The 72,089-nt window shown below is 46.5% G+C and overlaps 2 protein-coding genes and 1 long non-coding RNA gene across 3 annotated transcripts; 1 reads left to right on the top strand and 2 right to left on the bottom strand.

Annotated features, from left to right (window-relative positions):
- Positions 1 to 37,986: 37,986 nt before the first annotated feature.
- Positions 37,987 to 47,893, bottom strand: LOC125539256. Its single transcript, XR_007296737.1, has 3 exons — positions 47,647 to 47,893; positions 46,531 to 46,736; positions 37,987 to 38,213 (listed from the first exon to the last, which is right to left on the bottom strand). It is a non-coding gene; the product is annotated as an uncharacterized LOC125539256 (long non-coding RNA).
- A 3,495-nt stretch (positions 47,894 to 51,388) lies between these two features.
- LOC125539247 (MYB-like transcription factor EOBI) lies at positions 51,389 to 52,554 on the top strand. Its single transcript, XM_048702659.1, has 2 exons — positions 51,389 to 51,741; positions 51,828 to 52,554. Exons 1-2 carry the CDS (start codon positions 51,537 to 51,539, stop codon positions 52,370 to 52,372), a joined length of 750 nt encoding a protein of 249 aa, XP_048558616.1. The 5' UTR covers positions 51,389 to 51,536; the 3' UTR covers positions 52,373 to 52,554.
- A 4,760-nt stretch (positions 52,555 to 57,314) lies between these two features.
- On the bottom strand, positions 57,315 to 58,086 carry LOC125529567 (50S ribosomal protein L12, chloroplastic-like). The gene has a single exon (XM_048693973.1). It carries the CDS (start codon positions 57,994 to 57,996, stop codon positions 57,463 to 57,465), a length of 534 nt encoding a protein of 177 aa, XP_048549930.1. The 5' UTR covers positions 57,997 to 58,086; the 3' UTR covers positions 57,315 to 57,462.
- Positions 58,087 to 72,089: the final 14,003 nt, after the last annotated feature.

Raw genomic sequence — 72,089 nt, 5'->3', positions numbered from 1 at the left:
TTCCGACCGCTACCTCCCCCCGCCCTACAGACGACGCTGAGGTGTTGTCCCAAAAGGTTCCAAGCCAGGAGGAGGTGGTCCTGGAGGTGCCGCAAGGCGACCTCCCGGACTCCAGGCGCAAAGGGGAGAAAACCCCCAAGGGCTCCAAGTCCGGCCCTGGGCCGGACACCGCACCGGAACCTTCAATGGTTCCGGAGTCCGACAGGCAGCCCCTAGTAAGAAGGGCAAGCCTACGACGCCGGTGACCTCCGTCCAACCGGAGGCACCGGATAATTTGCTGGAGGTGCTTAACAGCGCCTCCATCGACGAGGGGCACCGCACTATTATGAGTGCGGTGATCCAGAAGGTTTAGTCCGCCAAAAGCGGGCTGACTGAAGCCTGTGCCAGCCTGCTAACAGGCTTTGAGGTATGTAAAATATATGTGAAAATATTACCGCATAGACAGTAGCGCCTGATGCTCTGTTTGGCATTCGGAAAGAAAAGCCGAATAGAGGATCTAACAACATTCGCAGGAGTCTAACATAATTAAGTCAATATGCGTATGCAGGCTTCGCTGCTGGCCTCTGCCGCACTGACTGCGGAGGTGGATGCGCTGAAGCAGAGCCTCGAGCGGTCCGAGCGAGAGCTCGGCCTCGCTAAAAAGGAGCTCGGGGAAAATAAGGTAAGTAATACCTTGTGGAGTATATTTAAAAAGATGCAGTTGCAAAAAATGACAGGATCGCTATTGGTGTCCTAGGGGCCACGACTGAGGTGGTGACCCTTAAGCAAGCGCTTTCCGAGGCCAAAAAGAAGGCAGCCACGGAGCGCTCCAAGCGGGAGAAACATGAGGCGCGGGTTGGCGAGGTGCAGCAAGAGCTCCAGGGTCTCATGAAAAAACATGAGAGTTTGGAGTTTGACTCAAAGACGCGATAGTCCGAGCTCGCGGCGGCCCTTGAAAGCGCCAAGTCTGCCAAGGCCGAAGCCCAGAAAGCCCTGCAGGAAGTTGAGGCGATGAAGAAGATAGCGGCGGGTAAGGCATTCTTTATGCAAAGCAAGCACGTGAAAGTGAATTACTTGTTACTTACCCGAATCCGGAGCTCTCCAGGAGCATTCGCAGATTTGCCCCATAGCGTGTCAGATGCCGCCGCCTTCTACCGGGCCGAGGAGGGTAGCTTTACAGAGAAGGTGTGTTGGTCTCAGTATGCTGAGGCCGGACACTCGGTGCCCTTGAGCGACCAGCTGAAGCACCTGGTCGAGCTCCATAAGGTGGCCGAACAGGCCATGAAGGGCCTTATAGTTCGGCTGTGGCCTGGAGAGGCCCTGCCCGGGAGCTACTTCGGGCTGGTGAGGCGGCTGGTGGATGCCTGTCCGTGGCTTGAAGTCGTCAAGCGCTCCGTCTGCATCGAAGGTGCCCGTAGGGCGCTTGCCCGTGCTAAAGTGCACTGGGGCAAGATGGATGCGGAGAAGCTTGTGAAGGACGAGCCACCGCAGGGCAAGGAGCATCGCCACCCCGAGATGTATTATGAGGGCATCCTGAAGGGCGCCCGCCTTGTGGCGGACGAATGTTCCAAAGATGTAATATTTGAGTGAACTTGTTCGTTTTATCCTGTGCGCTGAAAGCTTGTTCATATGCGCTATGCAACGCTTTTTTTAATTTAAAATATTACCTTCTATGCGGCCGTTTATCGAGTCTGAGAGATGGCGAGTCGTCGGCTTCTGCCCCCATGCCACGAGTGTTGGGGTGTCCGGGAGAAACCTGAGCACTCTTTTTCCCATTCTTGGGTCCTTCGAGGGAGGTGCTCAACACAACAAACAAGGCAGTCGGACTATAATGCGTTATCACTCTCACTTAGCCAGAGAATTCTATAATTTTAAATTTCGGTGAAGCCCCTAGTGTTCGGAAGACCAAGTTCGGGGCGCTATAGACGCCTAGGCCGGACAAAGACGACTCCTCGCTCTAAGCGGCATAAGTCTTTAGGGACTCGAAACCTCCCGAACAGCGACCAGCTCTCGCCCTATCATGACAGTCAGTTTTAGCTTTCTCTACTGAGGTGCTTAGCCCAGCTCAATCGGGGCACAATCGCAGTAGTTCTCCCAGCGCTACCTTAGCCGATATAGCGGAACGTAAGGTACCAAAACATGGGAGCTGGGCAAACCCAACTATTGACCAAAGACATGATTCGGAGCTGATGCATATAATGCTATAAGTTCGGAGGGCCGCACTTTGTGAAAGTGTTCGGACTTCTCACGCCGTATTATGGGGTGCTTGAGCCCCTGGCTTATGGACCGTACCAAAGTGTACGGGTGCTGAATGTCATAACTGAACATATGTATTGAAAAAGAAATGAATAGAGAATGCAATAATAAGCTGAAGCTAAGCATTGTTTATTTTAAAAGGCTGCTGTGAAAGCAGAACGATACAAATAGTGCGATAAGCAAGAGATGGGACTATTTGACATGTCCCCCTCCAGGGGCGAGCTGCGAGACGGTATGTAAGACACGTATTTTACTCGTTATAGAGACCACCTAGGAATTCGACGTAGCTTTCTGCCTCCTTGGTTGTTGCATCGTGTGTTCCATGGTTGTACTGCCGGACAGGCCTTCCGAAGAGTGGAGTCCTGAAAGTAGGAAATAATGAAAAAATCGGGAGCCCCTAGTGAGGTTGAGCCGCATTTTTGGGCATGCCATGGTTGCGCCCCTCCCCCTGTGCCCATGGTATTTTCATAGCGTAGTTATGTACGCGCAGTTCTGATTTCGCAGTTTCGCGAGGGCTAGGGTTGGGGCCGTATTGCTACGCGTGCTCGGAACGTGCCAGGTGGTCTTGTTGTAGGTTACTCCGGGCGCACTTCACGGTGTCCGGACGTTTAAAAGCCGGACTGGAGAATTGCCTTGAGAGGCTGCTTTGTACTTCCGCTGCAAGGGCCGCCGTGTGCTCCTCTGTTCGGAGAGAGCGTTTGGTGTTTCCATTGACCGTAATGACTCCTCGAGGGCCTGGCATCTTGAGCTTGAGATATGCTTAGTGCGGCACCGCATTGAACTTTGCAAATGCGGTTCGTCCGAGCAGTGCGTGATAGCCACTGCGGAACGGGACTATGTCGAAGATTAACTCCTCGCTTCGGAAATTATCCGGGGATCCGAAGACCACTTCAAGTGTAACTGAGCCTGTACAGTTGACCTCTACACCTGGTATGACGCTTTTAAATGTCGTTTTTGTGGGTTTAATCCTTGAGGGATTGAAAGTGCGTTATATCGACTAGAGGGGGGGTGAATAGGCGATTTTTATGAAAGTCTCCAAAACATGGAAGTTATGAAGACAAACGATAGAAATAAACCTATTACCCTGCAGCGGAAGGTAGACTACACTAGGCAAGCCATAGTCAAGTATTCAATAGAGTGAAAGCACAATGACTAATAGCAGCAAGGTAGTAAGGATCAGGTAGGAAGATATTATGAAGCCAAACAGAACATGCAGTCACTCAGTGAAGACAAAAGATAGTGCAATCATACAATGACTTCACAAGGAGTAACAGTACGTAAAGAGAAGGGAAGGATGAAACCAGTGACTCGTTGAAGACAATGATGTGTTGGACCAGTTCTAGTTGCTGTGACAACTGTACGTCTGGTTAGGGCGGCTAGGTATTTAAACCTGAGGACACACAGTCCCGGACACCCAGTCCTGAACACGCAGCTCAGGACACCCAGTCCTCACCGTATTCCCCTTGAGCTAAGGTCACACAGACCTCGCCCAATCACTCTGGTAAGTCTTCAAGGTAGACTCCCAAACCTTCACAGACTTCGTTCACCGGCGATCCACAATGTCTCTTGGATGCTCAGAACGCGACGCCTAATCGGCTGGAGGATTCACAGTCCTCAAGTGTAATAAGTCTTCAGATCACACAGACAAGAAGACTTAAGTGATGCCTAATTCTCTTTGGCTCTGGGTGGTTAGGGCTTTATCCTCGCAAGGAATTCTCTCTCAAAGGGCTTCGAGGTGGGTTGCTCTCAAACGACAAAAGCCCGAATGAGCTTTGTCTGCTGTGTTCGGCCCGACCAGACTTACTGTATCCGGCGTGATGGTTATCGTCTCGTGTCGTGGGGCGCCCGCGCGATCTGTAGATCGATCTTGTTTGCCTTGCCCTGTCTTCCAACATATCTTGCAGGTCTAGCGCATTTCCCCGTGCTTTGGTATTTTTTGAGTGACGCCGGGGTGCGGCTTGAGTGGAGGGCCGGGAGGACTCTTTGTCGCGGCCGTGAGGTGGCCGCTCAGCCGCATCATGCGCTGGTGATGTAGGTTTAAATGCTTCCTCGTCTAAACGGGGTAGCAACCTGCGCTTTGGGTAGCTCTTGGAGGGGCGTTCGAGTTCGTATTCCTCGGTCGCAAGGACTTCCGTCCATCTGTCGGCTAGCAAGTCTTGATCAGCTCTAAGTTGTTGCTCCTTTTTCTTAAGGCTACTCACCGTGGCCATAAGCCTGCGCTTAAAGTGCTCTTGTTCGACGGGATCCTCAGGCACGACAAATTCGTCGTCGGCGAGGTTTGCCTCGTCTTCGGAGGGAGGCATGTAATTATCATCCTCTTCTTCTCTGTCTGCCGCTCTCTCAGGGGGGCTGGCTTCTCCATCCTCCTGCGCTGAATCTTGCTGGAGGGAATTGTCTTCGGCACAGTCCGGGGTGTTATTATCTCCCGTGCCGGCATCACCGTTTTTGCTTTGGCGGGACTTAGAGCGGCGCCGCTGACGCCGGCGCTTGTGTTGCTTCTTGGAGGGGTCATCCCCCGTTGTTCCATCGCCATTGCCTTCTTTGGGTGTATCCACCATATATATGTCATATGACGAGGTGGCTTTCCAGTGCCCTATAGGCGCTAGTTCATGTTCGTCTCCTACATCGTCGTCCATACCGTCGATGTCTTCGGATTCGAAGTCGAGCATGTCATTTAAATCATCGACAGTGGCTACGAAGTGGGTGGTGGGTGGGTGTCGAATTTCTTCGTCGTCCGCATCCCAATCCTGTTGGCCATAGTCCGGCCAGGGCTCTCTTGACAAAGAGAGAGACCTTAGTGAATTCAGAATGTCGCCGAAGGGCGAGTGCTGAAAGATATCCGTGAAAGTGCGTTATATCGACTAGAGGGGGGTGAATAGGCGATTTTTATGAGAGTCTTCAGAACATGGGAGTTTTGAAGACAAACGATAAAATTAAACCTATTACCATGCAGCGGAAGGTAGACTACACTAGGCAAACCATAGTCAAGTATTCAATGAAGTGAAAGCACAAAGACTAATAGCATCTAGGTAGTAAGGATCAGGTAGGAAGATATTGTGAAGCCAAACAGAACACGCAGTCACTCAGTGAAGACAAATGATAGAGCAAACATACAATGACTTCACAAGGAGTAACAGTAAGTAAAGTGAAGTGAAGATGAAACCAGTGATGCGTTGAAGACAATGATTTGTTGGACCAGTTCCAGTTGCTGTGACAATTGTACGTCTGGTTGGAGCGGCTAGGTATTTAAACCTTAGGACACACAGTCCCGGACACCCTGTCCTGAACACGCAGCTCAGGACACCCAGTCCTCACCGTATTCTCCTTGAGCTAATATCACATAGACCTCGCCCAATCACTCTGGTAAGTCTTCAAGGTAGACTCCCAAACCTTCACAGACTTCGTTCACCGGCAATCCACAATGTCTCTTGGATGCTCAGAACGCGACGCCTAACCGGCTGGAGGATGCACAGTCTCAAGTGTAATAAGTCTTCAGATCACACAGACAAGAAGACTTAAGTGATGCCCAATTCTCTCTGGCTCCGAGTGGTTAGGGCTTTATCCTCACAAGGAATTCTCTCTCAAAGGCTTCGAGGTGGGTTGCTCTCAAACGACAAAAGCCGTACTTTCAATCTGAGCAGCCAACCGTTTATGGTTTTAGGGGGCGGGCTATTTATAGCCACTTGGCAACCCGACCTGATTTGTCCGAAATGACCCTGGGTCACTAAGGAACTGACACATGTTCCAACGGTCAGATTTCAAACTCACACGGCAACTTTACTTGGGCTACAAGCAAAGCTGACTTGTCCGACTCTGGACAAGATTCGCTCTCATAGTCTTCACTCGAAGACATAGGTTTTGGTTAAGCATCACTTCAGTCATTCTGACTGGTTCTCTTGGGCCCCACTTAACAGTACGGTGGTTCCTATGACTCAACAAAGAAGAAGAAAAAGAACTACGAAAGATCTAAGTCTTCAAGCTCCATAGGCTTCATGCGATGTCTTCTCTTGTCATAGTCTTCAATGTGAATATCTTCATATACCACCTTTGACTTCAATGTCTTCATACATTTTTAGGGGTCATCTCTGGTAGGAAAACCGAATCAATGAGGGACTTCTACCTGTGTTATCCTGCAATTCTCACAAACACATTAGTCCCTCAACTAGGTTTGTCGTCAATACTCCAAAACCAACTAGGGGTGGCACTAGATGCACTTATAGGGATCTATGCCCATTTTCCGCACTGTATCCTGATAAAGAAGGTTCAGGCTGCTGCCGCCCTCCATAAGGACTGTAGTGAGGTGAAATCCGTCAATGATTGGGTCTAGAACCAATGCGGCGAATCCGTCATGGCGGATGCTAGTGGGGTAGTCCCTTCGATCAAAAGTGATCGGGCAGGAGGACCATGGGTTGAACTTTGGGGCGACTGGCTCCAACGCATATACGTCCCTGAGTGCACGCTTCCGCTCCCTTTTGGGGATGTGGGCTGCGTATAGCATGTTCACCGTCCACACTTGTGGGGGGAAGCCCTTCTGTCCACTATTGTTCGGCGGCCAGGGCTCTTCGTCCTCGTCGCTGTGCAGCCCCTTGTCTCTGTTTTCTGCATTTAACTTGCCGGCCTGCTTGAACACCCAACAACCCCTGTTGGTGTGATTGGCTGGTTTTTCAGGGGTGCCATGTATCTGGCACGAGCGATCGAGTATACGGTCCAAACTAGACGGGCCCGTAGTGTTCCTCTTAAATGACTTTTTCCACTGACCGGGCTTAGAGCCTCTGAATCCGGCATTAACTGTCGTATCTTCAGTGTTGTCGCTGTTAATGCGGCGCTTATGCTTGTTGTGACGCGCCCTGCCATTGTTGTCCTTGGTATCCGAATTACCAGGGCTCTTGGTCATGTTATTGCTACGAGCCAGCCAGCTGTCTTCTCCCGCGCAAAAGCGGGTCATGAGTGTCGTGAGGGCTGCCATAGATTTCGGCTTTTCCTGTCCAAGGTGCCGGGCAAGCCACTCGTCACGGATGTTATGCTTGAAGGCTGCTAGGGCCTCTGCGTCCGGACAGTCGACGATTTGATTTTTCTTGGTTAGGAACCGTGTCCAGAATTGTCTGGCAGATTCTTCTGGCTGCTGAATTATGTGGCTCAGGTCATCGGTGTCTGGTGGTCGCACATAAGTGCCCTGGAAAATGTCGAGGAATGCGGCTTCCAGGTCCTCCCAACAACCAATTGATTCTGCTGGCAGGCTGTTAAGCCAATGCCGAGCTGGTCCTTTAAGCTTGAGTGGGAGGTATTTGATGGCGTGTAGATCATCGCCACGTACCATGTGGATATGAAGGAGATAGTCCTCGATCCATACCGCAGGATCTGTTGTGCCATCGTATGATTCAATGTTTACGGGTTTGAAACCCTCTGGGATTTGATGATCCATTACTTCATCTATGAAGCATAGGGGGTGTGCGACGCCTCTGTACTGGGCTATATCACGACGTAGCTCAAATGAGCTTTGTCTGCTGTGTTCGGCCCGACCAGACTTACTGTATCCGGCGTGACGGTTATCGTCTCGTGTCGTGGGGCGCCCGCGCGATCCGTAGATCGATCTTGTTTGCCTTGCCCTGTCTTCCAACATATCTCGCAGGTCTAGCGCATTTCCCCGTGCTTTGGTATTTTTTGAGTGACGCCAGGGTGCGGCTTGAGTGGAGGGCCGGGAGGACTCTTTGTCGCGGCCGTGAGGTGGCCGGTCAGCCGCATCATGCGCTGGTGATGTAGGTTTAAATGCTTCCTCGTCTAAACGGGGTAGCAACCTGCGGTTTGGGTAGCTCTTGGAGGGGCGTTCGAGTTCGTATTCCTCGGTCGCAAGGACTTCCGTCCATCTGTCGGCTAGCAAGTCTTGATCAGCTCTAAGTTGTTGCTCCTTTTTCTTAAGGCTACTCACCGTGGCCATAAGCCTGCGCTTAAAGTGCTCTTGTTCGACGGGATCCTCAGGCACGACAAATTCGTCGTCGGCGAGGTTTGCCTCGTCTTCGGAGGGAGGCATGTAATTATCATCCTCTTCTTCTCTGTCTGCCGCTCTCTCAGGGGGGCTGGCTTCTCCATCCTCCTGCGCTGAATCTTGCTGGAGGGAATTGTCTTCGGCACAGTCCGGGGTGTTATTATCTCCCGTGCCGGCATCACCGTTTTTGCTTTGGCGGGACTTAGAGCGGCGCCGCTGACGCTGGCGCTTGTGTTGCTTCTTGGAGGGGTCATCCCCCGTTGTTCCATCGCCATTGCCTTCTTTGGGTGTATCCACCATATATATGTCATATGACGAGGTGGCTTTCCAGTGCCCTATAGGCGCTAGTTCATGTTCGTCTCCTACATCGTCGTCCATACCGTCGATGTCTTCGGATTCGAAGTCGAGCATGTCATTTAAATCATCGACAGTGGCTACGAAGTGGGTGGTGGGTGGGTGTCGAATTTCTTCGTCGTCCGCATCCCAATCCTGTTGGCCATAGTCCGGCCAGGGCTCTCTTGACAAAGAGAGAGACCTTAGTGAATTCAGAATGTCGCCGAAGGGCGAGTGCTGAAAGATATCCGTGAAAGTGCGTTATATCGACTAGAGGGGGGTGAATAGGCGATTTTTATGAGAGTCTCAGGAAAAGAGGGCGACTGTCTAGAGACAGGGACTCTAGAGCGATAGAGAGGGAGACGGGCACCTAGTCACACGGGACGGGGCGCGAGCCAAGCCGATCGGCGCAACGGAAGGCGAACGATCAAGCACGCAGGACGAGAAGCGATAGCGGTGCGAGAGCAGGGACCAGCAACCTGAGACGAGCGAGACAGCGGAGACGAGAAAGAGCGGAGACAGTCCAGCGCCAGTCAGGAGTCGATTCGAAGCAATACAAGAGGAACATACTTGATGCAAGCTACGACACAGGTGAGAGCAGACCGAATCAGCAGCTTTGGGGAGGGCCCTAACGCGCAAGAACGGGAGGGGAGAGGAGGTGCTAACCGAGCAGGCCACGAGGCCCGTCGAGTGAACGGGGAGCAGAGGCGACCGGCGTCGTACGGACGTGCGAGGTGGGAGACAAATGATAGGAGGAGAAAGACAGAATGCTACAAGGGAAGCGTCTAGGTCGGCACCAGAGGTGGCGATGTTGAGAGGTCGGCGGAGAGAGGTAGCAGAATGGGAATGAGGGCACACGGGTGAAAGCACGGGAAAAGACGAGAGCAGGAGGTGCGCGCGGTGGTGACAGACGAGCGGCGAGGATGTGTTGGAAGGAGCCGACAAGTGTTCCAGTTGGCTGCGTTACAACGGTTACCTGCGCGTAGGGAGGCGGAGCTGAGAGATGGGAAGAGAGCGGACAGAGAGCGAAGCGCGAGAGCGAGTTGACGCGAGTAGCGGGGATGGGATCGAGAGTCAGGGCGCTGGGAGACCAGCGCTATATCGCCTATGTCCAGGCGCTACGCGTGTAGGTGACAAGGACCGCAATCCTGATGCGCTAGGTGGCTCGGTCGGCGTAGACGGAAACAGGGAAGGCGAATCACGAATAGCGGCGGAGCTCACGAACGGCTCATCGATCGGGTTTATGAGGCCCAGTCGGAAAAAGAGTAGGGAGCCTCTACTCCCTAATATTCTTCTACTAGACACTCGTTTTCTCGTAATTTCATGCTTGTGATATCTTCTACACTATTGTAATGATACACCTCTAGCAGCGTTCGCCTCAATCCATCTTAGTAGGAGATTTACTTTTACGAGTAGTTCTTAAGTTATATATAAAAGTTCGATGCAGACTAACAAGACAGCACAGACATTATAAGTAGATTAGATCTAGCACAACGTCACAAATCACTTCTGGTACTTCGAGATAGAAGAGGTTAGGGCTTTATCCTCACAAGGAATTCTCTCTCAAAGGCTTCGAGGTGGGTTGCTCTCAAACGACAAAAGCCGTACTTTCAATCTGAGCAGCCAACCGTTTATGGTTTTAGGGGGCGGGCTATTTATAGCCACTTGGCAACCCGACCTGATTTGTCCGAAATGACCCTGGGTCACTAAGGAACTGACACGTGTTCCAACGGTCAGATTTCAAACTCACACGGCAACTTTACTTGGGCTACAAGCAAAGCTGACTTGTCCGACTCTGGACAAGATTCGCTCTCATAGTCTTCACTCGAAGACATAGGTTTTGGTTAAGCATCACTTCAGTCATTCTGACTGGTTCTCTTGGGCCCCACTTAACAGTACGGTGGTTCCTATGACTCAACAAAGAAGAAGAAAAAGAACTACGAAAGATCTAAGTCTTCAAGCTCCATAGGCTTCATGCGATGTCTTCTCTTGTCATAGTCTTCAATGTGAATATCTTCATATACCACATTTTTAGGGGTCATCTCTGGTAGGAAAACTGAATCAATGAGGGACTTCTACCTGTGTTATCCTGCAATTCTCACAAACACATTAGTCCCTCAACTAGGTTTGTCGTCAATACTCCAAAACCAACTAGGGGTGGCACTAGATGCACTTACAATCTCCCCTTTTTTGGTGATTGATGACAAACTAGTTGAAGTTTTCAACGGGGAATATATTCTGTGAAATTGTAAAGAATAAGGAATTGTCTTCATAAGTTGCAAGGGCTCCCCCTGAAGATGTGCATATGAGTTAATTTGCTTTTGGAATGCAAATGCACATGGAAGGTTGTACTTGTGGAGATCCACTTCAACTTATGATGACAATCCATTATGCATGTGAAGGTAGATGAAGATAATGACATGCATAATGGAAAATGGACGTCTGCAGAATGAGCTAAGTGCGGAATTTATCTTCGCAAAACAAGGTGGCAAATAAGTAGCAGACGACCATCTAGTTTAAGTGTTACAACTCATAAGAACCAAATGTAGCAAAAATGAGAGTTGTAAGCACGAAGCAAAATATAAAGCACCCGCCCATATGGACCCGCTTGAAGACTATCAATCTCATATGCTTCTCCCCCTTTTGTCAGTAATGACCAAAAAGTTTTGAAGACATAGAGCCTCTACTCGTTCCCATGAGGAGTAGGAGAAGTAGCAGGGTTGTTGGTGTTGTTTGGCGGTGCAGAAGAGCTTGGAGGTGCTGAAGGATATGGCGGTGAAGTAGCATCGTCTTCTTCCTCAATAATTCTGGCAGTCACTGTGGCAGCAGAGGAAGAGAACTCAGAGTCTTCAAGGGATGGAGTTCCTAGCAGCACAGCCCTTCGAGGAGGTGTGGAGTCAAACTTGAATCTCTCAGTGAAGCCATCCTCTTGAAGATCAGCTTCAGAAAGCATCATCGTTAGCCCTTTCCATGTGCGGTGACAGGTTTCATGGGCAACGAAAGCATTCTTGGTGGCAAGATTTCGAGTGCGATTAACATCCACCAAGAGGCTTTTCATCTGACGCTTCAGCCAGTCATGATGCCTATCTTGTTTCTGATGTAGGGCCACAAGAAGCTCTCGGTCGTTGAGAACACGGGTGCACTTCTTGGGTCTTGAAGCAGTGGCACTGTCAGTGGCTTCAGTTGAAGCAGGGTGTGGTGCACGTGTAGTGCCAGCCAAAGGATACACCCGAGAAACTGCTTCAACGCCTTCAACGTTCTGAGTAAAACTCTGATGTTCTGCAGTCTGAAGACTTACAGGTTGCTTGGCAGGCTCAGAATATATGGCTTCAGTAGACATGTCCACGTCAGGCAAGAAGATCCGATGGTTGCGGGCTGAGGGCTGATAAGAGATGGCGGAGTGTAGCTTGATCAGCCGCATGACCCAAGGGGCGTAGAACTTCAAACCAAACAGATCAATGCCTGATGCAGCAAGTTGGCGTATGAAGAAGTCCTGTGCATTGAAGCATTTGCCATGAAGTATATAGAAGACCAAAGTCTTCATTACACCCTGAAGCTTGGCATTTGGAGAGTGCCCTTTGATAGGCCAAAGAGTTCGCCTGATGATGTGATAGATGGTTCTGGGCAGGTACTCAAGGTCTTCAACAAAGAACTCTGTGGGATACGCAGCATCTTGAGGCAATGGCTTCATCATGCTGAGCATTTGACTCATATTAGGTTCTGGTCGCTGAAAGATGCTCTCAATAGCTTCAGTATGCAGCTGACAGCCTTGCTCGAAGAGATCGCCAGGAGTGGGCAGGCTAGTGAGCTCAATGATGTCAAATGCATTGGCTTCGTGACGAACGTTGCCAGTCATCCACTCTAGGACCCAAGTCTTCGGATCTCTGCTATACCCTTTGATGTGAAGTGTGGCATAGAATTGTAGCAGCAGCTCTTCATTCCAATGCTCTTCATCAGTAACAAACTGCAGCAGACCCACTTGCTTGAAGCAATCCAACGCTTCTTCTAGACAGGGCAGACCAGCTATAGCTTCAACGTCAAGGCGCTTGTGTGGGAAGATGCGACCTTGGTTGTAAAGAATGCAAGAGTAGTAGCTTCGCTGAGGATAGCTCCAGAACCGATCAGATGATATCCTTTCCCTTGAGTAGGGGTTCCTGGAGCTATCGAAGAACGTGTTGTCTGCCCTGAAGCCATTGATGTTGAAGGAGCCAGGTGCTGATGCAGGACCTGGAAACCTTGGCAGTCTTGGGATTGGCTTCTGGACCTGAGGCCTGTGCTCAACATGATAGTTGAATTGGGGACCGGCAGCAGACATAGGAACAGAAGTGGCGGGATCAGTGGCTTCGCTGTCTTCTGAAGCTTTTGCTGGGGAGGGCTCCACATTAGCTTCATTGGAGGTTGTGGCAGCCTCCAGATTTGCATCCTCCACTTGACTAGCTGGAGGGTCGGTCACAGGCACGTTCTCCTGGAGAACTGCTTCTTGGTGGAACAAGGGAGTGGGATCTTGTGCTACTTCTTCTTCTGCGGCTGATGCAGCCGGAATGTCTTCAGCAGAGACTTGAGGCCTTGGACCTCTGCGAAGCCTGGGGAACGCAGACGATGCCTGTGGAGTTGGAGTGGGCTGGGCCTCATAGCCTTCTTCCTCTTGTGGGCGATCTGCCCATGAAGCATCCTATGCAAGTGGCGTCAGTGAACGCCCAATGCTGATGAGTTCGCTGTTTTCAAACTGAGGAAGGGCTGCATCATCTTCTACATTGTCATGATGACCAATGTCTTCAGCAGCGATGGGATCAGCTGCTGGAATGTCTTCAGCTTCAGGAGTCTCTATGGAAGCAGGCTCATGAACAGTCAGTTGACGTTCTATGTCAGGATGAACCATAGAAATGGGTTCAACTATCAAGGGCTCTGTGGGAGTAGCCAGAGCTTTCTTGGTCTTTCTCTTTTTCTTGGTGGGGGCAGTAGGAGAGGCTTCAGAGTGTTTCCTCTTCCTGGCTTCAGCCTCAGCCGTTCTTGTCTTCTTGAGCTCTGAAGCTGTTGACCAGCTCTTTGGCTTCGAGCCAGTCATTCTTGTTGGGAAGACAATCGGAACTGCTTCTTGCCTTGGTGCATCAGATTCAGCCGTAGCAGGCTTCTTCTTCTTCTTTGCGGCCATCCTGGGGTCGATGCGAGGACGCCCAAGTGCTTTGCGCTTCTCAGCCTCATTATAGGCTTGCACACATCTGTCAGCCAGAGTCTTCATGCGCTCACGTGAACCCTGAGCTTCTGCACGCTTCTTCACAAAGGCTTTCTTGAGCTCATGCATCATTGTCTTGAAGTTCTTCACTTCTTGCACGCTGAGCTTGGCCATATGCTTCTTGAACTGAGCCTTTTCATAGTCAATTTTCTGCTTCAGCTCAACAATGCGCTGGGCAATAGCAAGTTCTGAAGCAATGGCTCCTTGGAAGGCGACACTGAGGCCAATGGGTAGCTGCAGATCTTCAAAGCTGATGTTTGGCGTGTCAAACCACTCGTCAATGAAGTTGTGGATGATGGTGACATCAAAGAGAGGTAGATCATTGAAGATTTCTGCTTCTTCTTTGCTCTTGATGAGTTGCTCAAGAGCGTCATCTGCAAGATCTTCATCACTTGACAGATCAATGTCGTCGTTGCGCAGAATGGCAGCAGCTGTGAGCTCTTTGCCAGTGTGAGACAGAGGCATCTTGGCCTTCTGGTGCCTTGAGACGTGTGATAAGTCTTCAGACTGCACACTGTCTTCAGGAGGCGCAGTCGCCAATGGCTTTGCCTTTGAGATTTTTGGTGAAGGGGCCGGCTTTGAAGCTTTTGGCCTCTTCAACTGCTTTGGCTTCGGCACTGCAAGCGCGTCATCAGACTCAGTGTCAGCTGCAGGCTCATTCACTGCAGTCCCTTGAACCAAGATGTAGGTGATGAGGCCTTCAAGGTTGGCATACGGACCGATGACATTGGGTTCTGCTTCTCGTGTGCCATCTGCCCTTGGTGCTGAGGGACCAGGGTTGAAGTCTAACCCAAATTTCTTCTTGTTCTGCTTCGCTGAGTTTTGGGCAAACTGGAAGTTGCGCTTGAACAGATTGTCGTCACGACACCAGAGTAGTGACGACGGATGTGCATCATCAGGCTGTGGCCCACGGACCATGCATGGATAGAAGCTTTGGGAAATAGCTTCATCTCTGGACTTGGGTAGAAGGTTCTTGTATAAGATGTCTCCCCACGGTCTTTTGATGGCACTTTTCTCAGCATACTCTTGGGTTGTGAAGTGGTATTTGAACCATTGTTCTGCCCAATAGCGTCGAATCCATTGGATTCGGGTCTTGCGCTGACTATAATCCTCTTCAGGATCTGTCTTATACATTTCTGCGAGTTCATCAGGCAGATCTCTGGATGTTCCGCCACGATGTTGTCTGCCCCCCTTCCTTGCTGCTTTCTCTGAAGCCATAAACTTTAACTTGAAAGGCTTCAAGACGTTCAAAGGCTTCAACGGCTTTCTCTTGCTGGACCAACAGGAACTGGCTTCAGGAGAATTTATGTGATGCTGTAAGAATTCTGCAAATGAATGTAGACTATGAGAACCAAAGGATTCTCCCACGGACATGTACCTGTGACAGCATTAAGGTGCGAGGGAAGGAGAAGAGGTCATATGCATTCTCAGAAGATTTTGAAGATAAATCAGTTTAGAAGACATTGACCTCATCGTGCGAAGACATTCACTCATAGATAAGAAGTTGGTTCCAGATTTGTACGAATCCACAGATCAGTACAAGTGAGGAATCTAACTACTTTGTGAAGCACAAGTGAATATACTAGGCATGTTATGAGATGCAGGATGAGAGAGATTTAGCTTGTGTGAACAGAAACTGCTTGTGGTAGAAAGTGACAGATCAATAGGATCAACGGTGCTATAAAAAAGGAGTTTTATTTACCACACTGAGAACTGCTAGACGGAGTGGGAGATGAGGCCGAGCAGTTCACTCTTCCGTGCCCTAACTTGGCGACGGAGGACACCTACGGCGACGGCGGAGAGGACGATGTCCGCGGTCGGCGTGAAGACGGCGTCGGAGAGGTTGCGGCAGCGAAGCGCTTCGTCGTCGGCGTCGTCGAGAGCTAGCGGTAGCGCTAGGGTTCGTACGAGGGTGGAAGAAGAGATAATTACCGCTGTGAGTGTGTATCTATAGGCACAGGGGCGGCACTGTGCTATTACACAGGTGCCCCTGGCGATTCGCATCTGAGGAACACGTGGCCAGTATGCGGAATTTTGGAGTTTGTTCCATGTCCCACACACGCCTGGATTGTCGGGTGATCGTTCCTACTTCTCCGGATTTCATGTGGAGGAATGAGCATTGAAAACGGACTTAATGGTTGTCTCTGTATCTTCTACTGACAAGGACGCAGAGAAGACATTCGACAGTTTCAATAGAATGCATATGACTTGGAGAGATAGAGTTTGAGATAGAAAGCATAGAGAAGTTGGGGTCCGATCACATTCACTTAGTTCAAAAGATTCAACATGAAGACATAGCTATAAGTGAATGCTGTAGAGGACAGAACACTAGCATATATATATAATCAACATAGTGAAGATAATCATGAAAATATGTTGAGTTCGAAGCCAAACCAAATGTGAAGACATTGCAAGGTAACGCCATGAGTGAAACACTTAAAAATAGAACGTTTGGTGGTGGCATTACCCACCGTATAGGAAGTATTAGACCCAGACACGGCGCACAATTATCGTGGTGCTCCGAAGTCAAATTCCACATTAATGTATTCACACTTAGAATGTATGTCTTCATTGATTGAAGATATACTTTTCTTTGTGTGTTGCACATCTAAGTCATCAATATGCATAAGGGTTAGGATGTGTGCCTGATCACAGGACATTTGAGGATTCCAGGATATTTAGCTCACACCGTAACTTGCAAAACCTCTTCTCATCCAAGGGCTTGGTGAAGATATCTGCTAATTGCTCTTCAGTGTTGACGTGTATGATATCAATGTCTTCCTTCACAACATGATCTCTGAGAAAGTGATGACGAATTTCAATGTGTTTTGTCTTCGAGTGCTGAACTGGGTTGTTAGCAATCTTGATGCCGCTTTCGTTGTCGCAGTAAAGTGGCACTTGCTTCAGATGAATGCCATAGTCCTTGAGTGTTTGCTTCATCCACAGAAGCTGAGCGTAGCAAGATCCAGCAGCAATGTATACAGATTCAGCAGTGGAGAGAGATACACAGTTCTGCTTCTTTGAAGACCAACATACAAGTGATCGTCCCAGAAAGTGACATGTGCCTGATGTAGACTTGCGATCAACTTTGTCACCAGCATAATCAGCATCCGAGAATCCAACCAGATCAAACTCTGAGCCCTTTGGGTACCATAATCCTAGAGTTGGGGTGTGAGCCAAATATCGAAGAATTCGCTTCACAGCTAAGTGATGTGACTCCTTTGGTGCCGCTTGAAATCGAGCACACATGCAAACACTAAGCATAATATCTGGCCTAGATGCACATAGATAAAGTAAAGAACCAATCATGGAGCGGTATACCTTTTTATCGAACTCTTTACCATTGTCGTCAGGACCCAGATGATGTTTGGCTGGCATTGGTGTTGTGAAGCCTTTGCAGTCTTGCATACCGAACTTCTTCAGGAAATCTTTGAGATACTTCTCTTGAGATATGAAGATGCCATTTCATTGTTGTCGTATTTGAAGACCAAGGAAGAACTTCAGCTCCCCCATCATGGACATCTGATATTGCTCTTGCATCATATATCCAAACTCTTCACTGTACTTCTGATTGGTGCAGCCGAAGATAATGTCATCCACATATATTTGGCACACAAACAGTTCACCATCATATGTCTTCGTGAAAAGAGTGGGATCTAGGGAACCAGGTGTGAAGCCTTTGCTCTTCAGGAAGTATTTGAGTGTGTCATACCAGGCCCTAGGGGCTTGTTTGAGGCCATACAGTGCCTTGTTGAGCTTGTATACCATGTCAGGATGTTTTGAATTTTCAAAGCCAGGCGGTTGCGCAACATACACTTCTTCTTCAATCTTGCGGTTGAGTAGTAGTCATGATTGTCTTCGAGGGATGTTTGGCCCTCGTCATCTTCCCTGCTTCATAGGCACCGCATAAGTGGTCTTTCTTGAACTTGACGCCCTCGATGCCTATGACATGCTTCTTCTTCGCAAGGGTGTGGAGGTTCCTCATGCCAGCATGTCCAAGCCTCCGATGCCAGAGCCAGCATTCCGAAGCCTTTGCTAGAAGACATACTGCAAGCTGCGGCCCTGCTGAGAAATCTACCACATACAAATCATCTTTTCGATACCCTTCAAACACTAGAGACTTGTCAGATTCCATTAGTACAAGGCAACGATATTTTCCAAACATTACGATCATGTTCAAATCGCAAAGCATTGAGACAGACATTAAGTTGAAGCCAAGGGATTCAACAAGCATGACTTTATCCATGTGTTGATCCCTTGAGATTGCAACTCTACCTAGACCCAATACCTTACTTTTACCAGTGTCAGCAAATGTGATGTGGCTCTTGTCGGATGGACGTAAGGTTGAGTCGATAAGAATACTTCTTTTGCCAGTCATGTGATTTGTACACCCACTATCAATAATCCATTCTGAAGACGCTGGTGTCGTACCCTAAAGTGCAGTTAGGGGGATAGGCTTCACCAAGAGCATTGTGAAGCAAAAACATTTGACGAACCAGTGGGTTATGAAAGCTTAGATCCAGGTTAGGACTAATAGGGAGAGTAGCAAGCGATTCAGGTACGAAGTACATAGTAAGACCATTTGGGCATTTGATCTTGCGCCCTACAAGCTGTTTAAGGTCCCCAGCAATAGCGTCAGATGATTTTGGTTTTCTGCTGGAGACCTTTCCCTGCAAAAGAGAGTTAAGCCTTCTTAACCACCCACATCAAGGGTGGCTTAGAAGCAATAAGTCTAAGTGTAGCATCTGAGAATTTTGGCTTTGAAGCCTTAGCAAACAGTCTTGCAGGCGGATAATAGTACTCATAAGAATAAGCAGAATAGTTCTTGGTCTTATGAACATGGCGGTTTGATGAACCGCTCTCATATTCATATGCCTGAGTATGATTTTCCTGCAAAACATTTGCGTTAGTGCGACTCAGGTGAGTCCTCTGTCTGTATGAAGCCTTTGGACCGTATGAAGCCTTTGGTCTGAGGTTTGTCTTCTTCACGTGAGGTGTCATGATGACATTCACAGGAAGACTCTCCAGACACCTTTTTGGAACCCATATCTTCTTCATAGGCGGTCCATTCCTGAAGTTAGTACCAATGTACCTGGCAAACACTTCACCATTCTGATTCTCAAACAGTATATAGTTTGCATCAAAGGATTCATCAATGATAATGGGGTTAGCACAAGTGAAGCCAGATAGATTGGATGGATGTGCTGAAGGTTCCTTTGCAGCAACCCACATGGTTTTGGGGTACTGCTCAGGTTTCCAGTAAGAGCCATCTGCATTCATTTTCCTTACGAACCCTACACCCTCTTTCCTAGGGTTTCGGTTTAGAATCTGCTTTTTCAGGACATCACACAGCGTCTGATGCCCTTTAAGACTTTTGTACATCCCTATTTCAAGCAATGTCTTCAACCTAGCATTCTCATCAGCAATAGCGGTGATATCCTCAGCAGAGGGGTTAGTTACCGCATCAACAGTTGAAGATATTGCAACAGTAGTAGTAGTAGTAGAACATTCAGCAACAGAAGTAGCATTATCACGCTCAATGCATTTAAGACATGGTGGCTCAAATCCTTCCTGAGCGAAACTGATCTGTTTGGAGCGAAGTGACTCGTTTTCCGTTTGAAGATCTTCATGAACCGCTCTCAATTTCTCAAGATCTTGCTTCCTTTGAAGATAATCATAGGAAAGCTTTTCATGAGTTGTTGAGAGAGTTTCATGACGACTTTCAAGTTCCTGATACTTAACGTGAAGATTTTTTATGTCTTCAATTAAGGATTCAGATCGAGTCATTTTAGCACCTAACAGATCATCGCTTCTGTCTAACAGTTTTTGAATATGTTCCATAGCTTTCTGTTGTTCAGTTGCAATTTTAGCAAGTGTTTTGTAGCTAGGTTTTGAACCACAATCAGAGAGATCGTCACTAGATGTTTGATAGTGAGTAGTGCGTGTGTTTACCTTGGCACCGCGTGCCATGAAGCAGTAGGTAGAAGCGGAGTAGTCCTTGTCATTTGCATCGGTGTCGGTGATGAAGTCATTGTCTTCAGTGTTGAAGATGGACTTGGCGACATATGCTGTAGCCAGACTTGCGACGCCTGAGTCGGATTCCTCCTCAGACTCCACCTCCGCCTCCTCAGAAGCAGACTCCTCCTCTGAATCCATTTCCTTGCCAACAAACGCACGTGCCTTGCCAGATGAGCTCTTCTTGTGTGATGAAGACTTTGAGGAAGACTTGGAAGAAGACTTTGAGTATTTTTTCTTCTTCTTCTTGTCGTCAGAGTCATATTCCTTGCTCTTCTTCTTCTTTTTGTTCCCATTGTCCCACTGTGGACACTCAGAGATGAAGTGGCCAAGTTTCTTGCACTTGTGACATGTTTTCTTCTTGTAGTCATGAGCAGGAGCTTCATCATTCCTTGAACTTGATCGGGAAGACTTTCTGAAGCCTTTCTTCTTGGTGAATTTTTGGAACTTCTTGACAAGCATAGCAAGTTCCCTTCCAATGTCTTCAGGGTCATCAGAACTGCTGTCAGATTCTTCTTCAGATAAGGAGACATCTTTTGCCTTTAAGGCACGAGTTCGCCCATAGTTTGGACCGTAGATCTCTCTTTTCTCCGAAAGCTGAAACCCATGTGTGTTGAGCCTCTCAAGTATGTCAGACGGATCGAGTGTCTTGAAATCAGGACGTTCTTGAATCATCAGGGCCAGGATGTCAAACGAACTATCAAGTGATCTCAGCAGTGTCTTGACGACTTCGTGTTTGGTAATCTCAGTGGCGCCGAGGGCTTGAAGCTCATTTGTGATGTCAGTGAGTCGGTCAAATGTGTGCTGGACATTCTCATTGTCATTTCGCTTGAAGCGGTTGAAGAGGTTGCGAAGGACAGTGATTCTCTGATCTCTCTGGGTTGAGATGCCTTCATTGACCATGGAGAGCCAGTCCCAGACCAGCTTGGATGTCTTCAAAGCACTCACACGGCCATACTGTCCTTTGGTCAGATGACCACAGATGATATTCTTGGTAGTAGAGTCCAGTTGAACGAATTTCTTGACATCAGCAGCAGTGACACCTTCTCCAGCCTTGGGAACGCCGTTCTCGACGACATACCATAGGTCGACGTCAATGCCTTCAAGATGCATACGCATCTTATTCTTCCAGTAGGGATATTCAGTTCCATCAAAGACGGGGCACGCAGCGGAGACTTTAATTATCCCTGCAGTCGACATAGCTAAAACTCCAGGTGGTTAAACCGAATCACACAGAACAAGGGAGCACCTTGCTCTGATACCAATTGAAAGTGCGTTATATCGACTAGAGGGGGGGTGAATAGGCGATTTTTATGAGAGTCTTCAGAACATGGGAGTTTTGAAGACAAACGATAAAATTAAACCTATTACCATGCAACGGAAGGTAGACTACACTAGGCAAACCATAGTCAAGTATTCAATGAAGTGAAAGCACAAAGACTAATAGCAGCTAGGTAGTAAGGATCAGGTAGGAAGATATTGTGGAGCCAAACAGAACACGCAGTCACTCAGTGAAGACAAATGATAGAGCAAACATACAATGACTTCACAAGGAGTAACAGTAAGTAAAGTGAAGTGAAGATGAAACCAGTGATGCGTTGAAGACAATGATTTGTTGGACCAGTTCCAGTTGCTGTGACAATTGTACGTCTAGTTGGAGCGGCTAGGTATTTAAACCTTAGGACACACAGTCCCGGACACCCTGTCCTGAACACGCAGCTCAGGACACCCAGTCCTCACCGTATTCTCCTTGAGCTAATATCACATAGACCTCGCCCAATAACTCTAGTAAGTCTTCAAGGTAGACTCCCAAACCTTCACAGACTTCGTTCACCAGCAATCCACAATGTCTCTTGGATGCTCAGAACGCGACGCCTAACCGGCTGGAGGATGCACAGTCCTCAAGTGTAATAAGTCTTCAGATCACACAGACAAGAAGACTTAAGTGATGCCCAATTCTCTCTAGCTCTGAGTGGTTAGGGCTTTATCCTCACAAGGAATTCTCTCTCAAAGGCTTCGAGGTGGGTTGCTCTCAAACGACAAAAGCCGTACTTTCAATCTGAGCAGCCAACCGTTTATGGTTGTAGGGGGTGGGCTATTTATAGCCACTTGTCAACCCGACCTGATTTGTCCGAAATGACCCTGGGTCACTAAGGAACTGACACGTGTTCCAATGGTCAGATTTCAAACTCACACGACAACTTTACTTGGGCTACAAGCAAAGCTGACTTGTCCGACTCTGGACAAGATTCGCTCTCATAGTATTCACTCGAAGACATAGGTTTTTGGTTTAGGCATCACGTCAGTCATTCTGACTGGTTCTCTTGGACCCCACATAACAGTACGGTGGTTCCTATGACTCAACACAAAAGAAAAAGAACTACGAAAGATCTAAGTCTTCGAGCTCCATAGGCATATCGTGTCTTCTCTTGTCATAGTCTTCAATGTGAATATCTTCATATACTACCTTTGACTTCAATGTCTTCATAAAGTTTTAGGGGTCATCTCTGGTAGTAAAACCGAATCAATGAGGGACTTCTACCTGTGTTATCCTGCAATTCTCACAAACACATTAGTCCCTCAACTAGGTTTGTCGTCAATACTCCAAAACCAACTAGGGGTGGCACTAGATGCACTTACAATCCGCGGCGGTGAATTCCATGATCGGCGCCCAATCGGATTCGATTGGCAGGGGCGCGGAAGGTTCGGGGTCCGGAAAAGAGTCCGGCACCTTGGAGTCACGGGCTTCGCAGAGGATGGGGCTGGTGTTCGGCTTGATCGCCATTGAGACTGCAGCCCCCGAGGCGGTGTCTAGCCACCCGTCCTCGATCGGCGCAGTTGGCTCCGAGCAAAGGGTCGGAGCTGATGCGGGCGCGGCCTCTAGAGTACTGTTCGGCAGCAGAGCTAGGTCATACCCATCGTGACAGTGCGGCGCCCGGCTGTGGCTCGAATCCGTCGAAGATCAAGTCTCCGCGGATGTCGTCCGTGTAGTTCAAACGTCCAAATCTAACCTGATGGCCAGGGGCGTAGCTTTCAATCTGCTCCAGATGGCCAAGCGAATTAGCCCGCAGTGCAAAGCCGCCGAACACGAAGATCTGTCCGGGGAGAAAGGTCTCACCCTGGACCGCATCATTGTTGATGATTGGAGGAGCCATCGGGCCTAAAGGTGACGACACAGAGGAACTCTCAATGAAAGCACCAATGTCGGTGTCAAAACCGGTGGATCTCGGGTAGGGGGTCCCGAACTGTGCGTCTAGGCGGATGGTAACAGGAGACAAGGGACACAATGTTTTTACCCAGGTTCGGGCCCTCTCGATGGAGGTAAAACCCTACTCCTGCTTGATTAATATTGATGATATGGGTAGTACAAGAGTAGATCTACCATGATATCAAAGAGGCTAAACCCTAGAAGCTAGCCTATGGTATGATTGTTGTTCGTCCTATGGACTAAAACCCTCCGGTTTATATAGACACCGGAGAGGGCTAGGGTTACACAGAGTCGGTTACAATGGGAGGAGATCTACATATCCGTATTGCCAAGATTGCCTTCCACGCCAAGGAAAGTCCCATCCGGACACGGGACGAAGTCTTCAATCTTGTATCTTCATAGTCCAAGAGTCCGACCAAAGGTTATAGTCCGACTATCCGGACACCCCCTAATCCAGGACTCCCTCAGTCATGTTCATCCACCGGCTCGATCGATCGGGGTACTGTTCATCTAGATGCAACGGCCTCTACTACCATGGGTTCCTATTCATCCAACCTCCACCGGGAACTGTTCATCCAAACCCCCCAACAACGCTCACTGTTCATCCAGAGGAAGCATCGATCGGCTTCAGTTAGCAGCAGTAGCGAACGAATCGCTCGATCGGGTTCAGTTAACAGCCATCGATCGATCGCTCGGGTTCAGTGACGCGTAGCCTGCAGTGCAATTGTTCGGGTTCAGTTAGAGCCCAACACCTCGCTCGGGTTCAGTTAGAGCCCAACGCCTCGCACACACGCTCGTACGCACGAGAGAAATGCGCATCGCTCGGCCCCGACCACCCACCATAACCAGTAACTCCCCGATATTTTCCTCGCCCTCGCTTCTAACACGGTTTTTCCGTCATGGACGGCCTAAAGAATGTCATGCAGTTGCGTCTCCGGCCCGCCTAGGATGAAAAGCCCATTTTCCGTCATGATTTTTTGTCATAGAAGTAGGAGCCCACCACATCTATGATGATACCGGGGTTTGTCACAATTATCGTCGTAGAAGTGTCATACGTATGACATAAATTTTTTTTGTTCAGCCCAAAATGTCACGGATGTTTCTATTTTTTGTAGTGGTGCCCTCCTCATGGTGGCCGTCGATGAGGTCTGACTCGGAAGCTGTGGATCCCAAGTCAGCGTCGCAGAAGGTGTCCTTTAGAAATGACAAAAGGGGCTCGATGGCGATATAGAATGGCAAATTGTTGGCATCGAGCCAGAGGAGATCAGCGGAGGGGACATGGATGAGATCGACGGCGGTTGAACCCGAGGGGTCGGGGGTGGGCGACTTAACCTATGACACAACCCGCCTTAGGCCATCGCTGTCGATGACCTCGATGTCGTAGCTGGAGGCCGAGACATGCCCGCATACTCTAGCCCACTGCTTGAGTGCCTGCCGCCAGAAATGGTCATCAGCTTCCTCAGCGATGTCGGGTGAAGAGACCGCTATACACCTCTTTTGGGCCAGTCGCTCCTCGAGCTCCACAGGAAGCATAGCCGGGCTTAGGCTACGTCGCTCTGGAGTGGGGGATGGGGACGGGGATCTGTGGGAAAGGGGGCGTTTGGCAGGCATCATCTAAGAAACTCAGGGCGGCCTAGGTATGGAGATCGGTGGGTAAGCTGCACGGGCAAACCGACATATATAGATAATGAAGGCCTTGCGGTGGTGGCGGCGGGGACCTGCTACCTCTTGAGCACTGCGTTGGTTTTCCCTTGAAGAGGAAAGGGTGATGCAGCAAAGTAGCGTAAGTATTTCCCTCAGTTTTTGAGAACCAATGTATCAATCCAGTAGGAGGCCACACGCAAGTCCCTTGTACCTACACAAACAAATAAGAACCTCTCAACCAACGCGATAAAGGGGTTGTCAATCCCTTCACGGTCACTTACGGGAGTGAGATCTGATAGAGATGATAAAATAATATTTTTGGTATTTTTATGACAAAGATTAAAAGTAAAGATTTCAAAATAAAAGGTAATAGAAATAGCTTGTTAACGGAAGATTAATATGATGGAGAATAGACCCGGGGGCCATAGGTTTCACTAGTGGCTTCTCTCAAGATAGCATAAGTATTATGGTGGGTGAACAAATTACTGTTGAGCAATTGATAGAAAAGCGAATAATTATGAGAATATCTAGGCATGATCATGTATATAGGCATCACGTCCGTGACAAGTAGACCGACTCCTGCCTGCATCTACTACTATTACTACACACATCGACCGCTATCCAGCATGCATCTAGAGTATTAAGTTCGCAAGAACAGAGTAACGCATTAGGTAAGATGACATGATGTAGAGGGATAAACTCAAGCAATATGATATAAACCCCATCTTTTTATCCTCGACGGCAACAATACAATACATGTCGTTTCCCTTTCTGTCACTGGGATCGAGCACCGCAAGATTGAACGCAAAGCTAAGCACTTCTCCCATTGCAAGAAAGATCAATCTAGTAGGCCATACCAAACTGATAATTCGAAGAGACTTGCAAAGATAACCAACATACATAAAAGATTTCAGAGAAGAATCAAATATTGTTCATAGATAGACTTGATCATAAACCCACAATTCATCGGATCTCGACAAACACACCACAAAAAGAGTTACATCGAATAGATCTCCAAGAAGATCAAGGAGAACTTTGTATTGAGATTCAAAGAGAGAGAAGAATCCATCTAGCTAATAACTATGGACCCGAAGGTATGAAGTAAACTACTCACACATCATTAGAGGGGCCATGGAGTTGATGTAGAGGCCCTCCGTGATCGATGCCCCCTCCGGCAGAGCTTCGGAAAAGGCTCCAAGATGGGATCTCTTGGGTACAGAAGGTTGCGGCGGTGGAAATAGGGTTTTGTGGTGCTCCTGGATGTTTTCAGGGTATATGAGTATATATATATAGGAGGAAGAAGTAGGTCGGTTGAGCCACGAGGGGGGAGGGCGCGCCTAGGGGGGTAGGCGCCCCCCTACCTCATGGACTCCTCGTTTGTTTCTTGACGTCCACTCCAAGTCCTCTGGATCACGTTTGTTCCAAAAATCACGTTCCCGAAGGTTTCATTCCGTTTGGATTCCGTTTGATATTCCTTTTCTGCGAAACACTGAACTAGGCAAAAAAATAGCAATTTGCACTGGGCCTTGGGTTAATAGGTTAGTCCCAACATTAATATAAAAGTGTAAAATAAAGCCATTAACATCCAAAACAGATAATATAATATCATAGAACAATAAAAAATTATAGATACGTTGGAGACGTATCAGGACCTTGCTAGGGTTTCGAGCGAGGGAGGGTGTGTGTGTGTGCGCACGCCCGAGGAGGTTTTGGTGTGTGTGTGTGTGGAGGGGCGCGCTGGGTGTGATACGTCCATTTTGCATCATGCTTTTATATCGATATTTATAGCATTATGGGCTGTTATTACACATTATGTCACAATACTTATGTCTATTCTCTCTTATTTTACAAGGTTTACATTAAGACAGAGAATGCCGGCAGCTGGGATTCTGGGCTGGAAAAGGAGCAAATATTAGAGACCTATTCTGCACAACTCCAAAAGTCTTGAAACTTCACGGAAGATGTTTTCCAAATATATAAAAAATACTAAGAGCAAGAACTTCACCAGGGGGGCCACACCCTGCCCACGAGGGTGGGGGGCGCGCCCTACCCCCCAGGGCGCCCCCTACCTCGTGGGCCCTTTGGTGGCCCTCTGGTGACCATCTTCTGCTACATGGAGTCTTTCGTTGGGAAAAAAATCATAAGCCATCTTCTCGGACAAAACTCCGCCTCCACGAGGCGGAACCTTGGCGGAACCAATCTAGGGCTCTAGCGCAGCTATTCTGCCGGGGAAACTTCCCTCCCAGAGGGGGAAATCATCGCCATCGTCATCACCAACGCTCCTCTCATCGGGAGAGGGAAATCTCCATCAACATCTTCATCAGCACCATCTCATCTCAAAACCCTAGTTCATCTCTTGTCTCCAATTCTTGTCTCCAAGTCCGGGATTGGTGCTAGTAGGTTACTAGTATTGTTAATTACTCCTTGTAGTTGATGCTAGTTGGTTTAACTGGTGGAAGATCATATGTTCAGATCCTATATGCATATTAATACCCCTCTGATTATGAACATGTTTATGCTTTATGAGTAGTTACTTTTGTTCCTGAGGACATGGGAGAAGTCTTGTTGTTAGTAGTCATGTGAATTTGGTATTCGTTCTACATTTTGATGAGATATATGTTGTCTCTCCTCTAGTGGTGTTATGTGAACGTCGACTACATGACACTTCACCATTATTTGGGCCTAGAGGAAGGCATTGGGAAGTAATAAGTAGATGATGGGTTGCTAGAGTGACAGAAGCTTAAACCCTAGTTTATGTGTTGCTTCGTAAGGGGCTGATTTGGATCCATATGTTTCATGCTATGGTTAGGTTTACCTTAATACTTTTGTTGTAGTTGCGGATGCTTGCAATAGAGGTTAATCATAAGTGGGATGCTTGTCCAAGTAAGGGCAGTACCCAAGCATTGATCCACCCACATACCAAATCATCAAAGTGCCGAACGCGAATCATATGAACGTGATGAAAACTAGCTTGACGATATTCCCATGTGTCCTCGGGAGCGCTTTACATCTTATAAGAGTTTGTCCAGGCTTGTCCTTTGCTACAAAAAGGATTGGGCCACCTTGCTGCACCTTATTTACTTTTGTTACTTGTTGCTCGTTACAAATTATCTTATCACAAAACTATCTGTTACCACTTATTTCAGTACTTGCAGAGAATACCTTGCTGGAAACCGCTTATCATTTCCTTCTGCTCCTTGTTGGTTTCAACACTCTTACTTATCGAAAGGACTATGATAGATCCCCTATACTTGTGGGTCATCAAGATTCTTTTCTGGCGCCGTTGCCGGGGAGTGAAGCGCCTTTGGTAGGTGGAATTTGGTAAGGAAAATTTATATAGTGTGCTGAAATTTACTGTCACTTGTAACCATGGAAGGTAATCCTCTAAGGGGCTTGTTCGGGGTATCTTCACCCCGACCAGTAGAGCAAAGAGTTGCTCCTCAACCTACTGAACCTGCTGAAAATGAAAATGAAAATGCTTGCTTTGAAGTTCCTTCGGGTATGATAGAAAAACTGTTAGCTAATCCTTTTTTAGGAGATGGAACAAAACATCCTGATGAACATCTGATATATGTGGATCAAGTTTGTGGATTATTTAAGCTTGCAGGTGTACCCAGAGATGTTGTCAAGAATAAGGTCTTCCCCTTATCTTTGAGGGGAGATGCATCGACATGGTATAGGCTATGTGATGATATGAGGTCTTGGAATTACAAACGATTGAAATTGGAATTTCATCAGAATTTTTATCCTATGCATCTTGTTCATCGTGATCGCAATTATATATATAATTTTTGTCCTCGCGAAGGAGAAAGCATCGCTCAAGCTTGGGCGAGGCTTAAATCAATGTTATATTCATGCCCCAATCATGAGCTCTCAAGAGAAATGATTATTCAAAAAATGTATGCTTGGCTTTCTGGTAACAATCGCACCATGCTTGATACTTCTTGTGCTGGCTCTTTTATGATGAAGACTATTGAATTCAAATGGGATTTATTGGAAAGAATTAAACGCAACTCTGAAGATTGGGGCCTCGACAATGGTAAGGAGTCAGGTATGACAGCTAGTTTTGATTGTGTTAAATCTTTTATGGACACCGATATTTTTCGTAAATTTAGCACTAAATATGGACTTGACTCTGAGATAGTAGCTTCTTTCTTTGAATCTTTTGCTGCTTATGTTGATCTCCCCAAGGAGAAGTGGTTTAAATATCATCCTCCCATAGAAGTAAAAGTAGCTGCACCTATTAAAGTTGAAGAAAAGATTATCACTTATAATGATCCTATTGTTCCTACTTATGTTGAGAAACCACCTTTCCCTGTTAGGATAAAGGATCATGCTAAAGCTTCAACTGTGGTTCGTAAAAAGCAATATTAAAACATATACACCTCCTGAGCAAGTTAAAGTTGAACCTAATATTGCTATTGTTAAAGATCTCTTGTCTTATAATATTGATGGGCATGTTATTTATTTCTGTAATGAAACTGCTAGAATTGCTAAACCCTGTGCTAAAGATAAACCTAGAACTGTGGTAGGCATGCCTGTTATTTCTGTTAAAATAGGACATCATTGTTATCATGGCTTATGTGATATGGGTGCTAGTGCTAGCGCAATACCTTATTCTTTATACCAAGAAGTTATGCATGATATTGCACCTGCTAAGATGGAAGATATTGATGTCACAATTAAACTTACCAATAGAGATACTATTTCATCAATGGGAATTGTTAGAGATGTTGAAGTCTTGTGTGAGAAAATTAAATATCCTGCTGATTTTCTTGTTCTTGGTTCCCCACAAGATAGCGTTTGTCCCATTATATTTGGTAGACCCTTCTTAAATACTGTTAATGCTACCATAGATTGGAAAATAGATGTTGTTACTATCTGTTTAGATGATATGACTCATGAATTTAATTTTTCTAAATTTAGTAGACAACACCGTGAAGAAGAATTACCTAGTAAGGATGAAATTATTGGTCTTGCTTCTATTGACGTACCTCCTAGTGATCCTTTAGAACAATATTTGCTAGACCATGAAAATGATAAGTTTATGAATGGAAGAAGGGAATTAGATGAAGTATTCTTTAAACAGGAACCTATTCTGAAAAACAATTTACCTGTTGAAATCCTAGGGGATCCTCCTCCACCCAAGGGTGATCCCGTGTTTGAGCTTAAACCGTTACCTGATACTCTTAAATATGCTTATCTTGATGAGAAAAAGATATATCCTGTTATTATTAGTGCTAACCTTTTAGAGCATGAAGAAGAGAGATTATTAAAAACTCTGAAGAAGCACCGTGTTGCTATTGGGTATACTCTTGATGATCTTAAGGGCATTAGTCCCACTCTATGTCAACATAAGATTAATTTGGAAGAAGATGCTAAACCAGTTCGTGATCATCAACGTTGGCTGAATCCTAAAATGAAAGAAGTGGTAAGAAAGGAAATATTAAAGCTCCTTGAGGCAGGTATAATTTATCCCGTTGCTGATAGTCAATGGGTAAGCCCTGTCCATTGTGTCCCTAAGAAGGGAGGTATTACTGTTGTTCCTAATGATAAAGATGAATTGATTCCTCAAATAATTATTACAGGTTATAGGATGGTAATTGATTTCCGCAAATTAAATAAGGCTACTAAAAGGATCATTTACCCTTACCTTTTATCGATCAAATGCTAGAAAGATTGTCCAAACATACACATTTTTGCTTTCTAGATGGTTATTCTGGTTTCTCTCAAATACCTGTGTCAGCCAAAGATCAATCAAAGACTACTTTTACACGCCCTTTTGGTACTTTTTCTTACAGACGTATGCCTTTTGGTTTATGTAATGCACCTGCTACCTTTCAAAGATGCATGATGGCTATATTCTCTAAGTTTTGTGAAAAGATTTGTGAGGTTTTCATGGACGACTTTTTCGTCTATGGATCTTCTTTTGATGATTGCTTGAGCAACCTTGATCGAGTTCTGCAGAGATGTGAAGAAACTAATCTTGTCTTGAATTGGGAAAAGTGCCACTTTATGGTTAATGAAGGTACTGTCTTGGGGCATAAAGTTTCTGAAAGAGGTATCGAAGTTGATAAAGCTAAGGTTGATGCTATTGAAAAGATGCCATATCCCAAGGACATCAAAGGTATAAGAAGTTTCCTTGGTCATGCCGGTTTTTATAGGAGGTTCATTAAGGACTTCTCGAAAATTTCTCGGCCTCTGACTAATTTATTACAAAAAGATATACCATTTGTTTTTGATGATGATTGTGTAGAAGCATTTGAAATACTTAAGAAAGCATTGATCTCTGCACCTATTGTTTAGCCACCTGATTGGAATTTACCCTTTGAAATTATGTGTGATGCTAGTGATTATGTTGTAGGTGTTGTTCTAGGACAAAGAGTTGATAAGAAACTAAATGTTATTCAATATGCTAGTAAAACTCTAGACAATGCTCAAAGAAACTATGCTACTACCGAAAAAGAATTCTTAGCAGTTGTATTTGCTTGTGATAAGTTTGGACCTTATATTGTTGATTCTAAAGTAAATATTCACACTAATCATGCTGCTATTAAATATCTTATGGAAAAGAAAGATGCTAAACCTAGACTTATTAGATGGGTTCTCTTGCTACAAGAATTTGATTTGCACATTGTTGATAGAAAAGGAGCTGAGAACCCCGTTGCAGACAACTTGTCTAGGTTAGAAAATGTGCTTGATGACCCACTAACTATTGATGATAGCTTTCCTGATGAGCAATTAAATGTCATAAATGCTTCTCATACTGCTCCATGGTATGCTGATTATGCTAATTACATTGTTGCTAAGTTTATACCACCTAGTTTCACATACCAGCAAAAGAAAAAGTTCTTCTATGATTTGAGGCATTACTTTTGGGATGACCCACATCTTTATAAAAGAAGGGAGTAGATGGTGTTATTAGACGTTGTGTACCTGAGCATGAACAGGAACGTATCCTATGCAAGTGTCACTCCGAAGCTTATGGAGGACACCATGCTGGAGATAGAAATGCACATAAGGTACTGCAATCTGGTTTTTATTGGCATACTCTCTTCAAGGATGCCCGTAAGTTTGTCTTATCTTGTGATGAATGTCAAAGAATTGGTAATATTAGTAGACGTCAAGAAATGCCTATGAATTATTCACTTGTTATTGAACCATTTGATGTTTGGGGCTTTGACTATATGGGACATTTTCCTTTCTCTAATGGTTATACACATATTTTAGTTGTTGTTGATCACGTTACTAAGTGGGTAGAAGCTATTCCAACTAGTAGTGTTGATCATAACACTTCTATTAAAATGCTTAAAGAAGTTATTTTTCCAAGATTTGGAGTCCCTAGATACTTAATGACTGATGGTGGTTCACATTTTATTCATGGTGCTTTCCGTAAAATGCTTGCTAAATATGATGTTAATCCTAGAATTGCATATCCTTATCACCCTTAGTCTAGTGGTCAAGTAGAATTGAGTAATAGAGAACTCAAATTAATTTTGCAAAAGACTGTTAATAGGTCTAGAAAGAATTGGTCCAAGAAACTTGATGATGCAATATGGGCTATAGAACTGCATATAAAAATCCTATGGGTATGTCTCCGTATAAAATGGTCTATGGAAAAGCATGTCACTTACCTCTCGAACTAGAACACAAGGCTTATTAGGCTATTAAAGAACTTAATTATGATTTTAAACTTGTCGGTGAGAAGAGGTTATTTGATATTATCTCACTTGATGAATGGAGAACCCAAGCCTACGAAAATGCCAAGTTGTTTAAAGAAAGAGTTAAAAGATGGCATGACAAAAGGATACAAAAGCGTGAGTTTAATGTAGGTGATTATGTATTGTTATACAACTCTCATTTAAGATCTTTTGCAGGAAAACTTCTCTCTAAATGGGAAGGTCCTTATGTTATCGAGGAGGTCTACCGTTCCGGTGCCATAAAAATCAACAACTTCGAAGGCACAAATCCGAAGGTGGTGAACGGTCAAAGAATCAAACATTATATCTCAGGTAATCCCATAAATGTTGAAACCAATGTTATTGAAACCGTAACCCCGGAGGAATACATAAGGGACACTTTCTGGAATGTTTCAGACTCCGAGAAGGAATAGGTATGTGGTACGGTAAGTAAACCGACTCCAAAACAGTTTTTAAGGCAATATTTATCCGTTTTGGAATATTTAGAAAAATAGAAAAATAAGCAGCACTCCGGGAAGGACACGAGGGTGGAGGGCGCGCCCTACCCTACTGGGCGCGCCCCCCTACCTCGTGGGCACCTCGTGTGCTCTCTGGACTCCGTTTTCATACACGACACGTATTTTGGTCGGCAAAAATTCATTATATAATCTCCCGGAGGTTTTGACTCCCGTATCACGCAAAAATCTCCTGTCTTTCTTTCGAGATGTTTTCTGTCAGGGTTGTCAAGGCCAGGCACTATGTCGTCTCCCTCCTCCTCCAACCATGAGGGCAACGATGCTTGGCTAATGAAGATAGAGCTGAAGAGAGAAGAACCTATGGAGATCAACAAGGATGAAGGGGTCAAGAAGGCCATGGAGGACCAAGTTCCAGCAACAGAAGACACCCTTCAACTGGATCACAATCTTCTTACCCCCAACAGAAATCAAAGCTTTCAAGATGATTGAGTTGGCTCGTGTACAAAATAAGTATCTCACATGTGAAAATATTTTGTTGAAGGAGCATATCATCGCACTCAAGGGCATTATCCGCAAGTTAGAAGACCTCCTACGCTCGATGTGCGACTATCCATCATCAACAACTCCACCTTCTTCACCAAAAAAGGAGACATAATCACCTGTGTATGGGCACTCCACTTGGCAACTGCCAAGCTTGGGGGAGTGCCCCGATATCATATCACCATCACTTTATCTTTACCGTTTTTCTTAGTTCGATCCTTTTGGTAATATCTTTATCTAGTAGAATAAAAGTTCTTAGTATGATCTAGTCGTGAGTTTTGCTTTATTATCTTTCTATGTAATCGAGTCCGTGAGCTATATAATAAAGATTAGTGTTGAGTCAAGGGCTTGATTATTTTTCCATGATCCTAAGTGAATAAAAGAAAACAGGAAGAAATAAAAAGAAACAAAGAGATCATGTGAGTCTTATGAAGAGTAATGAGCTCACATAGAAAGAGTATGATGAATAAAAGTTGTTGAGGGTTGACAAACACAGTTTTGGTCATCGTTGCAATTAATAGGAAGTAATAAAGAGAGAGAGAGAGATCTTCGCATATAAATATACTATCTTGGACATCTTTTATGATTGTGAGCACTCATTAAAATATGACATGCTAAAGAGTTGACATTGTACAAGAAAGAAAACATAATGGGTTATGTTTTCTTACATTTGAGATGAATTATATTGTCTTGGATCTTCCAACATGATGAGCTTGCCTTTTCCCCTCATGCTAGCCAAATTCATTGCACCAAATAGAGATACTGCTTGTGCTTCCAAACACCCTCAAACTAGTCTTGCCATAAGAGTCCACCATATCTACCTATGGATTGAGTAAGATCCATCAAGTAAGTTGTCATCGGTGCAAGCAATAAAAACTACTCGTTAAATATGTATGATTGATTGGTGTGGAGGAAATAAGCTTTATACGATTTTGTGATATGGAAGTAATAAAAGCGACAGACTGCATAACAAAGGTCCATATCACAAGTGGCAATATAAAGTGATGTTCTTTCACATTAAGATTTTGTGCATCCAACCATAAAAGCGCATGACAACCTCTGCTTCCCTATGCGAAGGGCCTATCTTTTACTTTTATCTCCTACAGTGCATAAGAGTCATGGTGATTTTCACCCTTCCTTTTTACACTTTATCCTTTGGCAAGCACAATATGTTGGAAAGATCCTGGTATATATGGCTAATTGGATGTGAGTTTTCATGAACTATTACTGTTGACATTACTCTTGAGGTAAAACGTTGGGAGGCAAAACTATAAGCCCCTATCTTTCTCTGTGTTCGATTAAAACTCCATACCCATAAGTATTGCGTGAGTGTCAGCAATTGTGAAAGATTATATGATAGTTGAGTATGTGGACTTGCTGAAAAGCTCTTATACATTGACTCTTTCCTTTGTTGTGATAAATTGCAATTGCCCCAATGACTGAGATTGTAGTTTGTTAGTTTTCAATGAAGTTTACGATTCATACTTGATATTGTGATTGAATTATTACTCTAGCATTAGAGATCATATGACAAGAATTATATAAGTTGATGTTCTAAGAATGATCATGATGCCCCATGTCCGTATTTTTTTTATCGACACCTCTATCTCTAAACATGTGGACATATTTTTCGATTTCGGCTTTTCGCTTGAGGATAAGCGAGGTCTAAGCTTGGGGGAGTTGATACGTCCATTTTGCATCATGCTTTTATATCGATATTTATTGCATTATGGGCTGTTATTACACATTATGTCACAATACTTATGCCTATTCTCTCTTATTTTACAAGGTTTACATAAAGAGGGAGAATGCCGGCAGTTGGGATTCTGGGCTGGAAAAGGAGAAAATATTATAGACCTATTCTGCACAACTCCAAAAGTCCTGAAACTTCATGGAAGATGTTTTCCAAATATATAAAAAATACTGAGAGCAAGAACTTCACCAGGGGGGCCACACCCTGCCCATGAGGGTGGGGGGCGCGCCCTACCCCCCAGGGCGTGCCCCCCTACCTCATGGGCCCCTTGGTGGCCCTCCGGTGACCATCTTCTGCTAAATGAAGTCTTTCGATGGGAAAAAATCATAAGCCATCTTCTCGGACGAAACTCCGCCGCCATGAGGCGGAACCTTGGCGGAACCAATTTAGGGGTCTAGCGAGCTGTTCTGCCGGGGAAACTTCCCTCCCGGAGGAGGAAATCATCGCCATCATCATCACCAACGCTCCTCTCATCGGGAGAGGGCAATCTCCATCAACATCTTCATCAGCACCATCTCATCTCAAAACCCTAGTTTATATCTTGTATCCAATTCTTGTCTCCAAGTCCGGGATAGGTGCTAGTAGGTTGCTAGTAGTGTTAATTACTCCTTGTAGTTGATGCTAGTTGGTTTAATTGGTGGAAGATCATATGTTCAGATCCTATATGCATATTAATACCCCTCTGATTATGAACATGTTTATGCTTTGTGAGTAGTTACTTTTGTTCCTGAGGACATGGGAGAAGTCTTGCTATTAGTAGTCATGTGAATTTGGTATTCGTTCGATATTTTGATGAGATGTATGTTGTCTCTCTTCTAGTGGTGTTATGTGAGCGTCGACTACATGTCACTTCTCCATTATTTGGGCCTAGAGGAAGGCATTGGGAAGTAATAAGTAGATGATGGGTTGCTAGAGTGACAGAAGCTTAAACCCTAGTTTATGCATTGCTTCGTAAGGGGCTGATTTGGATCCATATGTTTCATGCTATGGTTAGGTTTACCTTAATACTTTTGTTGTAGTTGCGGATGCTTGCAATAGAGGTTAATCATAGGTGGGATGCTTGTCCAAGTAAGGGCAGTACCCAAGCACCAGTCCACCCACATACCAAATCATCAAAGTACCGAACGCGAATCATATGAACGTGATGAAAACTAGCTTGACAATATCCCCATGTGTCCTCGGGAGCACTTTACATCTTATAAGAGTTTGTCCAGGCTTGTCCTTTGCTACAAAAAGGATTGGGTCACCATGCTACAACTTATTTATTTTTGTTACTTGTTGCTCATTACAAATTATCTTATCACAAAACTATCTGTTACCACTTATTTCAGTACTTGCAAAGAATACCTTGCTGGAAACCGCTTATCATTTTCTTCTGCTTCTCATTGGATTCGACACTCTTACTTATCGAAAGGACTACAATATATCCCCTATACTTGTGGGTCATCAGGGTGTTTGAGGAAATGACGCGGGTACTAAATTTTTTACTACGCGGGAGTCAAACGCGGGAGTGAAATGCCGGGCTATTGAAAATTCTGATGATAGTGCACCGCACACGGTTCGGAGATAACAACCGTGTGTTATGAAATAGAAACACCCTCGAGGCGGGCAAATATTTTCTAGGGATGCTGGCGGGATTGGGAACAAGAAACATCGCACACGGTCCGGAGATAACAACCGTGTGTTATGAAATAGAAAAACCCTTGAGGCGGGTAGATATTTTCTAGGGATGCAGGCGGGATTGGTCAAGAAACATCGCACGCAGTCCGGAGATAACAACCATGTGTTATGAAACAGAAAAACCCTCAAAGCGGGCAGATATTTTTGAGAGGGGGAGCCTCGTGGAGCCCGATGTACTATGCGGATGTGTGCGTGACAGATGCACCGGCATGGCACACGGTTAGTTTGAGTGAACCGTGTCTGTTGCGTCATTCGACTTGTCTAATGTTCATAAATTTGGCAAAAAAATGACGCGGAAGAGGGTTAGAACACGAACACGCTTGCATGTGGACCAAATTTATGTATCAAAAGGGTGGTTTGATTTTCAAATACCAAATGCAACTTCGATGTGGCACCTCTCTCGCAAAGCGCACAGTATTGCTTGCCCCCACCCGCCCCTCGTGGTGGCACAAAGGGAATCCTAAGCTATGAATGCATGGCCCCTCCCCCCAACCGAGGTTCACCTAACAAACTGCGAAGTAGCTAGCAGCCCCCCTCCTCTCTCGTTTCGGCACAAAGAAAATTCTAAGCTATGAATGCATGCCCCCCAACTGAGGTTCATTCACCTAGTAAAGTGCGAAGTAGCTAGCAGCCCCCTCCCTCGTGTCGCAAAAAAGGAATCCTAAGCTATGAATGTATGCCCCAACCGAGGTTCACCCTAGCTATAGGATCGAAACTATGTCTAGTGGGGTGATTAGACTACTTGACCAAATAAAAATCTAGCCTTTTCCCAATTTTAAGTCTTGGCAGATTTTAACAACTTTAGAACAAGTCAAGCAATGAACCTACACATGCAAGTCTAAGAGTATAGCAGCGGAATGTAAAACACTTGCATATGAAGCTAAAGGGAGGAGTTTGGAGGGAGGAAACACAATGTAGACACGGAGATTTTTTTCCCGTGGTTCCCAGAAAGAGCTCGCCGCACGTCCGCTCTTTCCCCTCCGCGGTCTGGTTGAACCAAGCGTGAATCAAAAGATTCGAGTGAGGGGCAAGGGGCAAAGGAGAGAGGGGAGGGAGGGAAGGGGGGACGGGAGGGGGCGCACCTGGTGATCAGGAGGGAAGCGACAGCGGCGAAGGCGTCCCCTTGCCCCGCAGCGGCGGCGGCGTCGCCTTGGACCGGCAGCGGCGGCAGCGGCCTTGCGAGTTGCGAGACCCTGAAGGCTAGCCGTTGGGACGAGGCCCCAAAAATTCCAATCCTCGGCTTATAAAGGGGCCCTTAGATGGGCCGCCCTGTGTTCCCTTTTTGTGTTGCCTCATAGGAAATCCTGGCCCGATTTGATTCTCCAGAAAGAAAGAAAAAAAGTCCTGCTCCCCTTGCAGCTTCACCCGCCCTCCCAGACTTCTTTCAGTTCAGTTCTGTTGTCTTGACTTGTCGTCCTTCTCCGAAAGTAATTCCTGCACCAGCACCATTATTCATTAGACATAGACAAGGGCAAAACAAATCATTTTTTATGCAATTAGATTGGATTCTAGAAATCTCAACCAAGAGCATCTAACATGAATGAGTTCTTGCCATCCAGGACTAAATAGCATTACCTCTCAGCACTGTAATCATCCAGAACCAATTTTTATGCAGTGTTCTTGCCAACCAAGAGCATCTAACATGAATGAGTTCTTGCCAACCAATTTTTATGCAGTGTTCTTGCCAACCAAGAAATTTCTGCTAACTTTGCCCCCTTTTCATAAATGTAAGGATCTCCCTGTGGATGGGGTGGTAAACTGAACTTGGTCCCTCTATTTCACCACAATTTATCAAAAAATAGATGTACAATGATAATGATCGCAGAACTAGAAATCCACCAAAAAGCAATAGTAAAGAGGAGGAGCTAAAACACATCGAACAGGAAGGGGCGATGGGAGAACGGGCGAGTGGGCGGGCGACCGGGGCCACAGCCGCGGCTGCGCCGTCCCTAGCCGCCGGTGATGGCCGGCGAGTCGGAGGCCGGTTCTGGGCTCTTGCGGATCCGGATGAGGAGGATGCGGACAACGACGGGGATGGAATCCCGGTGAGTTTTCCACCGTCTCCGACTCCGTCAGATCTCATATGTGAGTTTTTCAATTCAGGGTACGACAAAGATGAAGTGGCAACAACGATCGATAGTGTTCTGCCACCTGATTATCCGGCAAGAATTGGATTGCACGCGAGAGAGAAGAAAGAAATGATCCGTCGCGTAGTTCACCGGAGAACGGCGGCGACGACAGTCAGACCATGGAAAGGTCCTCTCCCGAAGGTAAGTCTTCCAAATCTTACTCTTTTCGATTTGATTAGGCCGGAATCATGGATCACAGTTAAGAGAAGGAAGAATGCGCGCCGGCATATCGCGTCTAGGGCGCCGGCGGCGGCTGTGGCATCATCGTCGGCGGCTCAGGCGATCGGGGTCTCCGCTAAGCGGGCGCTGCGTTTGAATTGCCTTTTGGGCTGCGAGCTGGGAGCGTGTGCAGTTGGGCCGGCTCTGGGTGAGTTGGGCCAGAGCATAGACGGGCCGGGGTTAGCTGGGTATGTGGCCCAGGCTAACCCGACCGCTATTCCTCCACGCTGCGCCGCCCCATGCACTCGTTCGATCACTTTTCCTCTGTGTTCGTTGACATCTGCTCGGTCTAGGGTTCCGAGGCACGGCAAGCGAGGGTTCCGAGCGTGTGGGCCTGGTAGAGCTCGGTGCATCCCCGCCTTCCCGGCTATGGCTGGCCGCGGGTCAGCCGCACCGCCAGGCAAAAACGCTGCCGCGGGTGGTGCTGGCCGCGGTGGGGCGGCTACACTGCCGGAACCGGCCGCGCCACTCCAACGCTGCCATCGGCTGGGGCTGGACGTGGGGGCGCGGTGCAGGCTGTGCCGCGACCGCCGGCACTGGCGGTGCAAACCCCACTGCCGTGGCTTGGGGTGGTGGAGCGAACGGCTTGAGACCGCCGACTCCGGTTGATGCTACCGGCTCGGGTCGGGGCGGGTCAGGCCTTGGTTCTTGGCCACCGCTTCAGGGCCCGAGGATTGCTGGATGGGGAGCTCCGCTCGGCCTGCGACCTACGCTGACGGCGGGGTGTCGCCGGCGGTCGGCGTGGTGGACCTCGGCCTCCCGCGCTGGCTAATGCTATGGTGGGGAGCGGCGTTGCTCCGGCGAGGCCACCGATACCTGCGGCTGGGGGCGTGGTGCTGCTCCGCCGGAGCCTCGTGCCGCGCCACCGCCGCACTACGTCATGAGGCCGATGCAAAAACGACCGGGCCCAACGCAGACGAGGTAGAACATGGTTGCTAGAGAGTCCAATGAACCGCCGCATGGACAGTGGGGGGACGATGGATGTGATGCTTATGGGGATGGCCAGAACCGTGGATTGTCGTCTACGGGAGGTGGACGTGGTTATGCCTGGCAGAGTGATGGTTCTGCTGAGAGACCATTTCTTGGAACCTCTGGGTGGTTTTGTCGAGGGAGCTTCTGGCCCAGACTATCGGCAGAGAGGTGGCTACCATGGTCATCGTGGTGGTCATGGTCGGTACCGCAGACAGCCTCCGCCATCGGTCGTTGTTGACCAACAGACTACTGATGTGGCGGCCGATCCCGTTCAGTTGACCGAACTGCCTAGCCAGGCGATGGAGGCAGTGACAGCTTTGGCCAACATGGAGGTTCCTGCTACTGGTGTTTCTGCTGAGGCAGGTGACAAGTCAGAGTCTGAGAGAGCGTCCAAGTGGGCGCGTAAGAAGGAGAAGATGCTTTCCTATCGATGTGGCGAGAAGGGTCATTTCATTGCTGAGTGCGTGGCGGAGCTGGGCGATTCGTGTGGTAAGCCAGCACATGCCACAGGGGATTGCCCGCTTCTGCGTGATCGGGTTCCAGCTCTTACGATGTATGGAGTATATTGTGCTGAGCTGATGTTCTTTGAGTCCCCGGCTGCGAGAGAATTCTGGTAGAGACGCAGAGCTTGACGACTGGAATTGTGAAAGCTACCCAGGGAGTGGTTTTTGAGGCTCAGATTGTGCAGAGACTTCAGGAACTGGCTCCAGGTGATTTTCAGTGGGAGCTTGTCCATATTAAGGACAGTGTGTTTAGGGTTGATTTCCCAACGGTGGATGATTTGCAGAGGTTGATGAGCTTTGGGTTGTGCAAGGTCCCTGGTACTAAATGCATTTTGGAATTTCACGAGTAGAAGAAGGTGGAACCTAAGGGAAAGCCGCTCACTCAGGTGTGGCTACGGTTTTCTGGGGCTCCCTCTGAGCCTTTGACAGATGCTCAAGTTGTGGCTAGTCTAGGTATTATGGTCGGAAAAACTGAGAAAGTGGATATGGCATTCACTCACGCCCATGGGATGGCCCGACTCCTAGTGAGTGTTCTGGACATTGAGTTCATCCCGGATGTGGTCAACTGGACTTATAGGGGAGAGGTGTTTCCTCATGAGATTGAGTTTGAGGATGCAGAGTTGTTTGCCGAGGTGGTTAATGGGACTGATGTGGATATGCATGAAGGTGACGACAACGCGGGTGCTAGTGAGGACCCGACTGATGAGGCTGGACGAGAGAGGTCCAACGGACCGGGACCTGTTGCTCAGTTGCCCGAGGATGGGCCCAGGGTGGAGCCGGCCCCAGCTCCGTCGGTGCCGATGAGTACTTTGTGGTTTGGGTCCTTTGAGCCAGTGTCTGCCCCTCCCAGACTTTGGAGCGACCGGGTGGAATCTGATGATGTTTTTGAGTGCACGCTTCCGGTGTTGGAGTTTGATGCTGTTGATAGTCCTGTGGTGGGAGGCTTGATGGAGACGCACTCGGCGACGACCTTGGTGGGGGTGGGGAGATGGAGCCTCAGGTGGTTTCGCTTTCCCCCGCTCCCCCAGTGGTCTCGGGCTGGGAGACGTCGTCTGCTTCGGAGGTTGTGCCTGGGAGGGGAGTCCGGGGCAGGTGGCCTCGACCTCTTCTCCTCCTATCCTGGTGCCGGAGACGCCGGTGACACCGATGATGGCCGGTCGTGGGGGAGGCCGTCTGGGTCAGGTGGACCCGGTTCCTTCTCCTACGGTGGCGGCTAGAGCGGCCGCTTCTCTAGTGGTGCTGGGTGGGGGTCTGGGGCAGGTGGCCTTGACCCCTCCTCCTCCTTCGGCAGTCAGGACAGCGACGCCCTCAAGCCAGAGGGTTGGGGCGGGGGGAGTGTTCGAGCAAGCGGCGCCCGCGCTTCCCTCCCCCGGTTTCCCGTCCGTGGGGCTTGGGAGCTCTCCGCCGCCTCCTCCGGTAACTTGGGAGGAGGTCATTGCCTTTGTTGGGATCCCCGACCCGGTCTCTGCGGGGCGACGGATGAGTTCTCGTCTCCAGGACCACCCGGAGGTTGATGACATGCAGCAGAGGTGCGCTATGAGGGCGGCCAAGCTTCGTGACATTGAGGTCATCACTGGTATGTCAGTCAACATGTCTAATTCTATATTGCATTTTTCTAAAGATGAAATTATTAATAATGCCAACCAGTTAGGAGTTTTGCTAGGGAGTACTAATAGTGAAATTTCTAACTCGGTTAATGATCTTCTAGATTTGGAAGGGGAACGCGCTTTAGAAACAATTCGAAACCTAGCAGCAGTAAAACCTATAAATGATGCAGAGATTGATGCGTTAGGGGTAAGAGTGCTCGATAATTTTTGTGCGGATCTTGCACCATCCACTCTTGAATCTCAGGAAGAGGATGTAGTTCTAGAGGATGCAGTAGCAAGACCAACTGACCCCGGTTATGAGGACCGGATGGAGGACCATAGTAAACCCAAGCGCAAGTGAAAGCGGAAGGTTTATCCTGCTTCCGCGGTTCGTAGGAGTGCTAGGATTCGAACGGCCAAAAAAATTTCATGATGACATATGAAAGAAATCTTTTGGAATAGCAGAGGTCTGAAGGACTTGGCTAAAAGAAGGTTTCTTGCTGAGGCATCTCTTGAGCATCGATTAGATTTCATTGCTCTCTCTGAAACTGGTAGGGATAATTTTGCGCCCCAGTTTCTCAACACTTTATCGGGTGGTGTCGATTTTGATTGGCATTGCCTTCCTCCGCGAGGAAGATCGGGTGGGATCTTGCTTGGAGTGAGATGCGATTCGCTGGAAGTCCGAAGTGTAGTGATGGGTGACTTCGCGGTTAAATTTCGGGTCAGGTCCAAAGCTGATGGGTCTAACTGGGCTCTGGTGGCGGTGTATGGTGCCGCGCAACCCGAGCTTAAATCGGAGTTTTTGGCGGACCTGGTTCGAATTTGCGGATCCGAGCAGCTCCCAATTTTGGTTGGGGTGACTTCAACATCATAAGGAGGAGAGATGAAAAGAATAATGATAATTTTGACGGCAGATGGTCGTTTATGTTCAATACCATTACTGAAAGCTTGGATCTGAAAGAGATAGAGCTCTCTGGTAGAAAGTTTACCTAGGCTAATGCTTTTCCAAACCCGACGTATGAGAAGCTGGAACGAGTTCTCGCGAGTGTCGAGTGGGAACAGAAGTTTCCTCTCGTAACGGTCCAGGCTCTCTCGCGCGGAATCTCGGATAACACACCTTTATTCGTGGACTCAGGTGAGCCAAACCACGTGGAAAACAAAAACACCTTTTCTTTCGAACTTGCATGGTTTGAACGAGAAGGTTTCTTGGATCTGGTTGCCAGGGAATGGGCTAAAGATGCAGGAGGTACGACCTCTGTCCAGCGTTGGCAGAACAAGATTAGGCATTTGAGAAGTTTCCTACGGGGATGGGCTAAACACCTTAGTGGGGTTTATAAAGTTGAAAAGGAAAGGCTCCTTTCTCTGATTCAGTCCCTAGATATAAAAGCCGAATCCACGATTTTGCAATCTGCAGAGCTCTAGATTAAGCTAGATGCGGAGATGAGGTTGAAAGAACTTCTCCGCGAAGAAGAATTGAAGTGGGCGTTGCGGGCTAAGGTTCGTAGAGTGATCCAGGGGGACGCTAACACTCAATTCTTTCACTTGATTGCTAATGGTAAGCACAGAAAGAAGAGAATCTTTCAGCTTGAGCAAGATGAAGGAACGATTGTAGGGCAGGACAACCTGAAAATTTACATCACCGAGTATTACAAGCAGTTATTTGGACCTCCGAAGGATAGTTGTGTATCCCTCGATGAGTCTAGGATTGAGGATGTGCCTCAACTAACTACTCATGATAATGATATTCTGGTTGCCCCTTTCTCGGAGAAGGAGGTGTTTGATGCTATAGCGCAAATGAAAAACAATAAGGCTCCTGGGCGGGATGGATTCTCGGCGGAGTTTTACAAAAGATGTTGGCACATTATTAAGGGGGATTTACTTCCAATGTTTCACGTTCTTTTCTCTATGCAGCTTCAGTTATTTCACTTAAATTTTGGAACAATAACACTGCTCCCTAAGAAAACGGATGCTGTGAGAATCGAGCAGTTTAGGCTGATCTGCCTTCTCAATGTTAGTTTCAAAATTTTCACCAAGGTTGGGACTAATCGGCTCATGTAGATTGCGCATTCTGTGGTGCAGCATTCCCAAACTTCTTTCATGCTAGACAGAAACATCCTAGAAGGGGTGGTGGTCCTGCATGAAACGCTCCATGAAATTCACTCGAAAAAATTGGATGGAGTCATCTTTAAGGTGGATTTCGAGAAAGCGTACGATAAAGTAAAATAGCCATTCCTACAGCAGGCGTTGCGTATGAAAGGCTTTGATGAAATCTGGCGACGCCAGGTGGAATCATATACGCAAAAAGGGAGTGTTGGAATCAAAGTGAATGACAAGATCAGTCATTATTTCCAGAGACAAAAGGGCCTGCGACAAGGGGATCCGATGTCCCCTATTTTGTTCAACATTGTAGTGGATATGTTGGCAATTCTGATAGGAAGGGTGAAGGAGGCTGGTCAAGTGGGTGGCCTGGTACCTCATCTCGTTGATGGCAGTGTGTCCATCCTCCAGTACGCTGATGATACAATCATCTTTATGGAGCATGACTTGGCAAAAGCGAGAAATATGAAGCTGGTGTTATGCTTATTTGAATAATTGACCGAGTTAAAAATTAACTTTCACAAAAGCGAGTTGTTCTGCTTTGGTAGAGCCAATGATGTACAAGAGGCTTATAGGCAATTGTTTGGGTGTAATTTGAGGGCTTTGCCTTTCACCTACTTAGGAATACCAATCCACCATCGTAAGCTGACAAACAGAGAGTGGAAGTGCATCGAGGATCGATTTGAAAAGAAGCTGAGTTGCTGGAAGGGCAAGCTTATGTCATACGGAGGCCAGTTGATTCTGATAAATTCGGTTCTCACCAATATGCCTATGTTTCTTTTATCTTTCTTCGAAGTCCCAGTTGGAGTTAGGAAAAGACTGGACTTCTATAGATCGTGTTTCTTTTGGCAAGGTGATGAGCTAAAAAGAAAATACCGGTTAGCCAAATAGGATATCATCTGTAGACCGAAAGACCAATGGGGTCTTGGTATTGAGAATCTTGAAGTTAAGAACAGATATCTTCTCAGCAAGTGGTTGTGGAAGTTATCAAGTGGGACTGACACCACTTGGGCGCAAATCCTCCGTAGCAAGTACCTTCAAACCAAAACTTTGTCTCAGGTGACAGTAAGACCGACTGATTCATCCTTTTGGAAAGGGCTTATGAAAGTAAAGCTTTCCTTGTTTAAGAGGACAAAGTATATTGTTGGTGACGGTGCCAGTACGCGATTCTGGGAGAATACTTGGCTCGGAGAGGCACCCTTAGTCATCCAATACCCGTCTTTGTATCGTATAGTTCAAAGACATGAGATTTTTGTTGCAACGATATTACAATCGATCCCCCTTAATATTCAGTTCAGAAGGGCATTAGTGGGTAATCGTTGGGAAGAATGGCTACATCTAGTAAGAAGACTGATGGACATTCAACTTTCCCAACAACCCGATGAATTACGCTGGCAGCTTACTAGGTCTGGAGTTTTTACTGTTCAATCAATGTATGTTGATGTTATCAATTCAAGCTCGATCCCTAGTTCCAAACATGTTTGGGCTGTCAAAGTCCCTTTGAAAATCAAAGTGTTTATGTGGTTTCTCCATAAACAAGTTATTTTAACCAAGGACAACTTGACAAAGCGTAATTGGATAGGACCTACTGGGTGTAGTTTCTGTGATCGGGATGAAATGATCAAGCACCTTTTTCTTGATTGCCCGCTAGCTAAAGTTTTATGGAGGACGATCCATATTGCTTTTAATATTACTCCACCGAGTTCAGTCAACACGTTATTTGGAACGTGGCTTAACGGGGTAGAGCCCGAGTTAGCGAGACATATTCGTGTAGGAGTCTGTGCATTGATGTGGGCGCTCTGGAATTGCAGAAATGATTTGGTTTTTAACAGGACAACACACATTCATTTTTTGCAGGTTATTTTCAGAGCCACGGCGTTGATCCGTTTGTGGTCGCTACTCACTCTGACGGAGGCCAGAGAGCGTTTGGTTACTGGATCTATCCGCTGGGAGATGGTAGCTCGGGATATCTTCAACCGGTTTGGATGGCGATCATGTAATAGGATAGGCAATTAGTTTACCTATCTTTTTTTTGCCGGCCGGGTGTGGCGTCCTTTATTTGGCTAGTTTGTGTTTCTAGCCCATTTTGGCTCTGTGTGAGCTTTGTTTACTTTTCAGTTGGAGACTTTGAGACCTTGTTGAAACTTTTTTTTGGTTTAATAAGATAGCCGTATGCATCGTTCTGATGCAGAGGCCGGGGAGTCCTTCCTTTTCGAAAAAAAAGCAATAGTAAAGATATACGTACCTTCTCTTTGCCATCAATAGCGGCAACCCTGAAAAAGGTGCCAGTTAGCACCCACTTTGAACAAAGAATAGCGGCAGAGTAGCAGTAAGTTTTGTATCTTGTCAGAATTTCCCTTTGCAAGCATTTGTGAATGCTTTTGGGTCAAGCACACCCATTCCTTTGATGTCTACAATTGCTGATCGGCCAGTTGTAAGTTCGAGCAAGCCCTGCAAAGCATTCAGTGCAACAGATCAAAAGTAAGATTAATCCTGAGACTTTTAAAAAAAGGATTAATCCTGAGAAGTAGCATTAACAAGCACCGTTACATAATGATTGTAAGTATAAACTTAAATGGCACTAACACTATCCAAATCATGACATCTATAGAACAATGCCACTATCATGGTAAGCTATGTGACAATTTTGGTATTGATAGCTCAATTGTATAGGGCGAAATGACAATGTAGTTTAGAAGATAACATGGCACACGTAGCACCGAATAATATTTAATGCCACATGTGCCAATCGTCATTTCAGACCATATAAATCCCAGCTGACAAATAATATACATGATGGTCTTCTTTTTCAGTATGTGCATATATGGTGTTAGTATGGAGTATTATGCTGCTACCCCAATTCAGGTATCTAAGCACATGTTTTCATAGTTAGCAAACGGTTCACTATTGAACACCATGTATACACACCAGTTAAATTTGGGAAAAGACAAAATACAGGATTAATGACTAGGCGGCGCTCTCTCGCTGAATGCTGGAGATAACATTCTAAGCTCCCAACTGAAAGTAGCACAAGTCGTATCACATGACACCCAATAAAACAAGCGCCCAATACCTCACATCCAACCAAACCCATTCTGCGCAGCTCCCAGGGCTGAAATAAAATGCTAGTTAAATAAGAAAATAGAGATCGTCTTAGCGACTAGATTACCATGGGACACAACTGTGGCAGGTAAATTCTGGTTAAATAAGAAAATAGAGATGGTCTTAGCGACTAGGTTACCATGGGCCGCAAGAGTGGAAGGTACCTACTTTATGCCACATCAATACGAGCATACATGTCATCATTCACAGATGACACATAAATAACACAGGAGAAATGGTCATCAATGAGGTTACTTACATATATCAGCTCCTTACGAGCATCTTGTAGCTCATCGTTTCTCTTCTGATCCTTGACAACACTCTAGCTGTGTGACTCCATTTCTTGCAGCTCCTCACGAAGTTGGTCTATCTTCTTTGACCTGGCATATGCTTCATTACTTCCAGTTTGCACTGCAACTGTTTTTTGAACTCAGGCTTCTGCTTTTGACATTCAATTGTTGTTCTAACTTGAGAATCTTATCTAGAGCAGACTGTTTCTTCCTCTGCTTTTTAACACATAAGACACATAAATTAGCTTCCTCAAATACAAAACTCAAATGAAACAGCAATCAAGAGAGACAAACCTTGTGTTTTTCCACAAGCTGCCGCGCAGTTTCCTCGGCACTCTGTTGCTCCAACGCTACCATCTTAAGATGTTTTGTTTTAATTTGTGTTCTGTGTTGACACCACAACAGCATAAAGTAAGCTATATGCATAGTACTAAGGGGCAAGATACCTACTCTTGTTCAAGATCACACACCTTTTTCTTTCAGAGTTACTTTGAGCATCTAGCTCACCAAGCTTCTTGGATCTTTAGTCCAGTTCCTGCATTTTGGAGGGAGAGAGAGAGAGAGAGAGAGAGAGAGAGAGAGAGAGAGAGAGGGGTTAAACAGCTGAAAGCTCTAACTATGCTAAGAGGAAACAAATGCACATATGCTAGCAGTTAGAACATAGCGGACCATATAAGTAGTGCAGCTCAAGAGATCAACACAAACTTTCATTGTAAGAGTGGAGCAGCTGCTCCTTTTGCTCCATCATCTTGCCAATTGATGCACTTGTATCCTTGTACTTGCATCCAGGTGCTTCAATGTTTTTTGTCTTTAACCTCAGTTTCAGTGGCCAAATTGGATACAAACTTGTCAACTTTATATCTTCCTTCATGCTGAAGATCACCGACAGTTTTCAGATCAACATTTTTCTGCAAATAGACCCTTATCACCTCATAAGAGCTTAGATCATCAGCTCTTGCGACCATCCAAACATCTGTGAGACCCGATACTTCTTTGCATTCCAGTCCTGTTTGACATCATTCTTCCTGAAAGTGATCTTCAAAGGTAATTGCATTTTAAAACCAACCCAGTCCTTTGGAAACTCCACAATGGCATTCTACGTTCTACTGTTTCACAAAGGAAAAACCTTCTGCGGGAGAAAGTCTGACGGTTGCTCCTTCAATCAATTCCACTCTGGCCAACCTGGCGCCCATTCTTCCATTCAGTAGGCATGTTGACCAGGACATCCATCCAGGGCCGCACGAACTGATCATCTCAGTTTTCAAGAGGTTTAGGCTTCAGTTCCATTAGCTGTGACATGAGAAGCACATACTGTAATTCATAGTTATCATCCAAAAACCAGCATTTCCATGAGTACCCATAGTCATCTGGATGAACAATGGCACATCTAATTTCAACACCTAGGGCTCATCATGCTACTATAACGAAGAGAATAGCCAATTAACACAACATCATGAACCAAATGAACACATCATACATGCATCTGTACTAATTTGTACTCCCTTTGTTATCATCCTGCCTCGCCGTGCGGGACAATAATATGTCCATGGGAGAAATCCAGATGCACTAATTTGTACTCCAGAAACGATCTGACTAACAGCATCTCCACCCTATAATTAATTCATAGTTACCATCCAGAAAAACAAGATTCCCATGAGTGTCCTCAGTCATTTGCATGAACAATTGCACTACTAAGTACTTACTTCGACACCTCAAGTCTCAAGACAAGCATGCTAGAAGAACCAAGATAAGAGCCAGTTAATGCGCAGCATCATGAACCAAATCAACCCACAATTCATGCGCGCGGCTAGCTGTGACCATGGCTCGCATATAACCTGAGGCCTCTACATCTCACAAAGAGCCTCTAAACCGTGACGGAGGAAGTACTAGCATTTTCTTTCAAAAAAATAGAGTATTACCAATTTTTGAATAGTGCATCCGAGGAGGAGGAGATTTATTTATTGAATCCGAGGAGGGGAATTTATATGTATACAATGTGTATGATGCTTTTGTTATGGAGAATGGTATCTGGCAAACGTTTGCTGGGGATGGGATCTCAGCGAACGCACCCAAATCAAACGGTGGAAGTTTTCACAAAAAACTACCTGCAAGTTAAACAAACTGCAATGGAGGTTTTGAAAAATGCCACGGTCAGCCATATAAAATACCACCCCTAGCCGTTCGGAAATGCCATCCCTGGCGACCTTTCACAAGCTATTGTGGTCCTTCGTTATTGGAGGTCACCTGCATTTCTTCTAGTTTAGTCGTTTCTTTCCATTTTCATGTGTGTTTGATTTCTTCTTTTTTAGTCAATTTGTGTATCTATGGGTGATTGGGTGTGTGTAAATAGATGCACGGGTGCTATGCAATATGTGTGTAGAATGTCAAAATTAGTATCTGCTTATTCTTGCATCTTGTAAATATGTGCAATTTTTTGTGCAACCTAATTTATTCTACCTTAGAAAACTTCTGGAAGAAGAAGACTAGTCGTATAGTGGTGAAGAGCGATTTAACTGAACCGCAAAAGAAAACTCATACGTGTGTTTAATAGGTTGGCCAATTTGTATGCACTTAATTGTTCTTCAAATTGTTCATAGCATAGGTGGGCCCATTTGTATGCACTTAATTGTTCTTAGAATTGTTCATAGCCAATATTTTCGACAGTCGGGTGGAGATCGAGACACACCACGCCATTAACCACACGGTTTTTTTACAAAGACACACAAAGATCTAATTAATATCGAGAAAAACAAGAGGTGGTGCAACGGATAGACAACTGGACGTAGAAGGGCATGTAAAAGATAAAGTCAATTGAAAAGCATACTAGTCTTCTTCTTCCTCCAATTGTACACCCTTTGTCAGAAATTGAAAATTACATTGAACCAACATTAGAGACAATGACACCTGCAAACACCCTCTTCATACCAAGTTTTGAAGCCCGCGGCAGTCACTCGTCCCTTGAGACAAGATCTATAAATTGCTGAAGCAACATTGGTTGGAGCATCACCCCACGCAGAATCGGCTTGCAATCCATCACCATCAGTCTAGATGGTTGGAGAAGTCAGGGCAAGCCGCAGAAATAACATGGAAGAAGATGTTGAAGTCACCACACCAATAGCCAGACAATAGCTCCCCTTGAAAGGCACATGAACTAAGAAATCAATACATCTTTTTTTAAGGGGTACCAACAGATCTGGGGATACAAATTCTCAGAGGCGCTCTGCCGGCGGCGGATCGGACATCATCGAGGTAGGGAGAGACCGAAAAGACCTTATTTCAACACGCCATCGGCCACCACCTGATCAATATAATGAGATAAACAAAAACCTAAGAAAAAATAAAAAGAGACAGATGGGTCCCCACTCGTCTTGTGCCGGACAGGGAAGAGGAGCGGGGCTGGGGCCGTGGCGGCGGCTAGGGTTGAGAGGAAAAGTGATGATTAACCACCCAAGTTAATAAAACGATCACCACCAGCGAGCAAGACTGGTTAGCTATTTTAAAACCAACAATCAACAACAATAAAAGGATCGCCCTACAAGAAACTTAACAAAACGATCAACTCTTAATCGAAAACCAAAGTGGACCACAGCTGGCACCCCTCCTCCTGCAACAAGCGCGCATTAAGATAATGTGCGGCTGCGGGAGTTAATACGCACGTGCGAACCCAAACCAAACCATATTACAGGGCGAAGAGAGGAAGAAGCGGGCATTATCAGTTGCGAAGGAAAGCGGTGCACGCTAATCAGCGCGTGACACGTCATCGACATGGCCGCTTCGGGAGCTCCCGCCGGCGCCTTTCCGAGTTAGGCGTGCCGAAGTGCCCCCCTCACGTCGCCGCCCGCCCAGGCCCCGACTATATATGCGAAACGCCGCCGTGTTTACGCTGGCGACCGCGTTACGCCGCAGGTCCGGTACGCGCGCGCCGGAGGGGAGGAGGAGGACCATGCAGTGCGCGGAGCCGGCGGTGAGGAAGGGGCCCTGGACCATGGAGGAGGACCTCGTCCTCGCCAACTACGTCGCCGCCAACGGCGAGGGCGCGTGGAACAGCCTCGCCCGCGCTGCCGGTGAATATCTCCCAGCCGTGCATGGCGGTGCAAGTAGTACGTGTGTGTGAGAGCAAATTATGTAGCAGTACATGTCATGTATGCAGGGCTGAACCGGACGGGGAAGAGCTGCCGGCTGCGGTGGCTCAACTACCTGCGCCCCGACGTGCGGCGCGGCAACATCACGCCGGAGGAGCACCTGCTCATCGTGGAGCTGCAGGCCAGGTGGGGCAACCGGTGGTCCAAGATCGCCAGGCACCTCCCCGGCCGGACCGACAACGAGATCAAGAACTTCTGGAGGACCAAGATACAGAAGAAGCGCAGCGGCGGCGCCACCGCCAGCGACAGCACCGGGTGCCAGCTTCCGAGCTCGACGGCGGTGACCGAGTCCCAGAGCAGCAGCAGCAACTCCGTGGGCCGGCCGGGCGCCATGCCGCACTACGACGTCGTCACGGCGGCGACGCAGCCAGGCGACTGGGGTGATCACCAGCTTGGCTACGCCGTGCAAGGAGGTGGGGGTGCCGCGTGTGCCGGAGACATGGACGGTGGCGTGCCGCCGGAGTTTTTGCAGGCGGCGGCGGTGGCGGGTGACAACTTCTGGGGCCTCGAGGAGTTCTGGCCCACGGTGCCGTCGCTCCACGGCGACTACTGAATGCGACGGATGCTCTTGCGCCTTGTGCCGCGTGTATAGATAGATATCCATATCGGTGTGTGAGTGAGTTGGATTCGTTTGCTAGAACAAAGCGTGCCGGCTTCACTAAAATTTCAACTGAATTCTTACGGCGACTAATTTATATTGTGCATGAGTAATTAACTTAGCCGTTTCACTGAAATTTCACTTGAGTTCGTCTCAAGCCAGAGCTAAATTAATTTTGCTGGGCAAATCTGAAAAATGCTGGCTGTCTTTGGGATGAGTTCAGACCTACTGTAGATCAAGTGTTGAAGGTCGAAAACACAATTCTTGCATGCACATTAGAGACGTGAACGCTGCTTTGAGATTCACACTCCTTATCTATGCATTTTTTTTTGCGAGTTCCTTATCTACACGTCAACGTATTTTTCCTGCATTGCTCCGTATTCGATCTAGTTTGTACACTTCGTAATTAATTTTTGGTTGGAGCTACAATTTAGTAAACGAACAGTTTCAATTTTTGCAAAGTTGCAAATTTGTACGAAAATGTTAGAAAGATTTTACAAATATTTGATTTCAATTTTGTATGAAGTACTCCTACATATTTTATTCAGTTTGAAATGCATTCCACTTAATTTTAGTACTGATTCAGAAATTTTGAAATGCACTTACCGAAACCTAGTCTTGTCGGTAATACTCCAATCACTTCTTCAGAATTTCAAATAATTTACAGATTTGAAGGAAAGAAAAGAAAATCAAAAGATTCCAAGTCATTCAAAAAATAAAAAACATTTTTAATGCACAAGATTAACATAATTTGATTGAATTATATGGAAGTGATTAAAAATTTGTGAAGACTTTGTGAGATGTTTATGAAATATGACTAAAATAAGCGTCATTACTTATGAATATCTTCTATAACTTTTCTAAAAGAACGAAATAATTCACACATTTGTATGAAAATTTACAATTTTCATAGAATTGAAATGGAAATTTAAAATTATTTTTTATTTCACAAAAAATCATTTTTATTCATATTTGGAAAATAGAGTAGGTGTGATTGTTTGAAAGAAGTTCTCCAATATAGTTCAGAAATATTCACTAAAAATTTAATTTTTCCTTTAATATTTATACCAATATAATAGATTTCCATATAAGCAGAAAAACTATTCCAAATATTGAAACTTGCATTTAGATTTTTGAAAAATAACTGAAATCCATTTGCAAAACTTATGCCTTCCAGTTTTTGGATTTGGTGAGAAAGGTATATTGTTTTTGTGCATGAATCTCGGAACTTCAGTTTTGAAGCTCACAACCTTGCTCAGAGCATCTCCAACAGCCGCGCTATACATCACGCGCGGGGACAAAGCATGGTTTAGCGGAGCGGTTTGGCGCGCTCCAGCGGGCGCGGGAGATTCCGGCGCGCGGGAAAAAAATCACGTGCACGCGGAAAAGCGCCCAGGCACATGGCGTTCGGCGTGCTCTATAAAACGCGCGCGCCCGAGCCCGCCAACCGCCACTCCAGCGCCTTCTTCTTCCCCGCCGCCCCCATATTCCTCGCCTCCAGCGTCCCCCGCTACCACCACGCCCTTCTCCCGATGCCGCCGCGCCTTCTCCCCCACCGCCGTAATGCCCCCGCGCGCCCGGAGCAGCTCCGGCTATCGCGGCGTCCGCGCCCACCCCTCCAGCATGTTTTACGCGGAGATCCGCTCCAGTGACGTGTGTCTCGGTCTCGGGACGATTGAGACTGCCCACGAGGCTGCCCGCGCGTACGACGCGGGGAGTAACGCGTCGGAAGGCCACGAGTGCAGATGAACTTCTCCGCCGCCCGGACGTGTGAGCAGGTGCAGGAGCTCGTGCCTCCGCCGCGGCTAGTCACCGAGGAGGAATGCTGCGTCCAGCGTAGGCGGGAGCGCCACCTCCTCATCGCCGAGGCGGACGAGTACGCCATGGCGGAGTGCCGCCGGCGCTTCCCGAGGATGTCGCCCGAGAGAACGACTTCTGGGCGGAGAGGAGGGCGAAGCGAGCTGCGGATCGGGCGGACAAGCGTGAGCGGAAGGCACTGGCGTTAGCGCAGTGCGACCTAGGACCGGTGTTGACCGTTGACGACAATGATCCTCGGTGGAATGACACGTTTCTGTCGTCGGACTACACCACTGAGGAGGACGACAACGAGGAGCAGTTTTTACTATGTTTGCATTGTAGTATCTTTTTTATCTATTTTTATTATTTGTATCATATGGACTAGTTTGTGGTGTTTGTTAGAGTTGTGTCGAATATTGTGTACAAGGTATGTTACAGTTGGAGTAGGAGTTGTATTGTGTTTACATAGGATGTGGAGTCGTGTCCAAATAGGACACTCGTATCCTAGGCCTCTCATATATAGCGGTGGTAGACACACGATGTAACCTATGCCAACATTATAGCACCGGAACGCAGGGGAAGCCGGCGGAATGTGCCGGTGTCCAGGGGGACGGGGTGCGGTATTGTGACGGTATCACGGGGAGGAGCGCCCATAGTTAAGCCCCGGGGATGTAGCCATATCGGTGAACCTCATTAACAAATCCCGGTGTCGTGCTCGTGTGATTGCTTGGTCCTCGGATGATCAATGGTATGCCTCAGATTTAATTCTAACAGTGTTGGGCTTGATGAACTATGCTATTAGTATCATATGAATTTTATCTATATGTTGAATTTTTATCTATATGCTATTCGTATGTGTTGCATGGGTAATTAACTCATGAGAAATTTCACTTGGGTTCGTCTCAAGCTAGAGCTAAATTAATTTTGCTGGGCAAATCTAAGAAATGCTGTCTGTCTTTGGGATGAATTCAGACCTACTGTAGATCAAGTGTTGAAGGTCGAATACTCAATTCTTGCAAGCACATTAGAGCCGTCAATGCTGCTTTGAGATTCACACTCCTTATCTATATATCTCTTTTTTTCTTTGCTAATTCCTTATCTATACGTCAATGTATTTTTCCTGCATTGCTCTGTATTCGATCTATGTTGTACACTTCGTAATTAATTTTTCATTGGAGCTACAATTTAGTAAATGCACAAGTTTCAATTTTTGCAAAGTTGCAAATTTGTACAAAAATGTTAGAAAAGATTTTACAAATGTTTGATTTCAATTTTTTATGAAGTACTACTACATATTTTATTCAGTTTGATATGCATTCTACTTAATATTAGTACCGATTTAGAAATTTTGCAACGTGCTTACAGAAACCTAGTCCTGTCAGTAATACTCCAAATCATTTCTTAAAATTTCAAATAATTAACACATTTGAAGGAAAGAAAAGAAAATCAAACCACTAAAAAAAGAAAATCAAAAGATTCCAAGTTGTTCAAAAATATAGAAAACAATTTTAATGCACATGCATAACTTAATTTGATCGTACTAACTCCCTTCCTAAATACTCCCTCCGTTCCAAAATAGATGACTCAACTTCGTATAAAGATAGTACAAAGTTGAGTCATCTATTTTGGAACGGAGGGAGTATAAGTCTTTTTAGAGATTCCACTACGGACTACATACGAAGTAAAATGAGTAAATGATCTATACTCTAAAACATGTCTATATATATCTGTATGTAGTCCATAGTGGAATCTCTATAAAGACTTATATTTAGGAACGGAGGGAGTAATATAATGGAAGTCGTTAAAATTTTCTGAAATCTTTGTGAGATGTTTATGAAATATGACTAAAATAAGCATGATTATTTATGAATATGTTTTGTAAAAAAAATTAAAGAATAAATAATCCACAAATTCGTATGAAATTTTACAATTTTCATTGAATTGAAATGGAATTTTCAAAATATTTTTTATTTAAAAAAAATAATTTTATTCATATTTGGAAAAATGGAGTAAGTGTCATTGTTTGAAAGAAGTTCTCCAATATAGTTCAGAAATATTCACTAAAAAATTAAGTATTCCCTTAATATTTATACCAATGTAATAAATTCCCATATAAGTACAAGAACTATTCCAAATATTGAAACTTCCATTCGGATTTTTGAAAAATAACTGAAATCCATTTACAAAACGTGTCTTCCAATTTTTGGATTTCATGAAAAAATAGTATATTGTTTTTGTGCATGACTCTCGGAACTTCAATTTTGAAGCTGACAGCCTTGCTAAGGGCATATACAATGGTTGAAAAGACAGTCTTATCTTAAATGTGCATCTAATTTTGAAATAACAAAAAAAACATGTCTACAATGGATTCTTAGCCTTATTTTCGATAACTAACTATTCATAAAAACATGGTGAGACATATTGTGCTAAGAGATCATCTCTTAAATGAAAAGACAAATCTTTTCTTATATTTTCTCTCTTCTCCACCTCAGCATTTATTCTACGTGGCACTCCTTCTTTTTAGGGTTCTACGTGGCACTCCTTTTTTTTAGACTTCTATGTGTCACTTCTAAGATAATGCCATTATACATGCCCTATTCGTTTTCCGATCACATAAAAAGTCATGAGATCAAAAAAGAAATGTGAGAATGTAGTTAGGTCGCTACTTCTTTAGATATGAGTCGCCATTTTAGGCTGGGTATGTCCTATGTTCCCCTTTATGTACATGCAAACATTGTGTGTTTTTCTGATGAAAGTAAATATTGTGGTTGATCAATATACTTGGAAAACAGCAATCCTACCGGGATGTCGTTCAGTGCATTGGTCAGTCAGGGCGTATCGCATTGTTACCGGTTGAGCTCGCGAAATTATTCTGCAATTCCTGCACCTGACCTGTGCATTGGTCACTCAGTCACAGAGTATATCGAACTCCAAGTGGCTTGCATTTTACATCGACCAGGCCATGTCTAGAACATCCAGTACATATCGTAATGCATTCTCTCCCGAGAAAATTACATACCATATCTAATCAAAATTCTGAAACGAAGCATCGGAATTCATCAGAATTCAGGTACGCGTCGTACTGGAGATACAAAAAACAGAGCAAGAAACAGAGTATATAAAGGACGCAAAGATCTTGCAACTGGCCGGATACAATTACACAAGAGAAAATGTCTTTTCGACAAGGAAAATTTTGGTAAAATGATGGAATTCCTAGTAGCAATGTAGGAGTAGCAGCAAGGTCAAGGTCAGGCGACGGTGACCTTGGCGCCGACGGCCTCGAGCTGCTTCTTGGCGTCCTCGGCCTCGTCCTTGCCGACGGCCTCCTTGAGCTTCTTGGGGAGGCCCTCGATGAGGTCCTTGGCGTCCTTGAGCGCCAGGTTGGTCAGCGCGCGCACCACCTTGATGGTCGCGATGCGGGCGCTGCTCGGCACCTCCTCGATCACCACGTCGAACTCCGTCTGCTCCGCGGGCGCCTCGGCCTCGGCCGCCGGTCCGGACGGGGCGGCCACGGCGGCGGCGGGCGCGAACGCGGCCGCCGACACGCCCAGGCGCTCCTGCAGGTGGTCCACCAGCCCGCGCGCCTCCTCCAGGGTCAGCCCCGCGATGGCGTCCCCCAGCTCCAGCACCTTCGGGGAGGCCGCGGCGGTTGAGGTGCAAGCGACGGCGACGGAGGGGCGGTGACCGTGGATGGGGAAGAATGGGTGTGGCCGGGGCAGGGAGGTGGTGGCGGGCTTGGCGTGGAGGAGGGAAAGGGCCGAGGAGAGAGCGGTGGAAGCCATTGCCGCCGTGGCGCTGAGTCTTTCTTGATGCTCTGCTCTGCTCTGCGCTCGGAGTTGGAAATGGCAGAGGGGAAGAAAAGAGGCGCGCGAAGATAAGATAAGAAGGTGTGTCATCACGTAGGAAACGAATATGACGTGCGTTAGCCACGACAGCTGCACATTTCTGACCGTCGGATCGGCAATGGACGGTGATCAGAATGCTTATAGTTTGTTCAAGAATCCATTCATGCAGAAAGAATCGATCCATGCAAAAGGAAGAAGATGACATCCATACATCAATCTAGCATCCCAGCTAATAGCATCCAAAAAAAGAATCTTGCAAGGGTAACTTGCGAGACTGCAATTGATCGACGCCCTGCATATTGTTTGTTCCCTTGGAATGATGGAAGGAATACGGTGAGTGGCAACCAACGTTGGATTGGATTGGATGGATCCTTAGCTTTGCCATGGATGCCGGCAAGGAACAACACAGCATAAATTGCAGAGTTCGCAAGCTCCAATCCTCCCCTTGTACACTAGACCAAACCCAGCCCTCGAGCTCACTCCAAGCATATATATCAACCCAAGCGCGAGAGATTACAAGTACGTGCGCCGCACATCGTCGTCGCCTTCATTCCACCGGTCACCACAGCGAGCATCAGCCGCGATGGCGTCGGCTGGCGAGGGGACGGGCATCATCATCCACGCGCGGCCGCTGCAGGACGCGGCGTCGGCCGGCGGCGGCGGCGGGGGGTCGTACACGGCGGTGTTCGTGGTGCTGGGCGTGATCGCGGCGCTGATCGTCATCTCCTGCCTCGTCGGCCAGGTGTGCACCAAGAAGCACCTGCGCGCGCGCCCGCGCAGGGACCGCGTCGCCTACTACGACGACGACCTCGAGGGCGGCGGGTACGGCCACGGCCACGGCGTCGCCAAGATGGAGGCTGCCGCGCCGGCCACGGTGACCGCGGTGGTGCCGGCCGCGGCGTCCGTGGAGATGCGGCAGGTGGCTTGACGGCGCAAGAGAGCGCGGTGCAGGAAGGGAAGCCGGCGTAGCATGGCATGGCATGGAATGATTTGGTTGAGACGCGTGTGTACGTACGCAGTCTTGTTCATGTGAACTCCCGTGTGAATAGAACGTGTCTCCATAGCCACGACTGTAAATATGAAATTTGTTGTGATTGTGATTATATATAGACGTGAAGTACTCCCTTCCTCTAAAAATACTTGTCTCAAACGAATGTATTTGGGTTACAGATTTAAATCCCCAAAAGTGTACAACTAAGGGGGTGTTTGTTTTCAGGGACTTTTTTGTGTAGGGACTAGAAAAAGTCCTTCTTAGAGACTTTTTTACCAAACGGGAGGGACTTTTTAGGGACTAAACTAGACATTTGGGACTAAATGGAGAAGACTCTCAAGGAGAGTCTTTTTGGGACTTTTTGAGACTTTTCCAACAATGCCCCTCCATGCATCCATTGGCCCGCCACCCCATGGTGTTATTTGATTGTTATTTTTCTATATACTAGGGGCAACATGGTCATTTAATAATCTCTAGGAAGGGACTAGGGACTTTTTAGTCTCTGGAAACAAACAATGAGGGACTTTTTAAGGACTAGAGACTTTTTAGTTGGAACTAGAAAAAGTCCTAGAACTTATGAACCAAACAGGGCCTAAATTTTAAATTCTTAGTATTGAGGCAGCAGAACTGCAGAAATATACGTATATTGCAGTGGGTCTGGTAGGAGCTAGAATCCTACCTGGTGTAGGGCGTAGGTTGTACGGGAAGGGGGAGGGTTGACGGAGATGCGATCACGGCTACCGCCGGCGGGGCGCCATGGCGCGATGAAGAAGAGGCGGCGGCGGCGCAAGAGGCGGCTAGGGTTAGTTCTCCCGGCTCTCTTTGGGAAGCCGAGCAAATGATGATTGCTTCTTGCTTGATTAGATTGATACATCTCCTCTCCTTATATAGAGAGGTTTACTTGACTCCTAAGCAAACGATCCTAATAATGATAAGATAATTTGGCTAAGCCCCTAATAACGATAAGATAACTTGGGCCACAACCCACTGGGCTAAGCCCCTAATATGTCGGTCATAACACTTCTCTCCGCCCGCACAAACAGCTCGTCCTCGAGCTGTAAGGTTGGCCACCGCGCGACACTCAAACGCGCGGGCGTAGTACATGGCCGTCTGGAGATCCTGGGGTCCCCGAAGCTCCACGTCCACGCGGATGTGATCCGGAAGTCCACCGACGAAGAGGTCGGCCCGCTGTTGTGCCGTCACGCCCGACGTGTGGCATGCCAGGGCGTGGAAATGGTCGGCGAAGTCCTGAACCTTGGAGGTGAAGGAAAGGCGGCCTAGCTCTGCCAGGCGGCTCGAGCGGATCGGTGGCCCAAAACGAAGGAGGCAAAGCTCGCAGAAGCGCTCTTAAGGGGGCATGCTGCCCTCGTCCTCCTCGAGGGCATAGTACTAGGTCTGTGCCGCGCCGCGTACATGGTAAGAGGCGAGCTAGGTACGCTCCGAGGCGAGGGTGCGCTGCCCGCGGAAAAACTGCTCGCACTGGTTGAGCCAGTTGAGGGGGTCCTCCGTGCCGTCATAAGTGGCGAAGTCCAGTTTGGCAAACCGCGGCGGTGTCTGAGTCGGAGCGCCGTGGACGACTGGCTCGGATGTGCGAAGCAGCGAGGATTGGGGCGCCCGGTCAGTATGGGCGCGGCCCGTGGAGTGCCTCGTGTTCCCGGAGGGATCGCCTAACTGCAGAGTGGGTGCCGGCGGGTCTCCAGCCGATGTGTAGATGGGTGGCGGCGATGATCCGGTCAGCCAGGCCGGTATTGGGGACGGCGACGGCAGGAAGCGCACTTGCTGGATCGATACGCCTCCCTGATGTCTACTACACAACCTTCTTCTTGTAGACATTGTTGGCCCTCCAAGTGCAGAGGTTTGTAGGACAGTAGCAAATTTCCCTCAAGTGGATGACCTAAGGTTTATCAATCCGTAGGAGGCGTAGGATGAAGATGGTCTCTCTCAAGGAACCCTGCAACCAAATAACAAAGAGTCTCTTGTGTCCCCAGCACACCCAATACAATGGTAAATTGTATAGGTGCACTAGTTCGGCGAAGAGATGGTGATACAAGTGGTATATGGATGGTAGATATAGGTTTTTGTAATCTGAAAATATAAAAACAACAAGGTAACTAATAATAAAAGTGAGCACAAACGGTATTGCAATGTGTTGAAACAAGGCCTAGGGTTCATACTTTCACTAGTGCAAGTTCCCTCAACAATAATAACATAATTGGATCATATAACTATCCCTCAACATGCAACAAAGAGTCACTCCAAAGTCACTAATAGCGGAGAACAAACGAAGAGATTATGGTAGGGTACGAAACCACCTCAAAGTTATTCTTTCCAATCAATCTGTTGGGCTATTCCTATAAGTGTCACAAACAGCCCTAGAGTTCGTACTAGAATAACACCTTAAGACACAAATCAACCAAAACCCTAATGTCACCTAGATACTCCAATGTCACCTCAAGTATCCGTGGGTATGATTATACGATATGCATCACACAATCTCAGATTCATCTATTCAACCAACCATAGAACCTCAAAGAGTGCCCCAAAGTTTCTACCGGAGAGTCAAGACGAAAACGTGTGCCAACCCCTATGCATAGGTTTATGGGCGGAACCCGCAAGTTGATCACCAAAACATACATCAAGTGAATCAATAGAATACCCCATTGTCACCACGGGTATCCCATGCAAGACATACATCAAGTGTTCTCAAATCCTTAAAGACTCAATCCGATAAGATAACTTCAAAGGGAAAACTCAATCCATTACAAGAGAGTAGAGGGGGAGAAACATCATAAGATCCAACTATAATAGAAAAGCTCCCGATACATCAAGATCGTACCACCTCAAGAACACGAGAGAGAGAGAGAGAGAGAGATCAAACAAGTAGCTATTGGTACATACCCTCAGCCCCGAGGGAGAACTACTCCCTCCTCGTCATGGAGAGCACCGGGATGATGAAGATGGCCACCGGAGAGGGATTGCCCCCTCTGGCAGGGTGCCTGAACGGGTCTAGATTGGTTTTCGGTGACTACGGAGGCTTCTGGCAGCGGAACTCCCGATCTATTGTCGTCCCCGAAGTTTTTAGGGTATATGGGTATATATGGGAGGAAGAAGTATGTCGGTGGACCTCCGGGCTGTCCACGAGGCAGGGGGCGCGCCCAGGGGGGTGGGAGCGCCCCCTACCCTCGTGGGCAGCCCGGGACTCTCCTGGTCCAATTTCGATACTCCGTGGGCTTCTTCTGGTCCAAAAATAAGTTCCGTGAAGTTTCAGGTCAATTGGACTCAGTTTGATTTTCCTTTTCTGCGATACTCTAAAACAAGGAAAAAACAGAAATTGGCACTGGGCTCTGGGCTAATAGGTTACTCCCAAAAATAATATAAAAGTGTTTAATAAGGCCCATAAACATCCAAAACAAATAATATAATAGCATGGAACAATAAAAAATTATAGATACGTTGGAGACGTATCAGCATCCCCAAGCTTAATTCCTGCTCGTCCTCGAGTAGGTAAATGATAAAAACAGAATTTTTGATGTGGAATGCTACCTAACATATTTCTCTAAGTAATTCTTCTTTATTGTGGCAAGAATATTCAGATCCATAAGAATCAAGACAAAAATTTAATATTGACATAGAAATAATAATACTTCAAGCATACTAACTAAGAAATTATGTCTCTTCAAAATAACATGGCCAAAGAGAGTTATCCCTACAAAATCATATAGTCTGGCTATGCTCCATCTTCACCACACAACGTATTCAAATCATGCACAACCCTGATGACAAGCCAAGCAATTGTTTCATACTTTTGATGTTCTCAAACTTTTTCAATCTTCACGCAATACATGAGCGCGAGCCATGGACATATCACTATAGGTGGAATAGAATGGTGGTTGTGGAGACGACAAAAGGGAGAAGATAGTCTCATATCAAGTAGGCGTATCAACGGGCTTTGGAGATGCCCATTAATAGATATCAATGTGAGTGAGTAGGGATAGCCATGCAACGGATGCACTAGAGCTATAAATGTATGAAAGCTCAACAAAAGAAACCAAGTGGGTGTGCATCCAACTTGCTTGCTCACGAAGACCTAGGGCACTTGAGGAGGCCCATTGTTGGAATATACAAGCCAAGTTCTATAATGAAAATTTCCACTAGTATATGAAAGTGACAAAACAAGAGACTCTCTATCATGAAGATCATGGTGCTACTTTGAAGCACAAGTGTGGAAAAAAGGATAGTAGCATTGTCCCTTTTTTTATTTGGCCTTTTTTGGCCTTTTTTTGGCCTCTCTTTTTTCCTTTTTTTCTTTTCTTGGCCTTTTTTTGGGGGGGGGGGGACAATGCTCTATTAATTATGATCATCACACTTATATTTATTTATAACTCAATGATTACAACTCGATACTAGAACAAGATATGACTCTATATGAATGCCTCCGGCGGTGTACCGGGATGTGCAATGACTCATGAGTGACATGTATGAAAGAATTATGAACGGTGGCATTGCCACAACTAAAATATCAACTACATGATCATGCAAAGCAATATGACAATGATGGAGCGTGTCATAATAAACGGAACAGTGGAAAGTTGCATGGCAATATATCTCGGAATGGCTATGGAAATGCCATAATAGGTAGGTATGGTGGCTATTTTGAGGAAGGTATATGGTGGGTTTATGGTACCGACGAAAAGGTGCACGGTATTAGAGAGGCTAGCAATGGTGGAAGGATGAGAGTGCGTATAATCCATGGACTCAACATTAGTCATAAAGAACTCACATACTTATTGCAAAAATCTATTAGTTATCGAAACAAAGTACTATGCGCATGCTCCTAGGGGGATAGATTGGTAGGAAAAGACCATCGCTCGTCCCCGACCGCCACTCATAAGGAAGACAATCAATAAATACATCATGCTCCGACTTCTTAACATAACGGTTCACCATACGTGCATGCTACAGGAATCACAAACTTCAACACAAGCATTTCTCAAATTCGCAACTACTCAACTAGCACGACTCTAATATCACCATCTCCATATCTCAAAACAATTATCAAGTATCAAACTTCTCTTAGTATTCAATGCATTTTACATGAAAGTATTTATTATATCCCTCTTGGATGCCCATCATATTAGGACTAGTTTCATAACCAAAGCAAACTACCATGATGTTCTAAAGATTCTCAAAATAATATAAGTGAAGCACGAGAGTTCATCTATTTCTTCAAAATAAAACCACCACCGTGCTCTAAAAAGGATATAAGTGAAGCAATAGAGCAAATGACAAACTACTACGAAAGATATAAGTGAAGATCAACGAGTAGTCGAATAATTGTGCAACTATATGAAGACTCTCTAACATTTAATAATTTCAGATCTTGGTATTTTATTCAAGCAGCAAGCAAAACTAAATAAAATAAAATGACGCTCCAAGCAAAACACATATCATGTGGTAAATAAAAATATAGCTCCAAGTAAAGTTACCGATGAACGAAGACGAAAGAGGGGATGCCTTCCGGGGCATCCCCAAGCTTAGGCTTTTGGTTGTCCTTGAATATTACCTTGGGGTACCTTGGGCATCCCCAAGCTTATGCTCTTGCCACTCCTTATTCCATAGTCCATCGAATCTTTACCCAAAACTTGAAAACTTCACAACACGAAACTTAATAGAAAACTCGTAAGCTCCGTTAGTATAAGAAAGCAAAACACCACTTCAAGGTACTGTAATGAACTCATTCTTGATTTATATTGGTGTTAAACCTACCGTATTCCAACTTCTCTATGGTTTATAAACTCTTTTACTAGCCATAGATTCATCAAAATAAGCAAACAACACACGAAAAACAGAATCTGTCAAAAACAGAACAGTCTGTAGTAATATGTAGCTAACACAAACTTCCGGAACCCCAAAAATTCTAAAATAAATTCTGGACGTGAGGAAGTTATCTATTAATCATCTGAAAAAATAATTAACTAAACAGCACTCTCAAATAAAAAATGGCAGCAATTCTCGTGAGCGCTAAGGTTTCTGTTTTTTACAGCAAGATTAAAAAGACTTTCCCCAAGTCTTCCCAACGGTTCTACTTGGCAAAAACACTAATTAAAACATAAAAAACACAATCATAACAGAGGATAGATGAAATCAAGGGACAAAAATAAAATTGGGTTGCCTCCCAACAAGCGCTATCGTTTAACGCCCCTAGCTAGGCATGATGATTTCAATGATGCTCACATGAAAGATAAGAATTGTGACATAAAGAGAGCATCTTGAAGAATATGACTAGCACATTTAAGTCTAACCCACTTCCTATGCATAGGGATTTTGTAATCAAACAATTTATGGGAACAGTAATCAACTAGCATAGGAAGGCAAAACAAGCATAACTTCAAAACTTTAAGCACATAGAGAGGAAACTTGATATTACTGTAATTCCTGCAAGCATATATTCCTCCCTCATAATAATTTTCAGTAGCATCATGAATGAATTCAACAATATAACCATCACATAAAACATTCTTTTCATGATCTACAAGCATATTTATTACTCTCCACATACGCAAATTTCTTCTTACGAATAGTAGTGGGAGCAAACTCAACAAAATAACTATCATGTGAGGCATAATCCAATTGAAAATTAAAATCAAGATGACAGGTTTCATGGATATCATTATTCTTTATAGCATACAAGTCATCACAATAATCATCATAGATAGCAACTTTGTTCTCATAATCAATTGGAACCTCTTCCAGAATAGTGGATTCATCAGAAAATAAAGTAATGACCTCTCCGAAACCACTTTCATCAACATAATCATCATAAATAGGAGGCATGCTTTCATCATAATAAATTTTCTCATCAAAACTTGGGGGACAAAAAATATCATCTTCATCAGCATATGAGGTAAACTCAATTCCATTTTTGTAGTTTTATTTTATAAACTAAACTAGTGATAAAACAAGAAACAAAAAGATTTGATTGCAAGATCTAAAGATATACCTTCAAGCGCTAACCTCCCCGGCAACGGCGCCAGAAAAGAGCTTGATGTCTACTACACAACCTTCTTCTTGTAGACGTTGTTGGGCCTCCAAGTGCAGAGGTTTGTAGGACAGTAGCAAATTTCCCTCAAGTGGATGACCTAAGGTTGATCAATCCGTAGGAGGCGTAGGATGAAGATGGTCTCTCTCAAGCAACCCTGCAACCAAATAACAAAGAGTCTCTTGTGTCCCCAACACACCCAATACAATGGTAAATTGTATAGGTGCACTGGTTCGGCGAAGAGATGGTGATACAAGTGGTATATGGAAACAACAAGGTAACTAATAATAAAAGTGAGCACAAACGGTATTGCAATGTGTTGAAACAAGGCCTAGGGTTCATATTTTCACTAGTGCAAGTTCCCTCAACAATAATAACATAATTGGATCATATAACTATCCCTCAACATGCAACAAAGAGTCACTCCAAAGTCACTAATAGCGGAGAACAAACGAAGAGATTATGGTAGGGTACAAAACCACCTCAAAGTTATTCTTTCCAATCAATCCGTTGGGCTATTCCTATAAGTGTCACAAACAGCCCTAGAGTTCGTACTAGAATAACACCTTAAGACACAAATCAACCAAAACCCTAATGTCACCTAGATACTCCAATGTCACCTCAAGTATCCGTGGGTATGATTATACGATATGCCTCACACAATCTCAGATTCATCTATTCAACCAACACATAGAACCTCAAAGAGTGCTGTCGGTGTCAAAACAATGTCGGTGTCAAAACCGGCGGATCTCGGGTAGGGGGTCCCGAACTGTGCGTCTAGGCCGGATGGTAACAGGAGGCAGGGAACATGATGTTTTACCCAGGTTCGGGCCCTCTTGATGGAGGTAAAACCCTACGTCCTGCTTGATTAATATTGATGATATGGGTAGTACAAGAGTAGATATACCACGAGATCAAGGAGGCTAAACCCTAGAAGCTAGCCTACGGTATGATTGTTGTATATGGAGTTGATCGCCTACGGACTACAACCCTCCGGTTTATATAGACACCGGATAGGGTTAGGGTTACATAGAGTCGGTTACAATGGTAGGAGATCTTGAATATCCGCATCAACAAGCTTGCCTTCCACGCCAAGGAAAGTCCCATCCGGACACGGGACGAAGTCTTCAATCTTGTATCTTCATAGTCCTGGAGTCCGGCTGGAGGTATAGTCCGGCTACCCGAACACCCCCTAATCCAGGACTCCCTCAGTAGCCCCCGAACCAGGCTTCAACGACATCGTGTCCGGCGCGCAGATTGTTTGGCATTGCAAGGCGGGTTCTTCTCCAAATCTTGTGTACCTGTAGGAATAATGTCCAATTTTTGTAATGTAGTGCTCCCCGGCTTCCACGCCCAATAACGACCGTCTTCCACATGTCAAACGAATGCGAAAAGCTGGGGCGTTTTTACATCCACACCCCTAGCCGTATAAACGAGCCGCCTATTTAACGGGATGGGGATTTAGGACCAAAACACATATTCTCCTTTCCGCGAGTTATCATTAGAGCGCTTCCAGCAAAGGTCCATTCCAACATGACCAGCCGTCGCAGCTCCTCCCCTCGCCCCTCCGGTCCCAAACCCGGGGACTGGGAGAGTTGCACCATCCCGCATAGCGAGTTAGTGTCGCTTCAGGCCAAGGGATTTCTCCCTCAGGCATATATGGTCCTGGTCCCAGCCGGTCTCGCCACCTACAATGGCGGAAAACAAGCGGAGAGCACCCCCAATCCTTCTAAAGGAGAGCGGGTGTGCCTCATCCCCTATCTAATAAGGGGACTGGGGTTTCCAATTCATTCATTTCTCCGCGGGCTTCTGGAGTTCTACGGCCTCCAGCTGCACAATCTCACGCCCGCCTCCGTATTACATATTGCGGGTTTCGTCGCCCTTTGCGAGCTATTTTTAGGCGTTGAGGCTCATTTCGCGCCGTGGAAGAGGTTATTCTGCATGGTGCCCCATTCTCGAGAGGGGTCTATATACTAAGTGGGCGGAGCCGAAGTATGGCGCATCGCCGGGACCGGATACCTATCCGGAACCCCAAAGAAGGCGTCCGAGGACTGGCCTTCGAAATGGTTTTATATAGATGACGTCCCGCTACCGGACCCTATCCGGGTCGGTCTCCCTGAGTTCAACAGTGCTCCAATGAAGAAACACTTGAGCTGGCGTTCGCGGAGCTCTCAGAGAGAAAGCGACAGAGACGTCCTTTACCTGATGGGCCGGATAAGACTGTTGGCTCATTCCGGACTAACCATGATTGGAGTCATGGCCGCATGCATTATGCGGGGGGTGCAGCCACTTCAATATAGAGGCCACCCCATGTGGGATTTCAACGGGAAGGATGACGCCACACGTTACGGTCGTAAGGGGCCGGCCTCAGCCGCCGCCTTAGTAAAGATCTTATCCTCTTTGTACAAGGGAGAAAAGGAGGAATTCCTCCGCGTCAACCCGCGGGCCGGATTCAGTATGTATGATCCTCCAAGTTGGGTAAGTGAACAATTGCGCTTGCCCGTTTGTTTTATACTCCCATGGTTAGATAGGTAGTCTAACGACTTCAATGCAGGAACTGGGACAGGAGGTAAATGATATAAGCAGCCGCCCTCCACAGCCCGAGGACCCAGAACGGTCCCTCAATCCGGACTCCGAAGAGGATCCGGACATATCGGTGGAGCTTATCGACGGGGTGTTCCATCAGCTAAGCAAGGACAATACCTTGGTAGCCATTATGGCGGATTACCCAGGGTTAATCCCGGCCTCCCAGGTGACAGAAACCGGGGCCTTATTCCCTTGAAAGAGATTCCACCCTCGCGTAGCCCGGTGTTTCTGACGACAGCCATGTTTTGCAGGGGAGATTTCCGAGGCAGGAGGCCGAACCTGCGCTCCTCCTCCATGGCGTCCAAGTTGTCCTGCCGATCGAGCTCGGCTTCTCTTTCTTTGTACATGCGCACTTTAGGTGAGTCATGAATTATGTCGAAGGGCAGAACTGCTTCTGCGCCGTACACCATAAAAAATGGTGTGTACCCGGTGGTGCGATTTGGCGTGGTCCGCAGCCCCCATAGCACGGAGTCGAGCTCCTCTACCCAGTGCGTGTTAGATTCCTTGAGGGACCGCACCAGTTTGGGTTTGATGCCGCTCATGATAAGACCATTTGCACGTTCGACCTGGCCATTGGTTTGTGGGTGATAGACGGAAGCATAATCGAGCTTGATGCCCATGTTTTTGCACCAGAGTTTTACCTCGTCGGCGGTAAAATTTGTACCATTGTCGGTTATGATGCTGTGGGGGACGCCATAACGGTGTACAACCCCTGATATGAAGTCTATCACAGGTCCGGATTCGGCCGTTTTAACAGGCTTGGCTTCTATCCATTTGGTGAACTTATCCACCATGACCAGTAAGTATTTTTTCCTATGGGTTCCACCTTTAAGGGGTCCGACCATGTCAAGCCCCCAGACCGCAAAAGGCCAGGTGACGGGTATAGTTTGGAGTGCGGTGGGTGGCATATGGCTTTGGTTGGCAAAAAGTTGGAAACCAGCGCATCGTTGGACTAGGTCCTGAGCGTCTGCTCGGGCCGTCGGCCAGTAAAAGCCTGTACGGAAAGCCTTGCTAACGAGCGACCGAGCAGCGGCGTGGTGACCACCGAGTCCGGCATGAATTTCAGCCAGGAGGTTCCGCCCTTCCTCTTCGGAGATGCACCTTTGAAGGACTCCGATAGTGCTTTTCTTATAAAGTTCTCCCTCATGGACTCTGTAGGCTTTAGATCGCCGCACTATGCAGCGGGCCTCGTTTTGGTCCTCCGGGAGTTCCTGCCTAGTAAGGTAGGCTAGGAATGGTTCTGTCCACGGGGCGATAACCGCCATTATTACGTGGGCTGAAGGTGTAATTTCGTTGGCAGAGCCTCCAATTGTGTCAGATTGTTCGGCGTTGAGTGGTGTGGCTGGGTTCGGGCTGTTATTTGCGGGTTCCCCCTCCCATGCTACGGATGGCTTGAACAATCTTTCCAAAAAGACGTTGGGGGGGGGGGCCTGCATCGCGTTTTGCTCCGATGCGTGCTAGGACGTCCGCCGCTTGATTGTTTTCTCGGGCTATATGGTGAAACTCCAGCCCTTCGAACCAAGCTGACATTTTTAGGATGGCGTCGCGGTAAGCTGCCATTTTTGGTTCCTTGGCGTCGAAGTCTCCATTTATTTGGGATATCGCGAGGTTTGAATCCCCGCGTACCTCTAGGCACTGGATACCCATGGATACTGCTATCCGGAGGCCATGTAGGAGGGCCTCATATTCGGCTGCATTGTTGGAATCCGTGTACATGATTTGGAGCACATATTGGACTGTGTCTCCTCTGGGGGACGTCAGGACGACGCCGGCCCCCAGTCCGGCCAACATTTTGGAGCCGTCGAAATGCATAATCCAATTTGAATATGTGCCGTACTCTTTAGGGAGCTCGGCCTCCGTCCATTCTGCGACGAAGTCGGCCAAAACTTGCGATTTAATAGCACGCCGGCTTATAGGTTATATCGAACAGGAGAAGCTCGATGGCCCATTTTGCAATCCGGCCCGTTGCATCGCGGTTGTTGATAATATCATTTAGTGGCACTTCCGAGGCTACTGTTATGGAACACTCTTGAAAGTAGTGTCGTAGCTTCCGGGATGCCATGAATACCGCGTATGCAATTTTTTGATAATGCGGGTACCGTGATTTGCATGGAGTGAGGACAGTGGACACGTAGTAGACCGGCCTTTGAAGGGGGAATTTGTGTCCGTCCGTTTCCCGCTCGACAACGAGCACCGCGCTGACAACTTGGTGTGTTGCTGCAATGTACAATAACATTGGTTCGCCGGTGATTGGCGCGGCCAGGACTGGGTTTGTTGCCAATATGGCTTTTATTTCATCAAGTCCGGCCGTGGCGGCATCCGTCCACTCGACGTGTTCGGTGCGCCGAAGGAGGCGATAAAGGGGTAGTGCCTTTTCTCCCAAGCGGGAGATGAAGCGGCTTAAAGCCGCCACGCACCCGGTTAATTTTTGTATTTGTTTAAGGTCCTTTGGGGCATCCAATTGTGACAAAGCTCGGATCTTGGCTGGGTTTGCTTCAATTCCTCTACCGGATACAATGAAGCCCAAGAGCTTTCCGGCTGGAACGCCGAAGACGCATTTTTCTGGGTTGAGCTTGATGTCATATTGTCGGAGGTTATTGAATGTAAGCCTCAAGTCGTTTACTAGGGATTCGACATGTCTTGATTTGACGACCACATCATCCACATACGCCTCCACTGTTTTGCCGATCTGGTTTGCCAGACATGTCTGGATCATGCGCTGATATGTTGCGCCGGTGTTTTTCAGCCCGAAGGGCATTGTGTTGAAGCAGAATGGGCCGTATGGTGTGATGAATGCTGTTGCAGCTTGGGTCTGATTCTGTCATCTTGATTTGATGGTAACCGGAGTATGCGTCGAGGAAACACAACAAATCGTGTCCTGCGGTGGCATCGATAATTTGATCGATGCGGGGGAGGGGGAAGGGATCTTTTGGGCAAGCCTTGTTAAGGTCTTTAAAATCGACACACAGGCGCCAGGATTTGTCCTTCTTTGGTACCATCACCAGGTTTGCTAGCCAGTCCAGATGTTTTATGTCTCTGATGAATCCGGCCTCCAATAGCTTGGCTAGCTCCTCTCCCATAGCCTGTCTCTTGGGTTCGGAAAAACGCCGAAGGGCTTGTTTGACAGGTTTAAATCCTTTTAGGATATTTAAGCTGTGTTCGGCCAGCCTGCGTGGGACGCCTGGCATGTCTGAAGGGTGCCAGGCGAAGATGTCCCAGTTCTCTCGTAGGAACTCTCGCAGTGCGGCGTCTGCATCAGGGTTCAGTCGTGCCCCGATTGAAGCTGTTTTATTGGGGTCCGTTGGATGGACCTGGAATTTGACTATTTCGTCGGCTGGCTTGAAGGATGTGGATTTGGATCTCTTATCGAGTATCACATCATCCCTGTTAACCGTGGAGCCCAGCACAGTCAGT

Source organism: Triticum urartu, chromosome 1, assembly GCF_003073215.2.
Source record: "Triticum urartu cultivar G1812 chromosome 1, Tu2.1, whole genome shotgun sequence".
Classification (NCBI taxonomy): domain Eukaryota; kingdom Viridiplantae; phylum Streptophyta; class Magnoliopsida; order Poales; family Poaceae; genus Triticum; species Triticum urartu.
The sequence above is the reverse complement of the archived record's forward strand: the minus strand, read 5'-3'. Positions and strand labels throughout refer to the sequence as shown.

Excerpts from the sequence above, each read along its gene's own strand:
- LOC125539247 (XM_048702659.1), top strand. The coding sequence starts at position 51,537 with ATGCGAAACGCCGCCGTGTTTACGCTGGCGACCGCGTTACGCCGCAGG. Across the intron at positions 51,742-51,827 it reads CAGCCTCGCCCGCGCTGCCG|GGCTGAACCGGACGGGGAAG; the intron begins GTGAATATCTCC and ends TCATGTATGCAG.
- LOC125529567 (XM_048693973.1), bottom strand. The coding sequence starts at position 57,996 with ATGGCTTCCACCGCTCTCTCCTCGGCCCTTTCCCTCCTCCACGCCAAG.